The sequence below is a fragment of the Miscanthus floridulus genome, chromosome 8 (genome assembly GCF_019320115.1).
Source record: "Miscanthus floridulus cultivar M001 chromosome 8, ASM1932011v1, whole genome shotgun sequence".
NCBI classification, from domain to species: Eukaryota; Viridiplantae; Streptophyta; class Magnoliopsida; order Poales; family Poaceae; genus Miscanthus; species Miscanthus floridulus.
The window spans coordinates 227,951,125-228,012,072 of NC_089587.1; the positions used below are offsets into that span (position 1 = coordinate 227,951,125).

A 60,948-nucleotide genomic window follows, 5' to 3' on the forward strand; every position below is an offset into this window, starting at 1 on the left:
GCCCTACCCTTACCATCAGGGCCCGGTGAAGCATACCCTCGAAGAGTGCACCATGCTTCGGCATTACTACGCCAGGCTCGGGCTCCCCAACGACGATGCCAAGAAGAAGAACGCCGACGATAGGGACAATGACAAGGATGATGGGTTCCCCAAAGTGTACAACACCTTCATGATCTTTGGCAGGCCTTTAGCGTGCCTCACGGCACGTCAGTGAAAGAATATACATGGCTAAGTAGAACGTGCCAACGGCATGATCTTACAGGGCCTCAAGCCAAGAATATACAACCGGTTGAAGAAATTTGGCAAGAAATGGCTTGCCGAACTCCCGTCGGTCATCTGGAGCCTGAGGAACACTCCGAGCTGAGCCATGGGATTCACACCGTTCTTCCTGGTCTATGGGGCCGAGGCCATCCTCCCCACTGACTTGGAGTACGGTTCCCTGAGGCTACAAGCCTACAACGAATAGAGCAACCGCACTGCCCGTGAGGACGCCCTCGACCAACTAGAGGAAGCCCGAGACGTTGCGCTGCTACACTCAGCCAAGTACCAACAAGCCCTATGATGCTATCAAGCCCGACACATTCGGAGCCGAGACCTGAAGGTGGGTGACCTGGTGCTGAGATTGAGGCAGAGCAACAAGGACCGCCATAAGCTAACCCCGCCATGGGAAGGGCCGTACATCGTCGCCCAAGTGCTGAAGCCCGGAACCTACAAGCTGGCCAACGAGAAGGGCGAAATCCTCACCAACGCTTGGAACATAGAACAGTATGTCGCTTCTACCCTTAAATTTCCAAGCATTCTATACATTGTTTCTTAAAATACAATAAAGAAGCGTTCTTTAGTTGTTTTAATTTTTTGAGAAACCCCCCATTGATGTGGGACCGACGTTGCGATAACGCTATAAGGGAGACTCGGCTCTACCTCTGCAGAGGTGCCCACCACGGGGCTTGAACAGGACTCGACTCTGCCTCTATAGAACCAAGCCTCCCTCGGGGGCTAGAAAGGGGGAACCCCCCCTAAGTCCCAGATACCGTTTTTAGTCGTTCTTCGAAAAAATTTCTATGCCAAACTCTCTCGCATACCCTGACAAATCGGTTGTAAAAAACCTAAGGACCGAAAGTCTATCTCAGGGCTATAAGGTCGGTCGAGCCGCGAGAACGGCCTACGCCTCCGGGCTACGGCAACTCCCTCACCACCTTTTGCTCGAGGGGCAGCTTAGGCTCTGAGGAAGTTTTTTGCAAGGGATATGTTCAGAGATGAGACAGAGGGCAGAGGCTCGGAAATATAATAAGAAACGATTAAAAAGCGCATACACACGAGTACTTTAAAAGGCCTTGATGGCCACAAGCGTTGTGATACGATAACATGAGTCCTAATATATTTACATGGCCCCTTTGGCCCAGGTCAAGGCTCAGCGCCACCAGCGTCGGCAGTCGGCATAGGAGGAACCACCTCCTCTTCAAACAAGCTGGCCAGCACCGTGCTAGGGGCCTTAGCCGCCTCCTCCAGCTTCCTAACCTCTTCCTCGGCCTCCGCGTCATCCTCAGCCAGGACGTAACCATCACTGACGGCCTCAAGGTCGATGCCAGCATAGTGCGAGGAAACGATAGCCAGTGCGCGCTTAACGCCAGTGTGCAGCGCCCCCCGGAGTCGCTCACGGACGTGGCCGCTCAACGCGGTCAAGCAGCTCCCAAGGGAGCTACCTGACTCGACCCCCCCGACCTCCAAGGCCTCGCAGGCGGTACGGGTGGCGCTCTACAGTGCATTGTGCTCTCGGATCTCGGCCTCGAGCACCGCCTGTACTTCGACGGAGTCCTCGACGGCCTGGGAAACCTCCTTCTCCAGCCCTATGCCCGGATAGGCAGGATGGGGTCAAAAACGCAAGAAAGACAAATAAAACAAGGGGCGAGGGCCAACAGGACTCACCCTTGGCCTTTTTCTTCCAGGCTAAGGCCTCGACCCGGGAAGCCTCGACCACCTTGAGGGCCTCTGTCAGGGCGCCTTTCGTCAGCAGGTGCGCGCCATCCTCTGCACCCAACTGCCCAGCAGTGGCCTTGGCGGAGGCCGTCGCTTCTTTAGCCCGAGACCTGAAGGTGTCCCGCTCGCCGGCCACTCGGGTTAGCTCCTCCTCTAGCTCCTTGATCCGCGCCGTCAAAGGAACGGCCTGCTCCTAGGCCGTGGTCGCCTCGGCCTTCATATTAGCACAGCGAAGGCGGAGGTCCTCCACCTCCGTGCTCCGCGCCGACAGAAGCTCATTGGCGTTGGTGAGTAGGTCCTTCTGCTGTCGGAGCTGGTCCTAGATGTCCCACTCCCGCCGCAGGATCATCGACTTCCCGAGGGACTAGGCCTTGAGCTCCTGGATAGGCAAAACAGGGGTCAAGAACTGCGAGAAAACTTGAAAAAAGGCGACACAGCATCGGGAAAGAAAGCACGCACCTAGGCAACCCTAGGCAGATCGTCGGCCATGACGGACAGCGCTGTCCGCAGTGACCGCTCCGCCAGCTAGCAAAATTGCTCAAAGGAGCCCCAGCGCCCCCCCTCGGCCGCGTCCTCGAGGGCGAATAAAGGTTCCCCCTTAGGGTCGTCCCGGCTCCGCCACAAGACACACGGGTGATCCCACCCGCTGGGCTCGAGTCGGACCTGGACAAGGGCCGAGCTCCCCTCGGTAGGAGTCGAGGCTAGCTGCTCTGTGGTACTGGCCGCCTCGGCGTCCACCACCTCCTTCCCCTGGGAAGTATCTTCAGAGGAGACTATCTGAACCTCCACTTCCCGGGCGCTCTCCTGTGACAGTGGCAGGTCTTGGACCGGGGGCGGTACTAAAGCTTCCACCGCCTTAGCCTCGGCCACCTCAGCCTCGGTGGTCTCGGTTGCTCTGGTCTCCGCCGCCTCGGCCTCGATGGTCCTAGGAGCCTCGGTCTCCTCCCCCGCCTGATCCGTGGCCGCCTCGGTAGCCTCCTCTTTTGGGGCAACTGGCTCCTTCGGGTCGGCCCTCGCCGACACCACACCATGTTGCATGGCGGCATACGCCTCCACCACCCATCGAGCGGTGGAGCTGGTGCTCACCTTGAGCGCCTTACGTGGCGGCAGGGCGGGCACCTCTGCCTGACGCTTCCAGCTGAAAGAAAAAACACTCACAAGGTCAGCATACGACCAAGGGACGAGCGAGAGATGCTGTAGACTCCACTGACGAAACACTCACCTCGAACGGGGACACAACCGCTTCGGCACTGCGTCCCTCCTCCACAACGGTGGTGGTGGCGGTGGTGGCACGGCCCCCATGTCCGCCGGTGCTGGCCGGCCCTCACCGGACTCCGGCGCCCCCTCGACCCTCTGCGGAGGCAGTTACGTCGCCCCCGCCGCCGCCTGCTCCACCTCCACTATCGAGCCCACCGAGCTGACGGCACGCTTCCCTAACGCCTGGGTCTTAGGCGTATCGGCCTCGACCATGGGGCGGGCGATCACTAGCCCCGGGGCGCCTTATCCTCCTCTTCCTCTTGGAGACGCCGGGCCGCTAGCCGACGCCCTAGGCACCGCCTCCCTGACGTTAGGGAGGTGGTCCAGGGGACGCCGCCCCGCCTCGCTCTCGTCGTCGTCGCTCGAGGAGTCTGAGCACGACGGTGACAGAGATGACTCCACAGGGAGACCATCATGTCTCTGCTGTCGGCGACGTTTCTCCAGCCCATCGCGCTCGAGGCTTTTCCTCTTGCGCTTTGCCTCCTCGGCATCCTTCTGCTTCTTCTACACCTCGGCATGCGCCCTGTTTACCGCCCGCCGCTCTGCGTCCTCGAGGACGGGCGGCGGCGAAGCTCGCACATCCCTCATCCCCTGTAGGGACGGCGAACGCGAATAAGGGAACAAGAAATTGTAAGGAGCAAGGAAGCCTCGAGGGCCACAGTGGTGCGTGACTCACCAGAGAGAGGTACCCCTACGACGACCGCATCGGGAATGGGGACAGGCCACTGCCCTTCAGCCACCCCTCCACCGTCTCTTTCATCGGGCGCAGAATCTCCTCATCGGAGAGGGTGGCGGCGAACAACCGGATGCCATCGATCGGCTCGTCTGGTGTCATCTCAAACATACACCGCCGCCGTGCCATCAGCGGCAGCACCCTCCGGCGATGGAAGGCCGCCACGACCACAGCCGTCATAAGGCCGTGGCCGCGTAGCCTCTCCAGCGCCTCCAGAAGCGGCCGCAGCTTGGGCTGATCAGGCGTCAGCATGCCGTACCTCCACTTCTCTGGCTGGCTCTCCACGACTCGCCCGGTATAGGGGGGAAGTCCGCCGTTGTCGTTGTGGAGGTAGAACCAGCTGTTGTACCAACGACGGTTGGTCGACGTGAGCTGGGCCAGGATGTAGAGGTGCTACCGGTCTTGGCGCACTTGGAGAGTGCAGCCGCCGGCCCTCATCGCCTTCCGCATGCCCGCCGTGCCCACCGACTTGGTGGTGATCCCCGCCCGAAAGAGGTGGAGCCACAGCTCCCAGTGGGGAGCAATGCCTAGGTACCCCTCGCAGACGGCGACAAAGATGGCCGTCTGTGCGATGGAGTTGGGATTGAAGTTGTGGAGCTCCACGCCGTAGTAATGCGGAAGCGCCCGCATGAACCAATCCGCCGGTAGGCCGAGACCACGCTCGTGGAAAGCCACGAAGCTCACGATATAGCCATCGCATGGCCTCGGCTCCGGCTCGGGCCCTGGAGCAATCCACTCCGGCCTGTTGGGGTCGGTGACCGGGCGGAGAAGACCGTCGTCGATGAGCGATCGCAGCGTCTCCACAGACACGTCAGACGGACCCCAAGGATCCGCCTAGAGGACAACAGCGCCACCTGCCATGAGTGCGACGGAGGATGCGACTTCGACGGTAACACACGCTCTCTCTCTCTCCCCCCTTCTCCCCGGCGCTCTCTGTTCTTAGCAACCGCTCGAGGGTAGAAAGGTCGAACGTATGTGGGCAAGGTAAGGAGGAGAGGGGCGAGGCTCGTCACTATTTATGAGGGAAGGGGGCGAAACGAACGAGCAACGAATCCGAGGAAGTTTCCCTCAGATCTGGCGCAGTTAATCCGGATCTGATTAAACCGCCCACACGTCCACCTTTTTTCTCGCTAGCCGCGCACGCACAGTAACGTCCCATCCACAGACATCGTGTCGCTTCCGACCACAGCGATGGCAGGCGCCGTTCTGTCTCCCCGAGAAACCGCCTAAAAAGGTGTGCACGCCATTGTCAGCCGATGGGAAGGGAATATCCCCCACCCAATTCCTTTTAGGCTAAGGAACTAGGCACCGAGCCCATTACGGTCTAGAAGTTCGAAGGCTGGGCCCCCAAGGGTCTCGACAGCCGCCTCAGGACAAACAGAGTCAGGGATGACTATGGGCAAGCCCGTACATGGCTGAGGCCCGAGCAAGCAATTGCTTGGGATGCCCTAAGTCGTGTCCGAGACCGACAGGGAGGTCTCTGAATGGGATCCCACCGTAGGGAGGCACCGAGCCCCTGGGGCCAATCGAATGACCCTGGGACCCACTAGAGAAGCCCTCTGATACTTTTGGAGTGCGTCTCTGGACCACCAGCCGACCCCTATCAAATGGGGCACGGGCCTCCACTTGGACTTACCCGATAACAGCTCACCGGAGGTGTCACTGCTTGCGCCCACCGAGGGTAGCCTGACACACTCCACCCCTCCTTCTAAACGAAAAGGATACACGAGGGCCACACAAAAAGATAGGGGAACTCCTGATCACCCTCTTGCTCCGTGCAGAGGCTTGGGGGCTCTTTCTACAACTAAGCCGAGACCCAGCGACCCAAACTCGCACTCGAGGGCTCGACAAACAATCCCTCCTTCCAAACAAAAAGGATGCGCGAGGGCTGCACAAAAAAGATAGGGGAACTCCTGATCGCCCTCTTGCTCTGTGTAGAGGCTCGAGGGCTCTTCCTGCGACCAAGCCGAGACCCAGCGACCCAAACTCGCACTCGAGGGCTCGGCAAACCACCCCTCCTTCTGAACAAAAAGGATGCGTGAGGGCCGCACAAAAAAGACAGGGAACTCCTGATCGCCCTCTTGCTCCATGCAGAGGCTCAGGGGCTCTTCCTGCAACCAAGCCGAGACCCAGCGACCCAAACTCGCACTCGAGGGCTCGGCAAACAATCCCTTCTTCCGAACGAAAAGGATGCACACAAAAAAGACAGGGGAACACCTGATCACCCTCTCGCTCCAAGCAGAGGCTCGGGGGCTCTTCCTGCAACCAAACTTGATTCCTTTCCGACTAAGGAACTGGGCGCCGAGCCCATTACGGTCCAGGGGTTCGAAGGCTAGGCCCCGAGGGTTTCGACAGCCGCCCCAGGACAAACAGAGTCAGGGATGACTATGGGCAAGCCCGTACATGGCCGAGGCCTAAGCAAGCGATTGCTTGGGATGCCCTAAGTTGTGTCCAAGACCGGCAGGGAGGTCTCTGAATGGGATCCCACCGTAGGGAGGCACCGAGCCCCTGGGGCCAATCGAACAGCCCTAGGATCCACTAGAGAAACCCTCTGGTACTTTTGGAGTGCGTCTCTGGACCACCAGCCGAACCCTATCGAATGGGGTATGGGCCTCCACTTGGACTTACCCGATAACAGCTCACCAGAGGTGTCACTGCTCGCGCCCATCGAGGGTAGCCTGGCACACTCCACCCCTCCTTCCGAACAAAAAGGATGCGCGAGGGCCACCCAAAAAAGATAGGGAAACTCCTGATCGCCCTCTTGCTCTGTGCAGAGGCTCAGGGGCTCTTCCTGCAACCAAGCCAGAATCCAGCGACCCGAACTCACACTCAGGGGCTCGACAAACACAATAAAACCCCTCACTCACGGGGAAAAAGCCCCCAGAGGAGTAAATCCACTCCTCTAGTGCCTCGAGGGCTACACCCGGCGGGTGCGCTCGCGCACACCCACCGAGGCCTCGAGCACAAAACACAACCTCGACGGGAGCTGCTGCGAGCCTAGTCTCGTCAAAACCTCGGGGAGAGTGCTCACACTCCACCCGAGGCTCAGGGGCTACTGTCGGATACCCTAAAAAGGGGTACCCTAAGCAAGAACCAAAAAAATTACTTAGGCCTTGTAAATATCGGAGCCAAGAGACAACCATGAGGCCTCGGCCGATTCTCTGATTCACCCGAGGCCCACGCCGCAAGGCCTCGGACGAGGTATCAACTCTCCGTCTTGCCCGAGGCCCTGCCCCGTAAGGCCTCGGATGAGGTGCCAATTCTACGATTCGCTCGAGGCCCCGCGCGTAAGGCCTCGGACGAGGTACCGATTCTCCGACTCGCTCGAGGCCGGCTCGGCAACGACCCCATCCCCGCCGCCTCGACCAACTTATCTGACAAAACGTCATGTCCAATTAATGCGTCCAACCACTCTCGCAATGTCAGCCGCACATCGGCGCAATACAGTGAAGTGGCCGACGAGACGGGAGTCACATCGGCACCGTGCAGTTAGGGACAGGACTGGGTGGGCGTTACCGGCCACTATGCTCGGCACTGTGCCCATAACTGATGCCCGTACTGCACTGTGCTACCTAACTCCTGCTCTGAGCACAACGCGGAGTGGAGAGTCAGGTCCGGGTCCCTGTAGCCTCGAAATCAACATACAAAGACCAACTGCTCCCTCCGAGCCTCGGCTATCCGCTTCCGGGCTCCTGTAGCCTCGGGACTCGCGTTCACCGAGCCCCCCACGATGGTCCAGCCTCTGCACCGACTGAGCCTCAGCTCTGGGCCTCGGCTCTCTACGTTGTCGGCACTCTGGTACTGGCACGTCGTCTACAGTACGCGCCATACCCTGCAAAGAGCTACCGGGGATCCCACGTCACGCGCAGGGCCAAGCTCCTGTATCCTCGGAGTCAGCACACCCACGCCATCGCATCAACCCGGCCTCGGCACTCCGCGCCGGTCAAACATACAACAACCAGTACGCCTCCAATAGAAGAAGGCGCGCTTGCCACCACAGGAGCTCCCACGTCGCACAAGACCAGGCATGACCGGCGCGTCGCTCCAGTGCATCGAGGACAAGACCGCTCCGTCGACCATGCCGCCACGGTGACAAGCTGCAGGGCCCGGACACACCGGCCCCGCTCACAAAACGCCACGTAGCAATCCATGTACCGCCCCCGTGCCTCCCTTGGACTATAAAAGGGAGTGACCGGGGTCGCTTCTAGGCATCTAAAAAACACACGAACAGACCGAGAGACGAACGCGCTCATGAAGACATCGCTCACAAAACACACGCGTGCAGCACTCTGTAACACACACTCTCCCTCACTACGAGAGATTAGCATCTCGAGCAACCCATGCCTCTCCATGCAGAGACCTGGGACTAACTCCCTCTCTCGCCCTGCTTGTAAACCCCTACTACAAGCACCTCGGTGCAAGGAATACAAGCCCGCACTCTCAGACTGGACGTAGGGCACTAATTGCCTGAACCAGTATAAACCTTGTGTCTCTTTGTATCACCATCCGGGATTAAGGGCACGTAGTACATTTTCACTAGTTGGTTGAGGGCCCGTCGATCCAAAACACCGATAGAAGCCATCAAGAATATTGTGGACTAACCTAGCTCTGATTACCATGTGAAAATGGTTGGAACGTGATACCCTCTTAGGCTCACGACTTCGTGTTAATATAGCCTGGAAGAGCCCCTGGCGTGGCGGTACAACTTGTACAACAAGAAGAAGCTAACTACTTTCGTAACTCTAGATTACATCACAAGATTACAACAACCAGGACATACCTATCCTATCTAACCGAAGCCATGATACTTGAGTCTTACTAGTGCAGGATCGCATAGTTGCTATGCTTCAGTTTATCGGTAGTGTGAGTAACCTACCGTTACTCACAAGTAGGTGATATTAGTATTACACTCATGATAAAATGGTGGAAAGCAAAATTGTGACCGGGCAGGGATATGGTATGGGTATTGGTGGGTGTAACAGGTTGTATCCCATGGCCATGGGGCATGGCTTGGTTGCACTGTTTTCCCTGTCCATGTCGATTGAGGACCGTCCGTTGCTGTGGATGGTAGTCAGGTCATAGATTTATTATCCCAAGCACATACTTGCTTATGGAAGAGGGAAGGCTCATTGCTCTCTTGTCGTGGGTTCCAGTTCTTTCTGGACCGACTGATTGGAGGCGGGGAAAGGTGGAGGTCTAAGCATCGCACTGAGGCGGAGCCTCAAGTGTGGGGGCTTAGAGTCCAAGTTTGTACGGGGACCTGGACCCCGTGATAGGAGAGTGGTGGGTTGGTCTTGCTTGTGCCTGGGGTACAAGCGGGGCGTGTGTTTTGGGGTACCCAGCTGGCTACATTGATTCACGAATCACTATTTCTACATGACGGTACGACTTGGCTATGGTCTAGCACTGTAGTAAGAACTAGAATATGAAAGAAGGTGAAATGATTCTGATTGCTCAACCCTTGCTTGAAAGTAGAACAGATGCTTACCTAGAATGGTTAGCTAATGAAGTAATCATGACTGCTAATAAAACTTGATTGTAAGGACGAATTATTAGTAATGCTTTCCGCAAAACAAAAGAAACCCACAAGCCAAATTTCCTATCATATTCCTTGGGAGTCGGGAAATATATCCCTACTAGTCGTGTAAGTCTTGCGAGTACATTATGTACTCAGGGTTTATTTACCCTTGTTGCAGGTGCAACTTGAGGAGTAGCTCTTGTGTGGAGGATTCTTCTGGTGGGCTCAGTCAAAATCCTTGTATGGTCCGCTAGATGTTTATTTAATTTTTGCTGTTTAAGAAGGCTTATGATAAAATACCAAGGAATGTTATGTGGTGGGCTTTGGACAAACATAAAGTCCCAACGAAGTACGTCGGGCTCATTAAGGACATGTACAACAATGTTGTGACTAGAGTTCGAACAAGTGATGGAGACACGGATGACTTCCCGATTAGGATAGGACTACATCAAGGGTCAGCTTTGAGCCCTTATTTGTTTGCTTTAGTGATGGATGAGGTCACAAGGGACATACAAGGGGACATCCCTTGGTGTATGCTTTTCGCGGACGATGTAGTGCTAGTTGATGAAAGCCGGACAGGAGTGAACCAGAAACTGGAGTTATGGCGGGAGACTTTGGAGTCCAAAGGTTTTAGACTCAGTAGAACTAAAACTGAGTATATGAGATGTGATTTCGGCACTACTACTCGGGAGGAGGAAGATGTTAGTTTGGAAGGTCAAGTAGTGCCTAGGAAGGATACCTTTCGATATTTAGGATCAATGCTACAGAGGGACGGGGATATTGATGAAGATGTTAGCCATAGAATCAAAGCAGGGTGGATGAAGTGGCGGCAAGCGTCTGGTGTCCTATGCGACAAAAGGGTACCACAGAAGCTAAAAGGCAAGTTTTATAGGACGGCGATTAGACCTGCTATGTTGTATGGTGCAGAATGTTGGCCTACGAAAAGACGACATGTTCAACAGCTAAGTGTCGCGGAAATGCGTATGTTGCGTTGGATTTGCGGTCATACAAGAAAGGATCGAGTTCGGAATGATGATATACGTGAGAGATTAGGGGTAGCGCCAATTGAAGAAAAGCTTGTCCAACACCGGTTGAGATGGTTTGGACATGTGCAACGGAGACCTCCAGATGCACCGGTGCGTAGCGGAATCCTAAGCCAGGACAGTAACATGAAGAGAGGCAGAGGAAGACCGAAGTTGACTTGGGTAGAGGCAATAAAAGGAGACTTGAAAGGATGGAATATACCCAAAGACTTAGCCTTAGATAGGAGTGCTTGGAAGACAGCTATTCACGTGCCTGAACCTTGATTGCTTCTGATGGGTTTCAACTCTAGCCTACCCCAACTTGTTTGGGACTTAAAGGCTTTGTTGTTGTTGTTGTTGTTGTAATTATCGCATTCTGAACGATGGTATTGTAATAATAGTTTCTAAGACTCTATGTTGTATGAAATGGACTAAGTATTGTAAACTCGCACTCATTATTGGATCCTGGTGTGAAATGTGGATTGCTTCGAGTTCTCCCTTGGGGTGTGCTCGACGGAACTGTTCGATCTAGCTCACTTTCGGGGTACTTAGTGTCTAATGGAAAATAAGTGCCTCCGAAAGTGAGTTATTTCGGGCGGTTCTGCCACATAAAAATATCAATCCCTATAGCTTTATCCACTTCCCCATTAAGCATGTTTATTACTTTTTCATTTAACATGAAACTTATTTTAGAATATTCCATGGCAAATAACTCATCTCTTATATTGTTCTAAAATTCTTCTAGAAGTTTAGAAATATGTATTGTTATTTTTAACACTCTCCTCGATTCATACTTTTCTCTAGTGGTCAGTCTATTCTCATTGGTCTTGGCATCGGCATCACATTCTCCTCTCCGTGCAATATTTGAAACAAATAAAAAATCATACATAACCCCTAACATTTGGCCTTGAGTATACTTCACCACCCTAAGCTATGAAATGTGTATTCTGCCCAACATCTTCAAGCGGTGTATGCAACCCCTTGAGGTGGTCTTGATCCCCAGCTTTGCCGATGTGGCAGTTCATGCTGGCGCACATAAACACTTGACACTTAAGCCACATGTCAAACTAATTCAATCCCTCCGTACACTTGATGCATTTCATGTCCGACATGAAATGTTCTGCCCGCCCCTGAAAATGGTGCAATGTCTGTACTTCAAATAAGATGAAAGTTCCGCATTTTTCCTGGAAGCTCAAAGTTCAAAATCAACCGCGATTATGGGCACATCACGTATGTGCTACCGGGGAAAAACAGTGGGGCAATCTTTATGGGAAAATCATGGGCACACATTGCCGATTCACGACATGTGTCCTTGTAGGACCTTTGAATAAATTCAAGAGTAGTGAAAAGTATGTAGGCCTTGTTTGGGCTTTGGTAATTAATGACAATGCTTGTGGACTAATGCTTTCATGTGAGATGAAAGGAAAATAAGATGTAGTCCACAATGCCATGGAGGTACTTGGTGTCATAGAGGAGATGACAAATGTGCAAGATTGGAAAGGCTAAAGGCAAGGAAGCTTGGAAGTGAAGGCAAAGGCATAACACTAGATTTTACCTTTAACATGCTATAAGGTGGTTAGAGGTGTGAAATGATCGGATTAACGGGATAGAAAGTAGTATATAAAGAAGGGCAAACCTAGTTTGCAAATATGGTTATTTAAGGCATGTTTGGTTTGAAGCCAAACATAGCCACACCTTGCCACGCCTAAGTTTAGTCTAGTTTGACTAAGTTAGTGGTTGTTTGGTTGTAAACCACAAACTCTGGCAAGGATCTTTTTCTACCAGCTCGGTCCCACGTGTCAGTGACTACCAAAAGTGTTTAAGTGTGGCCAGATCCTCCTAGCTAGTTGAAAGCCCTATATATGTTTGGTTTTGGTAATTGAGACAACTAGTGGACTAACCTTTTTGCTAAGTGTTGATTAACCTAGGTTAGGTACACAATGAGGTAGTGAGCAAGGCTTGGAGATGGATGAAGGGTGATTGATCCAATTGGAGCAAGCTCACATTTGGAAAAAAGAAAGAAAAACAAAACCATTGAAAGGTTCTTGTTTGGTTTTGGTAATTGAGTGACAATCTAGGTGGACTAATATATGTTTATGCAAAGATACATAGGTGATTAGTCCACAAGTACACTAGTGTGAGCAACTTGAGCCATGGAGGTGGAGATGGCTTGGATATGCTGCAATATGCTCACCTATGTGTCAATGAAGGAGCTTATTGCATATGATGCATGACATGGAGTCATGTGGCTAGGTGGAGAAGATCAAGACAAAGGCTTTGCGTTGATGGACTGGTTCCAAGTGTGAAGGGCAAATCAGAGGCTTTGGAGCGACGCACCGCACATGGCGGAGAAGCTTGAGCAAGGACTTGGTGCCGATGGACAAGGGCAACGATAAAGAGCAAGCAAGGTTGTGATCGATAAACTAATAAGGTCACATGATGATATGAAGTGGATCATATCATTCAAGAAAGATCAAGCCAGGTGTTGACATGTGTTGATGATCAAGCGGCTTGATCGTTGTTGCTTGTGTAGCATCAATATTGGAGGAGATGAAATGGAATACGCAAGACAAAGCTATATTTGTAGGGCATTTCATTTCATCGGTCAAAGGTTTTTTTAAAAGAAAAACTGTAGAGCTTGCTCCCCAGTGCTTTATTAAGGAAAAAAAGGAAACAAAACAAGTGTTAGCTAGGTGCTAACAAAGCCGAAACAAGAAAAAACAATCATCGGTCAACGGTTGTGCAGAGAAGTATGACCGGGTTTATGATACATGGCTATACAATCAAGATGGGCAAACTTGTTTGTATATCGATCATCTAGTGCCACTTGAGCGATCTATTTTTGCATGCGATGCTAGGATCAAGTGGTGTGGAAAGAGCAAGTGAAAATCCTTGAAAAATATCTGTGAAAGGTTAACTTGGCTCTAACATGTTTGTGAAAAACATTTGAGAGTTAGCCACTAAGAAGGTTTGGGTTTGGGTGATCTCGGTGCACTGGACATGTCGGTGTACACCGGTTATGGTGCACCGGATACGGTACCTACTGGTTTCACTCAGCACTTGTTTCATCTGAGCACCTACGCATCTGGTGTGCACCGGATGGGTGACACCGGATACGGGTTCTAGAGAGGTTGCAAAAAGCATGTTATTGTCACAATCTGTTAGTCATAGAAGGTCCCCTCTCTTATAGTGTTCGTAAAGCGACTGGTTTCACTATATATATATCCCTACATATATAGCACTTTTTATCAGAGTGCAGTGCTATATAGGGAGATTAGTAAGTTTAACTATATCCCAAACTAGCCTAGAAGTCGCCGTACATCATATAGAAATACAAGTAATTAACTATGCATTATTTAATGCACAGTTACAACTTGCTCACAGACCTATTCTCCTGTAATGCATTACCAAATTACCTTGCCGCAGTAATCATCCTGTGGAAGCAATCCGTGCTGTTGAATGCATATCACAGTCTATCACCGAGAGAAAAGAAAACCAATAAATCTCACTGCGGCAAGAAGTCTTGGTAGCCAGGTTGATTCAATAGCTACAGCTAGAATAATATGCACTTATAATTAGTAGGCGAGAAGAATCACTACGATCTCAGAGATACTAGATCTAATTAAATATACCTTTCGACAAGACTCTGATTATTAGTATGCATGTTGTGCACTTGTGTTATCTCTGCAAGTGTATCGAGATGGTAGAGGAGGATACAAGAGCTGGCCTTTGCAGACCTTTTGAGCAGTGCAAAGCAGAGCTCATGGATCATGGATGAAATAGCAGAGTAGCTGAAAACTGGAGTGAACGCTTCCTTTCCTCTTGGTTATTATAATATGAAATGAATAATAATAATGTGTAAAAGACACACGTAGACAGTAGACTACAAATTAAAGCATGGTGAACAAATATAAACCGTACCTATCATACGCCATCGATCAAATATTCCCAAAATAATAACAAATATATAACCCGTGCGTTGGGTCCTCCATGGATGCTTGATGCAAGTGTATCGTAGATGTAGATGGATCGATACGATTAGTGGTCGGCGGCGGCGGGGCGGGTGGAGGCAGGGTTGATGCTGCTGGTACAAGTACCGTCGTCGGGAACGGCGGCGGCGTCGGCGTCGTAATGGCGCAGGACCTCCCTGACGCCCTCCTGCGTCCACGCGTACAGCTTGGACATGAGGCGGTAGCTCTTCCTGAATTCGTCAGCCTGCGATTGCACAGAAACCTCTCTGAGACGGGGTAGTAGCCGCTTCTCGCGGCGAAGGACCGGAGCATCTTGATGTCAGCCTTGGACACGCGCAGGTCGCCCACCACCATCTCCTCCTCCTCCTCCTCCTCGTGTAACAGGCCCGGTGTCATGTACGGTACCACGGGCTCACGAGAAGTAACAGGGTGGAAGGAGGCGACCCTGGCTTACAAGTTACAACTCGTCGAGCATCTTGTCGATCGGTACGGGCCATGTCCTCGTCGAACCTCGCGGCGTCCTCGGTGGTGTACTCCGTCAGGACTCTGGGTAGCACCGGCGTCATGGTGGCCATGTCGTCCGTCATCCATGGCACTGGCAGCCGGCGGGGCTTCTTCTTCTCCTTCAGATTCAGATGATGATCGTCCGCGCCTGCTTGCTAACGACGATGGTCCTCGTCGTGCGATGGTGGACGGCGACGCGTGTTGGCCCCCACGGCCACCTGCTCCTGCTGGATCCCCATGAATGAACAAGAACAACGATCGTCGATCTAGCTGCCCTTGGCTCCGATCGATTCCTTCTCTTCTGCCGTCCTTCGATCGATCGATGCGATGATGGCTGGCTTTGCCTGGTTTTCCTCCCCTCCTTGGCAAGGCCGCCGGGCCCATTATATAGGCCGGGCCAGCAGCAGACTTCTCGGTTCCCAGACGGACGGACGGACGGACGGGTACGCTGCTGCTAGTCGGTCGGTTCCAATTCGAAATCGGATCAAATCACGTTCAAGAAAAGGCGAATCGGATGAAATGGTTTATCTTGCTTCAGACTTGCAAGTTGCAATCTTGCATGATTGCCCTTTCTACCCGTGGAGCCCGGACGTCCGGCGTCAGCAACGCAACCGGAAGCAGCTCCCAATCACAGCCAACTGAACCGAGGCCCAGCTCCAACTCCCAGGCCCACCAACGGGAGCATCCCATCCAAACAGCCCCGCGTAACAGAAAAAGTGAACCGAAACACTACCTGCCCACGTAACGGAAGGAGAGAGCGTGCGCTCACATCCACGCCACCATCCTCCGGCGCGCCCCCTCCCTAGTCTGAGAAGGATGCGAGGCAGCAGAAGGCGAGGAGAAGACACCAAGGCAAGACACAGTAGAAGACAAGGAGTGAGATGCAACACGCGATCTACTTTTGAAACATCCAGATACAACACTTACAACATACATCTAAACATAGATGAAACATGCGTCCGAAACACTTAAAAAAACACATGAAACACTTAAAAAACCATTCCAACACATACACAACGTCTAGATAAAACAATTACAACATATGTGTGAAACATATGCAACATCCAGATAAACACACTTGCAATATACGTCCGAAAAAACAGATGAAACGTTGGAAATAGACGTTTGCAACATAAGTGTACAACCATTGCAACATATGCAACATCTCGATCTACATTTGCAATATCCATACGAAACCCTTGCAACATATCTCTGGAACAACTGAAACACTAGAAACATACGCTTGAAACATGCGCTTTCAGCACAATATCACGGAGTACGTGGACGAATGGAGCTCGTCGTTGTGGAGCTCGATGCCACGGAGTACGCAGAGGTCGCCGGTGCGGAGCTCGTCGGTGGCACGGACCTCGACAGTGGTCGTGGCAAGCGGATGGAGTGCGTCCGCGACGACAGGCGCGAGTCCGGGCGAGGGAGGCACGCGGCGCCGGTGGAGTCCGTCGAGCCGCGTGCGGGGGCAGCACCGGCGAGCGGCGTAGGCGGAGTTCGTCCCGCGAGCGGGGACGGCGCAAGCGAGTGGAGTCTGTCCCGCGTGAGCGGGGGCGCGCAGCGCAGAGCGAGCGGGTGACGCGAGCAGGGTAAGCGGATGAGTAGATAAGAATAAGCCACGACCGGACGAGAGCAACGGACGGACGTCCGTAACATATCATTATGGTTCTACCTATGCTTTTGTCTCTTTTTTTTTTTGTGCTAAAACAATACTACGTGTTTGTGTTTATCTGTGTCCGTCCATACTTACGATACGCGCGAGCAACTAAAATTCATTTATTTTTCTCAAAATTTCTCAAATGTTTTTTCCCCTGCTCAAGGCCAAGGTGACGACTGGTCAGTGGTCCTCTGAATTCGCCCCTTCGGGCTTCGGCGTCTAGGCATCCCACGCTGCCACCTCATCTCTACTCGTTTGTTACCCTCTAAACTTTAATTTCTATCACATCAGATGTTTGAACATATATATGGAGTATTAAATATAAACTAATTATGAAACTAAATGCACAGATTGAGACTAATTTACTAGACGAATTTTTTAAACCTAATTAGTCCATGATTTGACAATGTGGTGCTACAGTAAACTTATGTTAATGACGGGTTAATTAGGCTTAATAAATTTATCTCGTGGATTACCGAGGACTTCTGTAATTTGTTTTATTATTACTATTCGAACCCTCATGTGACATCCGATGTGACACCCCTAGACTTTAGCCCCTGTACTACCGGAATCCTTAAATTTGCCGAGTGTTTTTATGTTTGCCGAGTGTATTCCTCGGGCACTCGACGACTAAGTTATTTACCGAGTGCTGCGCTAAAAACACTCGGCAAAAGAGGGGGTTTGCCGAGTGTAAAAAAACACTCGCCAAAGACAGGGTTTGCCGAGTGTAAAAAAAACACTCGGCAAAGAAATAAAATCTTTTTCTGAAAAAGAAGGAGAAGAAAAAAATAAAAAAAAACTTTGCCGAATGCTCAGATCTAGAACACTCGACAAAGAATTAAAATTTTTTTTCTGGAAATAAAGGAGAAGAAAAAAAATAAAAAAAAACTTTGCCGAGTGCTAGATCTAGAACACTCGGCAAAGAATTAATTTTTTTTTCTGGAAATAAAACCCCGCCGCACACCGCCCCCCCCCCCCCCCCCCCCGCACACGAGCACCAGCTCCCTCTCCCTGCCCTCCCGCCGGCGGCCGGCCCTCGCCAGCGCACCTCCTCCCTCCCCTCCCCTCGCCTCGTCTCGCCGGCGCCCCCTCCCTCTCCTCACCGAGCTCCCCTCTCACTCCTCTCCCTCCAGTAGCGGCCGTCTCCCTCTCCCTCTCCTCACCGAGCCTCTCTCTCTCATACCTCTCTCTCTCTCGGGATGGAGGCGGCAGCCGGCGAGCGGGGCAGAGGTCTGCTCCGCGCGGTGCGTCTCCCGGTGGCGGAGGTCTGCTCCGACGACGCTCCGACGGTGGATCTGGCGCGCCCCAGCGAGGAGCAGCCCGAATCCGGCAGGCGCGAGCGAGGTGGCGGCGCTCCTCCACCGGCGTCGGGCCAGCGATGTGGCGCTCCTCTACCACCTCAGCTCTACGTCATCTCCAGCGCGCCCTTTCTCTTCTCTCCCTCCGACGAGCTCCCTCCGGCCTGGCAGCGTGGATCCGGCGAGCTCCACCACCTCGAGCTCCAGATCCGGCGGGCGGGTGGCGGATCCGGCGAGCTCTGCCACCTTGAGCTCCAGATCCGGCGCACCCCAGGCGACGGAGGGGACAGCGGCGCGGATGGTGGTGGTGGCGGCGGTGCTGGTGGTGCAGGCGTGGTGTCGGCGTGTCTTTTTTTATTTTTTTTGAAAAAAAAGTTTGCCGAGTGTTTTTTTTTTTTACACTCGGCAACTTCTTTGCCGAGTGCTAAAAAAACACTCGGAAAACTAGCGTTTGCCGTTAAAGGGGCACTCGGCAAACTCTTTGCCGTGCCGAGTGTTTTTTGGGCTTCGTCGAGTGCCCCTGGCACTCGACAAAGCTCCTATATCCGGTACTGCTGGATACAAACACCCCGTTAATTTGCTGATGGACGAGCAGCTGATGAGGAGCGAAACACCTGCCTCCTCCCTCCTCCCGAAACCCTAGATTATGCGTGGCACCCTTGACTCAACGGTATGATCTACTGCAGCATCAACAGGTTCATTTTTATAGGATTAGTGGCCGGGAGGGCGGGCTGAGAGCTCCATGGCACCGTCGGCAGTGTATTTTAGGTAGCCTTGGCGTCGTAGTGGTGCAGGATCTCCCTGGCGCGTACAGCTCGGACATGATGCGGTCGCCTACCCTGACCTTGTCGGCGGTAGCCTGGGTGAAGATCCTGTGATTGGGACAGGAGCCTCTCGGAGAAGGGGTGGTAGCGGCGAAGGACCGGATAATCTCGATGGAAGCCTTCGACACGCGGCGGCGGCAAGACTCTGATTAGTATGTTCCTTTTTCATCAGCTGGACGCCTGGACCTTTGCAGACCTTGAGCAGAGCTAATGGTTGGATGAAATAGCAGAGTAGTAGCTGAAAACTGGAGTGCTATCAGCCTAGCAGTCAGCAGCCGCAGCCCCAAACGCTTCCTCTTTGTTATATGAAATGAATAATGTGGAAAAGACACACGTAGTAGACTAGCACAAAGCATGGTGTACAAGTACATATTTTAATCCGGCCGGTGGTTTTGCCTGAACATTGTATGTAAATTAAGTTAAGGAGCTATGCTTTCCCAGAATCAAGCCTGGTGAATTGAATTCGAATAAGAAGCTGGATCTACTTTTCATCTAAGAATATTCAGCAAGATACACAAAGTCAAGCAAATTGGCGGACACTGGGCATGCCCAACAACAAAAACCTGCTGTTACAATATCTTAATTCTTAAGATCCATGCACGCACGAATTTCAAAACCTAAAGCAAAGAGTTAAACTTTCAACACCGCCTTGTGGATCATGGTCTCTTTATGTATTTCGTGACAGCTCTTCTCAACAAGGTCCAGGAGCTTTTCAAGGTTTGTGGCCCATGAGTTCAGTGTGCCATTGCTGTCTTGGGTTGTCCGGAAGCTGACAACTCCCATCGGCCTGTCGATCTTTGCAATCAGAGCTTTTGAGTTAACCATGTCTGAGAGATGCTTCTCTGCCTCCTGAAAGAGTAATGTGTTAGATATCTCAGCTGCAGCTATAAAATGCAATTCAGGTGATTGTCATGTACTTACTGGGTTTAAACACAAGATGCCACAGTTGGCATCACAAAGAAAATACAATATCACGCAAAGGTGAAAAATACAAACCTGCAAAGCCAGGCACAGAAGATCGGCAAGCCTCTTGAGGGTAACCCTTGCATAGTACTTGGACACAACCAAGATATTCTGAAGAGAGCAAAAAGTCAGATTCAATGGACAAGCATATATAGAGCAAAATAATTATAACTATAGACCAAACACAAAGTAAGCAATACATGTTCGATGATCCTCAGTTTCAAATCTTCTGAAGCTTTGGCACCCAAAGCTCCCCCAAGAAGATTCTTCTCTTTCTCATATTCCTCCTTGAAGAATTCCCACAAACTTGTCCACTGTATCACCTCCATGGTGACCAGCTGCTTCAGCAATAACCTTATTTTTTTCATCACATCACAACACGAAAAAAATTTGGTGATCATTGAGATAAGCTCACCTGGAGTTATTAGAGCAATCTTGCAAACATACAAATGTACCTGAAATTTGGGATTTCTGAAAGGTTTTTATCCTGTAGTGTAGCATTGAGAAGGCTCGATTGCATAGGATCATGAGGTGCTAGCACCAAATACCAACAGATCTTCCTAAGAATCTGCAAAGGAATTAAAGTAGTCAGATAATTGAGGGTTGGTGCCTTGGTGGATGGGTGTCAGGGGGAGTGTATACACATGTTGAGAGAGAGAGAGAGAGTACCGGTATCCACTTTGCTGGATCCTCTTTTATTGCTGGAATATCATAAATAGCCTTGTAACAACGGCAGATTTCCAAGTAATCATTGTTGTGAGAATAATATCTGTGAAGAGACAACAAATAATTATGGTTGGTTCCAATAAAAATGTCACTGTGAACCATAGCGTTAAATAGAACAAAGAGATTAGCGGTTCCAGAGGTAGTCAGGCAGACAAGCTAATAATGACAATTGACAATCAAATAGCAGGCCAGTAGTGCATTAATCTAATTGAGATTGAGAAGCATGACATACCGAATCATCAGTTCGTAGTAGATGCGCTTCAATTCTAGGAGGGAAGGAATATCTGCAGGAGCATCCTGAACAATATTGTCACCTTCCTTTGGTTTCTTTTTTTCCTTTGATGGATCTGCGTCAAATACTCTAGTACTGATTTTCCTTGATAAAATTTGTGCTCTGACATAATCTTGCCGATCTAGGCATAGCCGGACCTGTGACAACGATAATAGTAAGTTTTGCATGAATAAGCATTTTAGTAAGAATACAAAGTATTAACATAATAGGTTGGCATAATACCTGCTCAAGAATGAAAGCAATTTTCTCCGTCTTTGCCATAGAGCCAAATGTTTCGACCTGATAAACAGCTTGTTAGTCCATTATAGTCATGGATAGTGAGAACTGAGGAACAATACTAAAGAAGTACTAAAGAATGACAGAAACATTGTCACAGAATATGGAAGTACATGTCCTCAATTCTAGTGCAGTGCAAACTTACAGCAACTTCTTGCATCAAATCAGCAGCCTCATCAATCTGTCCCTGCTCCTCTTTGATTTTTGCGAGTGTTTTGATCAATCTTGCTCTCTCTATCTCAACATAAATCTGTAGATGAACAGCTGTGAGATTACACACATAAAAACAATGAATCTTAAAAGGAATAATCATCAAGATGGAAAAAAAATCTCACTTTGCCAGCAGCGACGCTGCTCAGTGTTTTGATTAGCTCGATGCGTGTGTCAATGTCTGGTGTCAAATCAATGTAGTCCATTGCTTTTTGAACCATAGCAGTAATGGCCTGCAATAAACAGAAGTGACAGTAATATAAGTGTATAGTAAACAAAACAGTAGCAAGTGAGATACATATAGTGTTCCATTCGATATGTTTTTCAATTTATTATAAGTAAACAAATAGACAAATATGACTTATGAATCCGCAAAAACAAGATAACAGCTAGAGTGAGTAATGCTCTAGTACAGCATAGGCTCCGTTTGAAAGGAAGTAAAGAACTTATACTTAATACATTGATCAACAGTGTTCTGGTCATGGGCAAACCATTGCTCGAGATGATTGTGGCATAGGACTCAAAAACTGGCAACCGTATGTCCAAGCAACTAAAGTTCAAAGCAAAACGCTGCAGAATAAACATTCCACATTGTAGTTGTTCAACGATGGATAGGACCAATGCAAAATACTCCATAAGTGCAACTATTCGCTGGTGCTATGAAAATTTAATAATCACAACTGCAGGAAATATTTATTGGATGGATAAACCATATTTCCTCCTACCACTATAATAATTCATACAGGCAACTTCAATCCAGAAAGCTTTCTCAAGTACAGCTTCTGTTACCAGACAGGAGTTCAACAGATGTTTGGGTCAATACCTCGAACCTAGCTAGAGTCATCAACACCAGAAGTACAACAAAGTTACAGTAGTAAAATACTTCTTTACCCACTACAATCACACGTTATTCAGCAAAAAGTTGATGTTTAAAGGCCACTCTGCCTTCGTACAAGCAAACTGATTACTAAGGCACCTCTAAAGGGTCTCATACACAGACTAATAGTAAAAGTTAGCTTCACACAAAACTATATGCAAGATGCCTTTTTTATATGTGCCTCTAGGTTGTTGCTTCAAATTAATTGATGTGTCTACTAAAATGCAGTTCATGTATGTTTCTAGGGTTTATGTACCACAGTTTCTGTTTCGTAATAGCTATCACCATAAAATTGTTGCTATTCGTCAGGCTTAAACAGCAGAGAGAGACCATATGCCCTGACTTCATGCCATTATATGTGATTTTGCAGGCTGTCTACTAGAATCAAGATCTGTCAAGCTTCTGCACATAGCAATCTTTATTTATATTTCAGTAGGTATTCTTACTCTATGGGCTACATTCCAAGGTTAGTAGGAACACATCATCCTAAATTCTGAAAACACCTCAGCAGACTGTTCAGAACTGCACTGCTTGAAAGCTAGGTAATCATAAATGCTCAGACAGATTTGTAATTCTCTAAGAAATTATTTGATATTCCTACTGCAGTTTGCATAAAGTTTATTCATTTGATATTCCCTTTACATTTTTAGTTAATTTGTTTTCGTCCTCGAGGAGATAGTAGTGTGTTTGGCAGCATGAAAGTTTGCAAATTTGGCATCTCAATCAAGGTGATGCATTAGGTCACCTTGTGTTCCTGAAAGAAGATACTTCTCAAATTGGTATTTAAATGATGCATGAACGACAAATGTATCTTTCATCCATGCCCATGTCTTTAGTTTAGTAATTTAGATCAATGTTCAGGGTAGGTTCCTACCATTAGGATAATTCTGCAATGGCAGGTTATGTTTTCTCAGTATAATTAATTATGCCAACAACCATTTTTTATGATTTATTATCTCTTTATATAAGAGGTTTGTTCAAATTTTTCAGATGATAATATTACAGACACAACTAGAGCTGAGATAATTGAGCTAAAGTCACAGCAACATGCAGAGCCACTGACATCCCTAAACTTATGAGACAGATCATTGCACGCAGCTTACATGGGCGCGCCTGTCGTTCTAGTTATACAAAAACCAATCGAAGATGTAAGAGCAAGCCGTGAATTCTCGAGAGCCGAACCTGCTTAAGCTGGCCTCTCCTCTTAGAGAGGAGAACGATCTGGTCGTTTAGCGTCTTCCACGCGCCGGCCTTGTAGCAGAGCTCGACGATGTCGATGACGGCCTTCCGCGTGCCGGCGACATCTCCGGCCAGCCTCATCTGCTTCTCGACATTCAGGAGCGACTCTATCGCCGCATCGAGGTTGGTACTGTCGCCCTCCTGCACTCATCCAGCAAGAGCAGAGTCAGACCGCGAGGTAGCAGATAAATCCGCGCGAGACTGAAACCCTAGGCGGGGAGGGCGCGGACTGCGCCGGCCGGCACAAACACTAAGAAGCGGGGTGGAGCGCGGACGGACGAGATGCAGGTGGGGGAGGAGGCCGGCTGGAGGCTCACCATAGCCGGGATCGCGGGGAAGCTGCGCAGGAGACGGTGAGGCGGCGTGGAGATCGAACTGTTGGGCTGCTTCGCTTTGCTTTTGTGAGGCTTTTACACGCGTGGCATAAAAAAAAAAGTTTGTAATTACACGTAAGCCATTAAAAAAATTGACCACACACAGGTGCTACTGCTGTAAACTTCTTTGCTTTACAAGTCATTCCGTCCTTGTTCTATTTGTTTTTCGCCGTTTGGTGTGGAACCTGCTTAAACTGACTACAATTCACCACTTCAATTTTCTTTCTCTATGTGTTCCTCCTTGTCTTCTTCCCCTTGCGTGTCGTCAGCACCGCGCCCGGTGGCCCGGCCCTGCGCCCCCGGCACCTCCAGGCCTCGGCCCCGCCCTTCGCCCCCGGTGCCTCCCGGCACCAGTCCCGCCCTGCGACCCCGACGGCCTATCCCCACGCTCCCGGCCCCGGCACCGCCCTGCACCCTCGGCGGCGCGCGGCCCAGCCCTACACCCTCGGCGACCGCACACGCTCCAGGCCCCGCGCCGGCAGCCGCGCCCGGCCGCGCGCCAGCGCCTACTCCTCCGCGACCCGACCAGCGACTCGGCCCGATGACCTCCCAGGCGGTCATGACGCCGTCGTCCGTCGTGGTAGACCCGGTGGCCTCGCTGCTCGTCGTGTGGAGAGGGGAGCCGGGGCGCCGTCGTGCCACGTCGCCAGATCCAGCGGTGCCTGGCTACTCCTTGCCCGCCTGGATCTCGTCACCGTCCGCGCGGTCGAGCTCCTAGTCGTCCTCGTTGCACCCCGTCACCGTCAACGCGGCCGAGCTCATAGCTACCCCACCGCACGCCCGCCGTCACCGTCTCCTTCACCAGATCTGCCGCTGCGCTCCTCGTCAGGCGCGTGCTGCCGTTGCCGTCTGCCGTAGCCATACCCGCGCGCGGCCGCTAGCTCCACGGCGCCGTCGCCGTCTCAGTCCCCCAGCCTCGTCGCGCACTCGCCACAGGCGCGCGGCGCCCAAAATGCTGGATGCACCACCGGTGGAGATAGGAAGGGGAAGTGGACGCCGCCCGGGAAGGGCAAGGAGGTGCCCTGGTGGCCTCGCTGCTCGTCGCCGTGGAGAGGGGAGCCGGGGCGCCGCCGTTCCTCGTCGGCAGATCCGACGCCGCGTGCTCCAGGAGGGTGGCCGCGGCGCTCCAGTGACGCGGGCCGCGATCCAAGGGGCGCGGGGCGCGAGGCCTACGGGTGGCTCCAGGAGGTCGTCCGCGTCGCCTCCAAGGGCCGTCGTGTGTGCCGCCAGGAGAAAGGAGGCCGCGCGCCCGGGGAGAGCAAGGAGGTGCCCCCGGCGGCCTCGCGGCCAGATCCGGCGTCGGGCACTCCTAGTCCGCCGCGCGTCGCTGTCGCCGTGAGCCGGAGCCGTCCCCGCTCTCTCTCTCCCCAGGGTTCTTCGCTGTTTGGTGTGGGACCGCCGAGGGTAATATGGACAATTTCACTGGCCGGTCTCATACCAAACGACGAAAAACAAACAGAACACGGACGAAATAGCTTGTAAGGCAAAAAAAAAGTTTAGAGCAGTGGCACTTGTATGCGGTCAATTTTTTAATAGCTTATGTATAATTACAAACTTTTTTTTAATGGCACGTGTGTAAAAGCCTCTTGCTTTTTGCCCTCTCCACGGTAAAATCGCGCCGACACGTGGGACCCCTCCGTCATTGGCAGGCTTGGTCACACTAGCCACTTCCACTCTCACGGACTCACCCACCCACCACCGTCCTCCTCCTCCTTCCCCCGCGCCGATCACGCCACGCCCGCCCGCCCGCCTCCCTCCGTCCATCCAGATCAGGCGCCGCGCCTCCGCCCCCACTGTCCGCGTCGCCGCGCTACTCGGGTCCGCCCTAGGGCTAGGGGCGGGGATCCGCTCGCCCCGTTCGCCGGGGCGTGGATCGATTCGCACCTCCTCCTCTTCTCGGTAAGGAAACCCACCCTCCCTCCTGGGCTGGCACGTAGAACCCCAGCCCCTGCACTCATGCTGAGATTCGATTTGACTGCACCGCTATAGCAGTTTGTTCCCGCGAGCTTTTCTCGCCGCCAAACTTTGCTCCGCCGCCCTGCATTTACCATCTATATACGGTTTGCGGGATGCGTTAGCTGTGCCTGTGTAGGTGGATTCGATTGAAGGGTGGTGGGCGGGCAACTGGACTAGTGTGTGGTGGCTATTGACATTCTATACCAATTTAGTATTAGTTAACAACAGCTCGTAGTCGTAGAACACACATCGACCTCCTTCCGGTAGTTGATTGTTTCTCGGCTTTCCTGGGCTTGTTCCAGCCAGTTAGCAGCGTTGGGGCTTTACTCAACTTGATTGAATACTTGGTTGTATAGTAGTAGTGCCCTAGCTCACTGAGCCATATGAGACCGGGTTACCCCACACATCAGCATGCTGCACTGAGTCTGAGTTGCTCAGGATCCAAAGCCTTGGTCTTGCGCTTTCCACCAAAACCCCACCAAGTTGTCCAATCTGGATCCGAGATTGACAGATCCTTCTAGACATGCTTCTCCTGCTGCGAGTATTTGGTGTGTGCTCTTAGTGATGTGTGAGGTGCCAGGTGCAGCTGCACGCAGGAGCTGCCTAGATTGGGCACTGTGTGCTTGCCTCATTGGGTTGGTTGAGGCACTGCTATGTTGTTTTTGTGAGATTCTGGGTCTTTTTTTTTCTGGTTAGCCCTTTGCTGCTACTTTGTAGTGGTTATTTTGCACACCCATAGGTTGTGGATAAAATTGTGGGTGGGTTTAGCATATAGCCTTATTGTACTACCTCTTTTCTTTGCTAAATAAAATGTGCGCAACTGTGCCCTTTTTTCACTTGTGATTTCCCCTTTTTTCACTTGTGATTTGCTGGCACCTGATATAACTCCGTGGAGATGTCTAACAGTTACCTTTTCACCAGGATTTGGAGGTTAGAGTAATGAAATAAAATGCTGCTCAAAAGCAAGTTTAAGTTGGCCACAGCCATTGGCATCGTGCTGTCGATGCTATCGCTGACGGTGCACCTTTTTCTTGCTAATTATTCAGCTGGGGGCATTACAAAGTACAACATGCACATGGACGATGCCCTTCCATTTGGACCGGTAATTCACATGCCCTGACCATGTCACAGTATCAATTCTTAAATTTCCTTAGTTGTATAATGAAGGAATTTGTGTTTACTGAGGTTACGTTGGACACCTATTTTCACTGCAATCATCGATCATTGGGGTAAGCAGAGGAAGACCGAAGTTGACTTGGGTAGAGGCAATAAAAGGAGACTTGAAAGGATGGAATATACCTAAAGACTTAGCCTTAGATAGGAGTGTTTGGAAGACAGCTATTCACGTGCCTGAACCTTGATTGCTTCTGATGGGTTTCAACTCTAGCCTACCCCAACTTGTTTGGGACTTAAAGGCTTTGTTGTTGTTGTTGTTGTTGCATCGATTATGTCTAACATATTTTTCTATGCTTTTTGGTTTTTTGGCAGAGGCTTCGACCACGGAGACTGTGGGGTCCATTGATCCCACTTGATCACTTGCATCCTTTTGTGAAACCTAGCAAATCATATGCTGGTAAATTGATCTTAAACTTGCACCTACTTTATTAGTATTTTCATTGTCACATCTTTTGTTCAACTAGTCGTTTGGTTACTTTAGACACAGAGTTAAAAAAATGTAGGTGCATTTGTATTTCTTTTTGAACAAACCTTTTGTGTATAAGAAATGTCTCAAAAGATACATGCATATAGTAGTGATATGCATTGTTTTGGTATGCACGATGATCATTTTTCTGCAAGTTTGCATATTCTATCATGCTATCGTTCTTTGATTTTTTTTTTTCCGACATGTTTTTGACATGTATAAATATCAGCGCTCAGACTAAATGGGCACAAACGCACCCAGGTGCACTCTTACGACTTACTTGGCATTGTATAACTTATATTTTACAGATACTGAATATGCTAGCATTCTTCATTAGTTTCCACATTTTGTCTTATGTTGAGATTCATTCAGAATGATAATTAAATATTCTATATTTTCCCAACATTGGAACCATTAGTGTTAGGTTGTTGACCTTAGAATGTTTCTTGATGTGATTTCTGCACAATAATGTGGATAAATCTATTGCGACACTTCACTATAATTACTACATGCTTATCCCATTTTATAAAGTGCTAGATTACCTGAAATGCTATGATTTGTATACTCAGCATCAAACCATTTTACGATATAACTAAACCTTGATAAATCTGTCTGATTACCTTATTGCAGCTCCCAGTAAGCATAATGGTTTTATTTATGCAAAGATATATGGTGGCTTTGAGAAGATACAGTCTTCAGTAAGTTTTCTTGTGTAATGTGTAAAGGATCCTTGTACTTGTTATATCATTGTAATAGGATCATGACATTGTTTCCTTTATTAGATCTGTGATCTTGTTGCCGTTGCCAGGCTATTAAATGCCACTCTGGTTATTCCTGAGATACAAGCAACAACTCGTGCAAAAGGCATCAGGTTGCTGTGCCCTTCCCCATTCTGAAATTCATTATGGTGGTTGTCTATTCCTTATCCTTTTTTTTTTCTGCTCGACCTCTAAAATATAGCCTTTCCTCTGTTCCAACTTTGCAGTCCGAAGTTCAAAAGCTTTTCTTATCTATACGATGAAGATCATTTCATACATGCACTTTCCAGTGATGTGGTTATTGTGCATGGCTTGCCAAAGGATCTCAGAGAGGCTAGGAAAAAGATAAAATTTCCCACAGTATCTCCTAGGAATTCTGCTACTCCAGAATACTACATCAAAGAAGTATTACCCAGACTTGTAAAATCAAAAGTTCATGGGATAATTGTTAATGGAGGTAATTGTCTTCAGGTATCCTCCATGCCCATGCTTACTCTGTTTTGTTTTTTCATTCTTTGGTCAATGTGAAGTTAGAGCCTTTCCATACGGTTTTCTGCAGTCGATTCTCCCTGCAAGCTTGGAGGAATTTCAGAAGCTTAGATGCAGAGTAGCCTTCCATGCTCTAAGGTTGCGCCCTCAAATTCAGGCTCTTGGGAGCCAAATAGTAGGAAGGTGAGGCTTCCCACCTTTGCCATTGATCCACTTACCCTTTCTTTTTTGTTCATTAATCAATTGTAGATTTATCAATTATGCTCCATGCCCTATGCATCATCAATTTATGCAAAGAAACTAGTACTCCCTCCGTTTCAAATTTTAAGTCGTTCTAGCTTTTCTAGATACATGGTTTCTGTTACGCACCTAAATATCTATTATGTCTAGATTCATAGCATGAAAGCTATGTATCTAGAAAAGCCAGAACAAATCCTTAATCCATAATTCAAGTTGACTTCCCTTGTACACACTGGAAAGTTTTGGGTTGCTTTTTCTGGATTGAGGATGTTGTTTTAAACTATGTAAAGTTGAAATCTTACCCTTTCAGGGTATGCTAGTTATAGGAGCTGAAGGGTTTCTTTACTCATTATTAATTATTTTTTCCTATAGTGTGGCTTTCTGTTCTCATAAATCATAACTCCAGAATGATTTGTATAGGTTGCGAGCATCTGGCCGTCCTTATGTGGCCTATCACCCAGGACTGCTTAGAGATACTCTAGCTTTTCATGGTTGCGCTGAACTGTTCCAGGTTTGTATGCTTACAATTATTGTGTTCCAATACGATCTACTGACTTTCGTTTGACTGGTTAATTCTATCATCTCTAGGATATTCATACAGAGCTTATTCAGTATAGAAGGAATCAGATGATTAAACGAGGAACAGTAAAGGAGCAGCTAACAGTTGATTCGGTGTCCAGGAAGATGGCTGGTTTGTGTCCACTCATGGCAGAAGAGGTGAGCTTGCTTATAACAGTCTTGTATGTTTGCTCACTAAATCTGGATGCAACTTTTGCATGTTTATTAATAACAGGTAAGCTGGTGTTATATTATGCTCTGCGCCAAGAGAATTCACATAGAAGAAATCTAAGGCTGACAAAATATAAGCAACCAAACAAAAGAAAACTAGATGATAATTTTCCTTTACCATGTGGACCTTCACCTTCGGAATATGAATTTCATGTTTTGCTTTTAAGCATCATTGTTTGTACTAATCCAATCATTATGAAAACCAAGCTCAAGGCAAAGAAGTTTAAAGAAAGAAAAGTTAACTAGAAAGACTTCGTCGCTTCTTTCTATTCCTTGGTCCCGTGGCACACATTGAGCCCACGATATAATTTAATACTATGCCTGATTTACCATACCAGCTTACTGTTAACTAGAAAGACTTCGTCTCTTCTTTCTATTCCTTGGTCCCGTGGCACACATTGAGCTGCACGATATAATTTAATACTATGCCTGATTTACCATACCAGCTTACTGATTCATTTTGATTGCTAATGCTGTGATGTAAACAATCCTGTGTTTCCAGGTTGGACTTCTACTTCAAGCATTAGGTTACCCACCAACTACAATAATATTCTTGGCTGGTTCCGAGACTTTTGGTGGACAAAGAATGCTTATTCCTCTACGAGCTATGTTTGCTAACCTAGTTGATCGCACTTCATTATGTAGTCAGAGGGAGCTGTTTGATTTAGTTGGGCCAGAAGATCCTCTAACCCCAGATTTGCCACAGCCTCCACCTCCCAAAAGTGAAAAACAACTAATTGAAGAATGGAAGAGAGCAGGGCCTCGACCAAGACCGCTGCCTCCACCTCCTGCAAGGCCATTCTATGCGCATGAGAAGGAAGGCTGGTATGGTTGGATTGGTGAGAATGACACAGAACCGGATGCTTCATTGATTGAGTTCAGGAGGCAAGCACACCGGTTGCTCTGGGATGCACTTGATTATTTTGTTTCTGTTGAAGCTGATGCCTTCTTCCCCGGGTTTCACAATGACGGGAGTGGTTGGCCAGACTACTCTAGTTTGGTCATGGGGCACCGGTTATACCAAACACCTTCCAGTATAACCTACAGGCCTGACAGGTACAGAGCTATTATATCTTTATGGTTACATACTTTTTGTACAGCTTACAACAGTTTTTCTTATCTTCAGCCATTAAAATGCATTTAATATTTGCTAAATTGCAAAGGAAAAAATTGTAACTGAAATTAGTGGTAGTAAAGTAGCCTTCAGGGTGCAAGTGGATTACTGTTAAACTTGGAACAAACACAATAGCTATGCTAATTGTAAGATCATCAAAGTTACTGGATTGTCCAGTAGTATATTGTGGGTCAAGTATAATAACCTTTTGACAGTTATCCACTTGCTATGTAGTTTTGCATGATGATAATTTCCTTTCCTTTTCAATCAACAGAAAGATTATTGCTGCACTGTTTGAAGATGTTAATGATCATCGGTATCATCCACCGCGGAATTGGACAATTGCTGCACGTGAACACCTCAACAGGAGTGCAAGTGTGGAAGGCGTTGTGTCATCAGCTATGTTGTCAAGACCTGTATCTTTTCTCGCCCACCCTTTGCCAGAGTGCTCTTGCAGAACACCGAAGTCACCTGCTGTTCAACCGGTGAAAGACAGCAATGGCAGATTCCTATTTGGAGGTGAGGAAGAGTGTCCTGATTGGATGGCACGCAGCCTTGCAACGGCGTCTGCCAGGAATAATGAACCTCAAAATGAGGACTATGAGGATGAGTTGCCTGAAGATGGGTCTAGCTCAGACACGCAGGAATCTGACAGAAGTGACTCGAATAAATCTTCGGAGCAAGATGAAGAGATGGATCCGGATGATTAGAGAGATTGGAGCATGGATTTATGGCGCACCTTTTAACTGCTACCAGCTCCAGGCTACTAAAGCAAGAAAAACATACACTCAGAACTTCCTGGACCAGCAGGAATCGTCTTGCATTCCAGCAGCACATCAGCATCTGGAGTAGCCCCAGGATGACAAGGTCATCCAGCGTGGGAGCTTGCCTGGATCGTACTCGGTATACAACCAGGCTTGAATACGAAACTAACACTTTGTTCTCTTCCTTCACGTCTTACTCATTTTTTTGTTTACATTTTTGTGGGCACAGCCCAAAGAAATTGATTCTGTACAAATGTCTTAACTGGGAATGCATTATTTTTTGGGTGAGTTTGATATCTAGCATGTATGAGGTAATGAGATTGGCTTATGGCGGACAGATGTGCACCTGTAAAAGGCTTGTGCTATGGATCAGAATATCGTGTATATCTATTTTGGTTACACGAAAAGTTTGTGTTTCACATGAAGTCTGCTCAAAATTTTCGAGTGAAATTTGTCAAAAGATGATTCTGACGTGAAACCTTCTCCAAGTTCCGCAAGCTGCTGTAGTCGGTGACGATCTATGAATGACGGTGTTGTCATAAAAACAATTCCGTGAATTTGAATTGCCCAATAATTTTCCATGATGTGTTTGGATGAGCAAATCTCATTTACACTCAGCCGAGTTTTATAATTTCCTACTGGCTGATTTCCTTCGGTGTTCTTCTCAACGTCCCGGTGTACACATATGGCTTGCTTTCGACTTTTGTGAGAGCTTGCTTTAGATTGGTTTTCCCATCTGCTTTGTGCGCTGCTCAATAGTGAATCATACGTTGCAACTGTACAAGGAAACGCAAAACGTTATATTTCATTTCTGCAAAGAACTCACTGTGGGTATACACTGATATCACTGGCAAGAGGTTAGGCCACAAACAATGTTACGCACTGAAATCACTGGCGAAGGGTTAGGCCACAGATAACGTCAGCTGTTGTTGGAGCTTCATCTGACAGCCCCGACCAGCATACAACCATTCAAAAATGTAGAGGGCTAGAGGCATGGACATCCACTATGGATGTAGGGTAGGATACCCGAGTTGTCAATAGACAACCTGAAGAATCCGGAATTCCAGTTCCAGATCATACAACATTGTAACACTGCTGACACTTCCACAGCATAGGGATCCCTCTGTCCTAAAAAGAATGTCGCTATGAAGTTCATATTGATCAATTTTTCTTAAATTTTACAAGATTTATAGAAAATATTAGCAACATTTATATATCTCCAAATAAGTTTGTTATGCCAATAATACCAATCTGCACTATATCAGTATTTTCTTATATATATTTGCTCAAAGTAGAAAATGTTTGACTTCACATGAGAATGGCATTCTTTGTGGTACTGAGGAAGTACTATTTCACATTCAAAATCAAAATCTACCATTAGATTATAAATAAACATACAGGATCGCTTTTAATCAATATATGAGCAAAATAGAATGGAAGGATAACACAAAAAACAGAATATGCATCAACCTTTGGGAGGATGAATGAGCAGTAATAAAAATAAAAATAAAAATAAAAACAGAAAACAGGAGGATATACAAAAGGGCCACCGGTGTTGGTACATGATTCATAGATAATCCCCACAAGCACAAGAATCCAAAGTGCCACACAACAACCGGTAAATATTACATACCACTAGCCATTCAACACAGCTACTAATATCCAATATAGGTAGCGATAATATTGACCAGGTCATATAGTTATTAAAAACAGAACACATTCAACCATGCTGCTAAGAAAGACCATGTAATGATGCTAATTGCATATGACATCAAGGAAGAGATAGATCATCCAAAGGATTCAACTTCACATGATTCTGTTGCGGAGGTCATTCAAACTTCATCCTTTTTCCGCTTGCCCCCATCCCAATTGCTTCCACCGCTCCCTAGCAGAAACAGATATTTGTCAAAATATAAATAAACAGCTCTCTACCTACTTCAAGGGTGTTCTCACAAAATAACGTTAGGTTGCAGAACAAACTATAAACGGCTCTTTCATTCAAGAAAAAAAAGTTGGAACAACTTTGGAAGAAACAGGGCGTCGACGACAATTATAGATATCGTAGTTTGTCACAAGCATTTCAACAGTGGAGTATTTCTAAGATTAATTAGGAATAACGGCATCATGCATGGTCATATCCAAGGCATTTCATGAAGATAGCCTACCCAAATAAGAGCATATGCTAACACTTGCACTTCTCACAGCTTTGAATTCAGTGTTATAAATTTTACTTGGGAAGTTATGTGACCCACGTGGTACACGAGATAGGATCCTACTGATCCGAATCCAGAATCTATTTAATGGAGACACTTGTCTGTATTCATGTAAGGGAAAGTCGTCTAATCTTAATGACAGGTGAAAAGTAACTGCTGACACCAAATTCTCCACCAAACACAAGTCAGAGAATTCTTTTTCCTCATGTGATGTGATTAGGTTGAACTGTGACTAGGGGCTCGTGTTGGGTTTCAACCCTAGCTTACCCCAACTTTCTTGGGACTAAAAGGCTTTGTTGTTGATGACGATGATGATGTGATTAGGTTGAACACTAAAACCGCTCACGGGAGCAGGTTGCCCGAGTGATGACATTTGTTAAGACGAAACATAATTGCTGATAAACACATAGGCCTGTCATGTCATCATGTGATACGGAGCATTATGTATGGGCCTAAAAAAGAGTCAGTAAATTTCTAGTTTTCTATACTCTAACTGGATGTAGACAAACAGGAATGCACAACTACACAAAAGCATAAAAATGATGATGCAATTGGAATTGATATAAAACTAAATGTGTTGTATATAGCGGTAGTAGAATGTACGTACTTGGTGATACTTTGAGCCCAACTGGGAGTGGGAAACACTGGCGGCGAGGAGGTAGCGCCATCTCACCAATGCTCTTGGGTGTTTTTGCTGGGTGGCAGAGATGACCCTGGTTTTGCACGTGTCAACAGAAAGCAGGAACTTCACTCCCCTAACCGGGTAGCCTTCCACGTGTTCCACATCACCCGGAATGACAAGGTAGACGACGTCATGCTCTAGCGTGCTTAGGATAGGGAACAATGGCGGGATCTGTGGCACATCCTTGGAGATAAATGTCTTATCTTTCCAGAGATCTTTTAGAAGCAGCTTGGTGTCTACCATCCAGCTAGGGGATGGCTTATCCAGGTCCAGGGCATAGGTAACGAGCGAGATTGGGCCACCCTCCATGTTGAGAAACTTGATGGTGCCGTCAACGCAGGCCATGTTGCGGTATTCTTGTGGGTGTTGATCGCTGATGGAGCAGCCATGGGGCAGCGGAACAAAAGACACGTCCAACCAGTCCGATGAGTCGACCTCACAATGTCGTCCCAGATCCCAGAGTAGCAATCCGTGGAGAAGATCGACCCAGCAGAAGAGGTTCCGGTTCCTGCTTTGGACAGGGAAGGACATGTGAGTCCTCCACGTGCGGTGCACCTCGGCGGGGAGCTCGCCGTGCTTGTAGACCCACGAGCATAACGACGACTGCCAGAGGCAGAGCATGCCCTGCGCAGGAAGCCCGCGGCGGTGGAAGTCGAAGAGCAGCTCGGCGAGGACGAAGGCGCCACCTTCGCGTGTCATGATGACGGCCCCGTAGCCGGTGGTCCTGTAACAATCAGAGTACTCCAAGCGGATACCGGGGATCGCGGAGAGCGAGGAAGATGAAGATGCGTCGGTGCCGAGGTCCAAGAGCAAGTACCACCGGTTGTACGAGTAGGCTGGATGGTAGGAGCCGGGGTAGAGGACAACCAAGTTCTTGTCAGCGGCGGCGGCCACAGCGCCGTCGCGCAGGGACCATCCGTGATTTGGGATCGGCTCTGATGAGAGTGGTCGCCGCATGGTGAGGCAGCTTACATCCGGGGGTTCGACGACCTCCAGATCTGGCGTCATGGTCAGCAGGTACTTGGCAATTGATGCTTCGATGTCCTCACGGCTTGGAAGCTTTGGTAATTCCGCGGTGGTGGCGCCGACCAGGCCCTTCGCTCTTTCCGCGCCGAGCACGCGCTCTGCTCTTTCTCCTAAATCGAAGGGTTCTGTCTCTTCGGGATGGCTGCGGAAAGCAACGGTGCGGTCGAGCAGGATGCAAGCAGGGGCCATGGCGCAAAGAAGAGAACTGATGGAAAGCTACGGTCGGGTCGAGGAAGAACTGCGAAGAAGATGGCGGCGGAGAAGGAACCCTAGGACCGGAGCGGCGGAAGGAATTGGGGAATTTTGGTTTTCTTTACCCGGCCTCCCTCCTCAGGCCTCGTTTCATCGTTTGGACGGACATGATAGGGTGTGTTTACGAGACCAGCCTGGCTAGCAAAACTAAACCAGGTTAGCAGAATCAGATTCCCCCGAATCCGCGGCGCGGGGGCAGAATCACCAACCAATCAATCGAGAAACAGCGGAGGAACAAGAACAGAGCGAATCCGGAGGGAGGCGGAAGGAATCGATCGACGAAGAAACCAGCGTCACCTTCCTTGGCCCCCACCCCATGGCGCGCAGGAGCAGGAGCGGAGGAGCTCTTCTGGCGGAGGAGCAGGGGCGCGAGCGGGGAGGGCCGCCGGAGACGAGCGAAGGAGCAGATGGTGAGCTTCGGCACCCCGCGCTGCGGCCGTCGTGGTGGATGCGAGCGGGGAGGGGCGCCGGAGATGGCGCGGGGAGGGCCGTCGGAGACGAGCGAGGCGAGCAGAGGAGCAGAGGGCGCGGTAGGTGAGGGGCAGGGCGGTGATGGGAAGCGTGCGCAGGGCTGGCTCGGGCCTGTCTCCAGGAGAATCACCGATTCGGTGATCCCAGTTGGGCCAGGCTCCGGCGGTATGGGTGGCTACTTGTAGCCAGGCCTGGAACCCTTGCCAACGAACCAAACAGCCAGAAACTGGCCCAAGGAAGCCAGGGGCTAGGTTGGGCTGGCAACCAAACACACCCGTAAAGGCTGTGTCGCTCGAACCTATCAGCCCAGTATTTTTCTGTTCACAAAAAAAAAGCATCTGTCGGCTTATCAGCCGCAAAAACCATCACCACCTGATCCCGGTTGATGCATGAGTGTGAAAAATACCTACGTCTGGGGCATGGAATCTCTCTTGTGCATGCGCGTGCCGGCGCCGCCGTCCTGGCACCCTCCACCGCCGACAATCCTTAACCTAATAGGAACTTATTTGGATACATGTGTATCCACTTCAATTCACATGTGCTGGAGTGGATTAGACCGAAAGTTAGTTTAATTCCACTTCAACACATGTATATTAAGATGATACATGCGCATCCAAACAAGACGTTAGCATCCTGGCGCATCCCCTCCGGACTCGTCATCTCTCCCTCCCTCCATTCATTCGCTCTGCTCCCTCCTCACGGCACATCTAAAGAACACCGTGCGCAAGCGAGGCAGCTGCAACGGCGGCGAGCCTCACTCCTCTCCATCCAAGAAGCGCAGTCAAACGGCCACAAGTTGGTATTTTTGCCAATTTTCGTAATTTTTGCTATTCTGTACATTCAAAAATAATGACAAATTCACACTTTTAATTCTTGCTATTTGTACATCCAAAAATAATGGAAAAATCACTTGATGGCATAAGACGTGGCACTCGGCAGGATGAGACTGCATACAGCCAGGCTTGGATACGAAACTAACACTTTGTTCTCTTCTTCCTTCACGTCTCACTCTTTTTTTTTTTGTTTACATTTTTTGTGGGTACAGCCCAAAGAAATTGTTTCTCTACAAATGTCTTAAGTGGGAATACATTATTTTTTGGGTGAGTTTGATATCTAGCATTTATGAGCTAATGAGATTGGCTTATGGTGGGTGGACAGATGTGCGCCTGTAAAATACAGGACAGGCATTGCCGTTTTGTCCCACGCAATTGCTGTGAGTTTTGTTGATCGCCGAAGAGCGTGCTTATGAAGTTGGTGCTTCTGCATGACTTATACTATGGATCAGAAAATCGTGTATATCTATTTTGGCTACACGAAAAGTTTGTGTTTCACATGAAATCTGCTCAAAATTTTAGAGTGAAATTTGTCAAAAGATGATTCTGACGTGAATCCTTTTCCAAATTCCGATGGCTGGTGTGGTCGGTGACGATCTATAAATGATGAATCAGCAGTGATTTGACCGTGCCTGATCCAACGGTGGATAATTTCTCTCTGGGATGTGTTTGAAGCACTTCTGTTGCATCTTATTGTTCATATATTGTTGTTCCAGTACAAACATGTGGATAATATCCAGTATATCGAACGGAGGATGCAAACACAAACGATCACAAAGCTCCTTTCTCACAGATCCCCGTCCCCCCCCCCCCCCCCCCCCCCCCCCCCCCCCCCCCCCCCCCCAGCACAGAAAATTGAAAAAGAACCATACAAGATACAGTGGCCAAAAAACATTTTATTGCATGACTCCAACAATAATTTGTTCTATAAATATTATTCAGCAGGCAATTTTTCTTTGAGGTACTTGAGAATTGCTTTCGTTCCTCGCTCCAACAGAGTTCGTCTTATGCTGCACAAGAAAGCAACAGGCGGCTAAGCATATTGTAAAGTGTCTGTCAACTATATCTTTCCCTTTTATTTCGTTTTTTTGTTCAAAGGATTTATCACATAGCACCAACAATCATATGGCTATTATGTGTGTTTCTGTAATTTTTGGTAGAACCATACGGCTACATCCCGGATTCCTTTATTAACACAGGTATCATCAAATCACAGTTCGAGGTTACATTTTTACCTTCTTAGTGGATTTCCATCCAGTTTCAACACTTGCAAATTAGCTTCAAGTAATCCCTGCAGAGACAAGCATCCATAAATACAAGATCCAGATAGATTGAGAAACAAATACAACTCATGAGCAGGAAGAGTTGTCCATAACATCTATATTATATTACAGAACAGTGTGCGGAAATAGATACTAAGAAGATACATGAAATAAAAGACTAAAAATGAGGGGGGGAAAAACATACCAGCTCTGCTGGGAGTGCTGTTATATTGTTGTCTGACAGATCAAGCTCAATGAGAGCAGTGAAATTCTTGATGCCCTGTTTATGTGCAGTTTAGTCAGCATATGCAGAAATCGGAAGGCACCACTATCAGCGGCTTATAACAACAACAACAACAAAGCTTTTAAGTCACAAACAAGTTAGGATAGGCTAGAGTTGAAACACAGCAAAAGCCATCAAGGTTCAGACACGTGAATAGCTGTTTTCCAAGCACTCCTATCTAAGGCTAAGTCTTTGGATATATTTCATTCTTTCAAGTCTTCTTTTATTGCATCTACCCAAGTCAACTTCGGTCTTCCTCTGTCTCTCTTCACGTTACTATCCTGGCTTAGGATTCCACTACGCACCGGTGCCTCTGGAGGTCTCCGTTGAACATGTCCAAACCATCTCAACCGGTGTTGGACAAGCTTTTCTTCAATTGGTGCTACCCCTAATCTATCACGTATATCATCGTTCCGAACTCGATCCCTTCTCGTATGACCACAAATCCAATGCAACATACGCATTTCCGCGACACTTATCTGTTGAACATGTCGTCTTTTCGTAGGCCAACATTCTGCACCATACAACATAGCAGGTCTAATCGTCATCCTATAAAACTTGTCTTTTAGCTTATGTGGTACCCTTTTGTCACATAGGACACCAGATGCTTGGCGCCACTTCATTCACCCTGCTTTGATTCTATGGCTAACATTTTCATCAATATCTCCGTCTCTCTGTAGCATTGATCCGAAATATCAAAAGGTATCCTTCCTAGGCACTACTTGACCTTCCAAACTAATATCTTCCTCCTTCCGAGTAGTAGTGCCGAAGTCATATCTCATATACTCAGTTTTAATTCTACTGAGTCTAAAACCTTTGGACTCCAAAGTCTCCTGCCATAACTCCAGTTTCTGATTCACTCATGTCCGGCTTTCATCAACTAGCACTACATCGTCCGCAAAAAACATACACCAAGGGATGTCCCCTTGTGACCTCATCCATCACTAAGGCAAACAGATAAGGGCTCAAAGCTGACTCTTGATGTAGTCCTATCCTAATCGGGAAGTCATCCGTGTCTCCATCACAAACACTAGTCACAACATTGTTGTACATGTCCTTAATGAGTCCGACGTACTTCGTTGGGACTTTATGTTTGTCCAAAGCCCACCACATAACATTCCTTGGTATTTTATCATAAGCCTTCTCTAAGTCAATAAAAACCATGTATAGGTCCTTCTTCTCCCTATACCGCTCCATAACTTGTCTTATTAAGAAAATGGCTTCCATGGTTGACCTTCCAGGCATGAAACCAAATTAGTTCATAGAGACCCACGTTATTGCTCTCAAGCGATGCTCGATAACTCTCTCCCATAGCATCATAGTATGGCTCATCAACTTAATTCCCCGGTAATTAGTACAACTTTGAATATCCCCTTTATTCTTGTAGATCAGTACCGATATATTTCTCCACTCGTCAGGCATCTTGTTCGATCGAAAAATATGGTTGAACAGCTTGGTTAGCTATACTATAGCTATGTCCCCGAGGCATCTCCATACCTCGATTGGGATACCGTTCGGTCCCATCACCTTACCTCCTTTCATCCTTTTCAACGCCTCTCTGACCTCACATTCTTGATTTTCCGCACAAAGCGTCTATTGGTGTCATCAAAAGAGTCATCCAACTGAAAGGATGTGTCCGTATCAGCTGCTTACAACATTTGTAAATATAAATTTTAATCTTCAAAACATATCATGAAACCAAAGGAAATTTTATTAAAACTAGCAAACTCCCTTGCTTGCCGAGAAATCCTAATAATTACCTCCGGCACAGTTGTAAGGTTATTCTGACTTAGGTCAAGAATCCGAAGCTGTTTTAAGCCCAACAAACCATTAGGAAATTCATGGAGTTTCATTCGTCTGCCAACAGATAGAGAAAGAGAAATAAGATTTCTTCTAATAGTTGTAGTTTAGAGGCTGTGCATATGTTCCAACCTTAGGTAGAGCTCCTGCAGCTGTGGTAATGCGGAAACTGCAGAAGGTTCAGGAAGTGCTGAAGCATTGCCACTTAGATCAAGTACTTCCAGTTTGGACAGAGACGCAAGATCAGTGGATGATATCTACAAGAAAAGCAAGTGTGTTATGATATTGTGTAATGAAATGCTGGATATTTACCATATATTTGCACATAATATTTCAAGAATATTCTCTTTGTGCTCTCTCAAAGTTAATACTGCTTTCATTTTGTACTATCAACATTTGGTCAAGCTCCAATAATCAACATTGGCCATAAGACTTGACAAATTGAGATTCTTCTGTTTGCCAAATATATGCCATAAGACAAATGATACAAAGAGATGTGATTGTTATATTACCTCTACCGAATATTTGCACATAATATTTCAAGAATATTCTCTTTGTGCTCTCTCAAAGTTAATACTGCTTTCATTTTGTACTATCAACATTTGGTCAAGCTCCAATAATCAACATTGGCCATAAGACTTGACAAATTGAGATTCTTCTGTTTGCCAAATATATGCCATAAGACAAATGATACAAAGAGATGTGATTGTTATATTACCTCTACCGAGGGGTTATTGTCCAGCTTTAAGGAAGACAAACTGGTAAGGGAGGAAACCACTGTGCGAGGCCACCTTTTTATCTTGTTATTAGACAAAACTAAGGACTGAAAAAAAGGGCAAACGCTAAATATTCATGTTGAGCTTGATAATAATAAAAAATATGACGATATTTCCATTCTAAGGAACTTACTTGAAGTGATGAGCATAATGACAACTCATTTGGTAGATCTTCTATTGAATTTTTAGAAAGATCCAGTTTTACCACATCACTTGTCTCCCATGCCGCAGCTGGTACACTGGTCACGCCAAGACCACTCAAGTCCAGTTCCTGATACAGCAGCAATGTGGGAACCAATTCATTTAAGGAGAAGAAAAGGAAAAGGAAAGGGAGAACTTTCTTATGACACCACAAATATTTTGAAAAATTAAAAACACACCTTTGAAGATAAGGACAATCGCCTTGCTGCAGCAATTTGGTCATCTTTAGTCGGGGTGCTTCCGGATCCTGATGCTGCGCAGGAAATAGGTTTAAGGATCATTTAAGTGGTCATGGCAATGATTCTCAAATCCAGACAATCTAATATAAAATGTTGCCATCAAAGATCAAATGCATGCATGTTGACTTAGCCTTCTCAATTACCTTCCTCATCAGATGAAAGCCGGCTGCACAGATACTTCAGCAATGTTGTCGTTGGTCCAGAAACCAATGAACTGGGAACACAATATATTAACTTTGGCAGCTCCATAGAGCTCCCTGACAACTAGTTTAAGAAACGGTAGGAGAAACAGGGATAATACATACCTCCTAAGTGTCCTCATAGGATTTCCGGTAAGCAGAAGCTTTCTTAGGGTAGTCATTTTACCTTGAGTTGCGCATGGATTGTCAGAATTTTCAGTAAGGCAGTAACACAAACTATGCAAGGTTCTTAAAGGCCAAAGCATACACTTATCACTCATGCAAGAATTCAGATCTACGATCTGTTAAATACATAAAAACAGACAGAGAGGAATGCATAACATATGCCTAGGCAAACAAGCAGACCAATGCATAGTGATTCCAAACAAAGCAGACAAATAGCAGCATAGTGCAGAGTAGAACGAACCTAGTTCAGCTGGTAGACCAGATAATGAGTTATTTGATAGATCGAGGAAAGATAATTTGAGGTTGCAGGCTCCAACTGGATACTCCTTTAGCTGGTAACAGGAGAAAATTCATCAGGCATTGGGTTTGTTGCTGGATACTCCTAAACCCAAATAAACAGTAGCCTACCACAACTTACTTGGGACTAAGGCTACATTGTTATTGTCATACATATGGCGCTTTTGACAAATAACTTTTTTTTTTCGAACTACGCAGGAGAGCTGCGCGTCATTTCATTAAGGTAGAAATAAAATACACGAGTCTAACAGACCCTACTCAAGTACAAAACACCACCAACACACACCCATTCACTTAACTAAAACAGGCGCGCCACAAACTAAATTCTTAATTGTTTGAAGTCATCCAAAGTTTTAACAAATAAGTTTGTTGTGAAAACCATCATCAAGTGGCAAGAAGCAACAATATAACTAAAGTTATTCTGAATGATTGTGCTCTACAAATTCATTTGAACATGTATCATGTATGTGTCCTAACTAACAAGATCTCAAAGGATATTGTACCCCACCCCCACCCCCACCACCACAAAAAAAAAGCCTACTAAAACAGTTGACAGGATTAGGCTAGTAAGCCTATTCGGGGTAAAATTGTAACAGGAAAGATAAATTATTATGTATGAAAAGGCCCAAGCATCTATCGCACCACTATTCGCTGCTTGCAATTCCAAATAAATGCTAGATATTCCCAGCCAAGGAACTAGAAGCTTTTCTCGACAGTGTCTTCTTTTTTGTTTAAATGATGCAGGATAAATGTGTAAGGATCTAGGGAAATGATGATAATATAAAATTGACAGTTTGGCCATGGAAAAGATGGGTAGAACCTGATTAGAATGGAGATCAAGTATGCCTAATTTTGATAATGTGCCAATATCAGCTGGTATTGAAGACAATAAGTTATTTCTGGAACACAAACAGAAAAGATGAATTTACATCACAGAAAAATAAATGCACAGAAAAAAAAAAGGTGAATATGTCCTGAGTTGTGAGTAGAGAACAAACCCCATATAGAACTCGGCTAGTGAAGAGCAACCCTTTATGGAAGGAGGAATTGATGTTATTTCTGACACAGAAAGGTAGAAATCCATCAGTGCTAGTGAAAGAGTAAAAATGCAGAGCATGCACATGTGGCAACATGGGTAGATAAACTCACTATTCTGATGCATGTCTAGGCGGATTAGTTTTGGAAGTGCTCCAACGCTACCTGGGATGGCTGTAAGCAGATTTTTTGCTGTAACAAGCTAAAAGTTAGTTAAATGCAAGCAAAACTCAAATGAATCACATAAATTCAACGGATCTTATGTTACTTTTCATACCGAGATTCAACTCTGTGAGCATTGTCCATGAGACAAACATGTTTTCAGAAAGCGTCACAAGCTTGTTACCCTGATAAGTTGTGCACTTGAGTTTCAACAGGCAACTGGAACAACAAAGTAATAGCTTTAGCATTCTATTAGTTCTTACCTCTAGATCCAATTTACTTAACTTGGAACAGCCAGCAAGTACATCTGGTATTCTGGATATGTTGTTGTTTGATGCCTGTACACGATGCATACATTATTTTGTGCGTGTCTAAACTAGAAAGTAAACAAGGAAGTGATAAATTGGAAAGCCATCAAGTGCAAGACCAAGAAACCAGATAACTATATGTCAAAAAGTAAGAATACATCCAATGCAACTTACCTTGAGTTCGGACAAGTCCGGGCATTTGGCAAGGCTAGATGGAATGTCAGTAAGGCAATTATTTGAGAAATCAACCCTGGCATAAAATACATGAATATTAAGCATCACACATTGCTTCTACTCTTCACATGATGTGCTAATCAACAGCTGCTGTACACTTTGTGAGACACAAACATGGTGGAGCAGTAAAAAAAAAGGCATGCAGACTACGGAGATCTAAACTAGAGGGTAGGAAAGATGACTGCAGAAACATGCCAAAAGAACGTGAAACTGCGTAACAATGCAGTATAAAATGAGAGTAAATTAACTGAACTACACAAAAAGTACATATAGGCTTACTTGACTAAAGAAGTAGCCAGGCCAATCTCTTCGGGCAGAGTGTTTATTTGATTGAAAGATATGTCCAGTGATTTTAGCAACGGAAGACTGCAAGAAAAAAAAGCATTACCAAAATCACTGTGGCACTATATGTATGAGTGGAATTCGTCAACAAATACAAGGTGCATACTCTCCGATAGCTGCTGGAAGGGAAGATATCTTGTTGTGGCTTATATTTAAAACAACAAGTGAAGACAGGTTTCTAAGGTCTTCTCTTAACACCTCAAGGTTACTGTGAGCCAGGATGAGCTTTTGGAGGTCCACTCCCTGAAAATTGCACGCATGGTCTGATTACTTACTTATCATCACTTGTAGGCGTGTATATTAGCGCGTAGTGGTAGGTAATGAGCATGTTACCTCCCACCATTTCTCATCCTGGCTGCCCGTGTCCAAGTTGTTGTACACCTCCTTGGGTACCTCCCTGCAGGGCAAGGTGGAAAAGGAACAGGCAGAAGTACTGTGAGAGACGCACGCAGTGACTAACTAGCTAGCTATAACAGAAGTGAAGGATGGAATGTGTATGTTTTAGGTACGACAAGTAGAGTGATCTCGTATTTAGCAACAAGCTCCATAGTTGAGAATGTGACTATGTGAGTGAGGGTAAAAGGAAAGAAGTAGTGCTAGCTCCGAGGCCACCCCACCCCTGACAGAATGTCTGGATATTTGTTGAAGAGATGAAATCATAAGTGTGGTGGCTGATGTTGGAACTAAATGCACCAATGTTTTCCATGATGTTCTGTCGGCTGGGGTTGCAAGTATGAAGCTGTAAACAATTTTGGGAAGCGTTCACATTTTACCCTCACATGGCATGAAATAGTGCTAACTGTCATCAAACTGGAGCTTAGAGTTGAGTCAAGCTGAACAGAGGCCAGCAACAGCAGATACATAGAGCACTGATTTGATTTGATTTGATATACGCACACACGAAGAAGGCCGAAATGTAATGTCAGCACGCGATCCCCCGGCACGCCAGAACCGGGAAGACCAGAAGCAGAGAAGCTAGCTAGGCGGCATCGGCGGGCACGAGAGGTGGAGGCGTGAAATCTGAAGGAGGACGCTGTAGATAGAGACGAGGTGGGAGAGGTGAGATTTGGACGTGATGGTGACGGACCTGAGGGAGCGATTGGAGAGGTTGAGGGAGCCCGACTCCCTGGCTGACTTGAGGATCCGCTCCATGGGACTGGAAGATTCCAGATGGCTTGGTTGATTCAGATCGCCATTGATGGGATGAGATCGAGCTTGGGAGATGGGTGGAGATGGAGGCGGGCAGAGAGCAGCGACAGCTCTCCCTCTTTTGATTCAGATCCACGTTTTGTTTTCACAGATGAATAGATGATGATGATCCATTCCAGCCTGCCCGCAGTCTCCGCACTGTGGAGCCGGAGCTGGAGCTGCCGAGCTGGACCTGGACCTGGACTGGAAGAAAGAAGACGAGGGGCCGTCTGAGGGACAAACACGTTTTGTCTTGGGCTGGGCCTTGTCACACAGCCCAACGCAATGCAGCTGCCAGATGATCCCCCGCCCATTTCTTTTTATTTTTGTAATTTAATTCCCATCGACATCGACATATTCCATCTCCTCATCATTTTTTCTCAAAATCAAATGCAGCTGATCTCCTTCTTCATATCAACAATTATTCGTATATTATAGCGCGCTAGCGCAACAATGGGTCGCCTATTCGTTTTGCTTGTTGTGTGGTTTTTTATTCTAAAAAGAGGATATGGTGTTGGAAATGTGAAGGACGTGAGTCAGAATCAACAGAAGGAAAGCATAATTTGCATAATTCTCCCTCCCAGCATAGAGAAAAGAGGAACTAACATTCTCTTTTTTCATTTCCGCTTTTGTCAGAAAACATTGTATGTGATATATTTGACAAACATAATCCAAATAAAATCTACGTATTGAGCGGGCCTAGTGTTATATCGTCACTTCGTCACTCATAGAATTACAAAGCATGTGCATGCATTCACCGAGTTTAGGTGGATTGCGTATTTATGTGAGTTTCTATATCTGTACTATGAGTCTTTTTTGTTGCGTCTCTCACTCGACTTCTTTCCACCGAGCCACACCAAACAGTCTTGGGCGGAGGAGTGTTTCTAGCCAGAAAAAATAGAGCCAGAATTGTTTTCATGTACGTTTGTGGAGCCTCAAAAGCTCACTAAAAAGCTAAAAATAATTAAAATAAAGGCCTCAATAATTTTCATTGATATCTATATGGTTCATATACCAATAAAAAACAATAAAATGGCACTATTGTAAGATATGATATTGCATAGGCTATGTGAAACCTCTGCTTTTTAATAGTAACGCGTGTGACTGCACAAAGATTTTTAAAATAGTTCCTCTATTTGGATTATACGGTCTAAATTTAGTTGTCGGACTAAAACTTTAGACTACTTTATCTCACTTGTGTAATCTAATTTTTTTTATGGTTAGCTAAACTTTAGGTAGTACTTTAAACCTTGGGGTTTGGAACATCAAGAACTAAAGTGGTCTAAAATTTAGTAGCTAAACTTTCGACAATGAGATCTGGACAAAGCCTTAGGGCCTGTTTGGATACAAGGGATAATTGACAGCTAGCTAAAATTTAGTCAAAATTTGTGTGCATCTAAACAGGAGGACTAATTCTTTTAGCTTCAACTAGTTGTTGGGCTAATTTTATCCCGAACTAATAACTAGCTATGTGTATCCAAATAATTAGTTATTTGACATAACAAATATGACTATGTTAAAAAAAACAATTGGTTAAGTCAAAACAGTTTCACTTAGTATTATAGCCAGAATTGCATTATCTTGGTGAAAGGGCACGTAGCCCAAGAGTCTTAGTAGCACTTGACGTCCTGGGTTCGACTTTTTATAGGGGCGAATATTTTAGAATTTAACCGTTTTGTATTTTCAATGGCAGGCAAAGTTTCCATCAACAACGAGACGTACGTGGTGACTTCGTCTCGACTCTTGAGGATTTGTCGTCTCAGTCTTGAAGGTGCATAGGTAGGACGAGTGTACGTGTATTACGTGGGTTTACGTCGTACTGTGTTACTGTGTAGTCTAAAAAGAATTGCATGATTTTGTTTAATGGCATGAAGACGGCAGCACACACCTGTCAGTAGTGGCGCGGCGCAGAGGAGCAATCGCCACCTGATCCTGATGCGGAGGCGGTGGCGCGGCGCCCCCGGTTTTGGCATTTGGCAAGCACGGACGGAGACAAATCCGCGGCTCGGGTCGGGTCGCCACGACCGAATTCCATCTCCAGCGCGTACGGGCACGGACGACTAGACGAGAGAGACGGCTGCACCGCCCCGCCCTTCGCCGCCAAGAAAACGAAGCCACTGGAACCCGACGCGGAGGGAGAGGCCAGAAAGCGACCCGTCCGCGACGCCGCCCCGCCCGTCCGTCTCGCTCCAGGCTCCGTTCCCTCCCTCCCCCCACTCCACCTGACCTCCCGCGCGGGAGATCCACCCGCCCGCCCCATGGCGCCGTCGCGGCCGCTCATGCGGGGGATCCGCCCGCCGCGCGTCTTCCCGACCCGCGGCGGCCGTGCCTCGCCGTACGCCGTCGCGCTCACCGCCCTGCTCATCGTCTCCGCCGCCCTCCTCGCGCTCATCGCCTTCGGCGTCTTCTCGCTCCCCGTGTCCGCGCCCAACGCCGCCACTACCGCCGCCGGCGCTGCCGGAGGGGAGACCGAGTCCGCCGACGCCCGACCCGCGCGCCCCCGCGCCCGCCGCGACCTGGGGTGAGTCACGACTGATGTGATCCTTCCACTTCCACCTGGGGGTTCCGTTTCGGCCCCCGCATTTCCCTCCCCACCTGCTGTAGCTCCTTCAGATTTGGCTCGATCCGCTGCTGATCCTGATCGTCGCTGCTGTTGGCTGGTCGCGAGCAGGGAAGGGCTGGGAGAGCGCGGCGCGCAGTGGACCGAGGTCATCTCATGGGATCCCAGGGCTTTCGTCTACCACAACTTCCTGGTAAGCAATGCAATGCCAATGCCACCACCGCGGTCTCTCTGTCTGTGCATGCTTGCTCTTCTGTGTAAAGTTCTTCACGGTCATCTGATTCTCATGACCGAGATGGATTGAATCATGAGCTTTGTGGTAGTACAGTTGGATCTGGGAATACAATAATGGTGCTCATCTTATGCCTTCACCATGAACTTAGCAATTGTGTGTACTGCATTCCAGTTTTATTTCGTCGTCCGTTTTTTTTTTGGTGGGGGGTGGGGGTGGTGTCAGTTGCATTTTAGTGAAACATAAACTCTAGCCTAGACTTCTCGTATTAGGCCTTCATTTTATCATAGCACAACTCTATTTTGTGGTGTATTATTAGCTGAAATATGAGACAATTGGGATGTAAATTGGGCAAACTAGTGCTGTCTGTGTTACTCTATGAGCCATCTTAAACTAAACAATATTAAATGCAGTGGAAGACTTGTCTTGTTGACTAGTTCCCTGTGGCATATATGTTGCTGGTGGTTCTAGATAGGGACCAAATTGCCTCTGGATGGAAGAGCCACATGCATGGTCTGTCGCTGATATATTCTTTTGCTGCTTGTTGTGTATCACCATCATTGAAATGCGAGTACACCTGACTTCATAAATACCGTGTTTAGGTTGACCTGGTTGGTTATGCAATTCCATATGTCCAGTCTACTTAGGAAAGAGATCTCAGATGTTATGTATGTGTTCAATTTTTCATAGTTATGCATACTGTACAATCTATAACTGCTTCTCCCCGCCCAATGTCAATGATTATCTGACTACACTGTTTGCTGATACTTTGTTCTTTTTCTTAGTCTAAGGAAGAGTGCGAGTACCTAATTGGATTGGCCAAGCCTCACATGGTAAAATCAACAGTTGTCGACAGCACTACCGGTAAAAGCAAGGATAGCAGGGTCCGGACAAGTTCAGGCATGTTTCTTCAAAGAGGAAGAGACAAGGTTATTCGAGCAATTGAAAAGAGGATAGCAGACTACACCTTCATACCTGTAGGTGTGTGATTTTTATGAGTATATTTAGTGTACGGCTATATTTTTCACGAGCAAGATCTGTGCTTAGCGTGCTCTTAAAAATGATAAATTAAAACGTATAGCACATAGCGCAATTTGATGGTTATATTATATGTGCATTCTTAGTTGTTTGTTAGGAATAACATTACACCCAATGACACGAAACTGAGTTTTGTCAGCATGTTACCATCATGAAATGCAGTCTAGCTATGTGTCTCCAACTCGTTCTCTCTTTTTGCTTTGATCATTTAAAGGATGTATTATCCTGTTGAATCATATTAATATATGCTGCCTTACAGATCATGGTGAGGGACTCCAAGTGCTGCATTATGAAGTCGGGCAGAAGTATGAGCCTCACTTTGATTATTTTCTTGATGAGTTCAACACCAAGAATGGTGGTCAGAGGATGGCTACTCTTCTGATGTATCTGTAAGTATATATTTATACATTATTTTCTTGTTAGATTTTTTTTATAGTGTTAGGCCCCGTTTAGTTCCGAATTTTTTTGGCTTTTGGCTACTGTAGCACTTTCGTTTTTATTTGGCAAAAATTGTCCAATTATGGACTATTTAGGCTTAAAAGATTCGTCTCACGATTTCTCGGCTAACTGTGTAATTAGTTTTTTTTTTCGTCTACATTTAGTACTCCATGCATGTGCCGCAAGATTTGATGTGACGGGGAATCTTGAAAATTTTTGGTTTTTGGCTTGGAACTAAACGGGGCCTTAATTGAGTTTGCAGTATTTTTCTTATATATTATTTTTAATGGGTACAGATCAGATGTTGAAGAAGGGGGTGAGACTATTTTCCCTGATGCAAATGTGAACGCCAGTTCTTTACCATGGTACAATGAGCTTTCAGAGTGTGCCAAAAGAGGCCTTTCTGTCAAACCAAAGATGGGAGATGCACTTCTTTTCTGGAGCATGAAACCAGATGCCACTCTGGACCCATTAAGTTTGCATGGTTAGTTCAATAGCCGTCTGTTGTTTTTGTTACTTATTTTTTCTTCAATGTTATGAAAAGGTCTGAAGATATTCCACCTTTTCATTATGAAGCCCTTGTAGCCTTGTTCCATTTTCCCTGTGGAAAGATATTGGCCCTCCAGCTTTTCATATGTTATATGCAGTTTTATTTATATCCCGTCGTTGTTGCAGGGGGTTGTCCTGTGATTAGAGGAAATAAATGGTCGTCAACCAAGTGGATGCATATCCATGAGTACAAAGCTTGAGGCTTGAAGAGTCGAACATACAAAAAGGTATATGCTGTTGGATTGGGTTTGTAAGGTGTTGCTTGTGCTATTTTAGCAACATGTATTTAGTCTTGGCACACATGGGGCTTTGAGCTTTGAACTAACTTGGCACCTGGCTCCAATTATCTTTGCACTTAGAGATTGATCTATATAAAACCCAACCGCGCTGCTTGATTTGTTTGCAAGGAATACAGAACCTTGATCATGTGAAGGTTTTGCTTGAAGAATTGTTAAAACTAATTTGGCGCTGTACTTTCTCCTGCAGATGGATCTCTATGCATGTGACTTGGGGCTCTCTACGGGATTGACACTCATGTATGCTTTACAGAACCCGCTGAAGCTGTATTCTTTGCTCCTTTGTTGGAGGGGAGATAATAGGGGCCAATAAGCAGGGGCCTTGCTCGTCCCTGCAGAATTTTTTGGGGCTGATCCTTGCTGACTTGGCTTTTATCTTTTCATTTCTTTTTCTTCCCTTGCAGTACCCCAACTATAGAGGATTGGTGTAGTGTCTGGGGGCATAGAGTTTGAGATTTTGTTTTTGTGCCATACCCCTAATATTAGTACATGAATGCTGTATTACTATGGTAAGCTTTGGTACTAATGAATAATGAGGCCTAGAGTCACATCTGGTACATGAGTGCTGTATTGCTGTTGAAGATGTCTCCCTGTCGGTGGTGGCTTGATTAATGGTGCTGGAACTCAGCTGCAGGTGTTGTACTGATCCTAAGGATCTGCTGCAGAATTACACAAGTGTTTAATTTTCCTCTGGAAGAGTGATCTGGCCCACAAGGTGAAGCGACAACAATATGCAATTGTACCCAAAGAGAGTTTATTCCTCGTCCCAAGACCCTGACCGACAGACGCTAAGGGGTTGTTTAGTTCCCACAAAAAAAAAAATCGCGTAGTAAAATCGAATGTTTGGACACATGGAGCACTAAATGTAGATAAAAAAACTAATTGCACAATTTGCCATGAAATCACGAGACGAATCTTTTAAGTCTAATTAGGTCATGATTAGACGTAACTACTACAGTAACCCACATTTGCTAATCGCGGATTAATTAGGTTTAATAAATTCGTCTCACTGTTTTCAGGTGAGCTGTGCAATTAGTTTTTTTGGTATCCAAAAACTTCTTTCGACATTCCTCGAAAAATCCAATGTGACGTCAAAACTTTTCACCCCACCCACTAAACACACGCTGACCAAACACAACAGGAAGAATCGCAATCTCTGTCAATCGCCATCAGCCCATCAGCTATGCGGATGCGATGACTCCGGTAGTGCCAATAGCGGCCTCACAGCACAACGCACCTCACATGACACGAGAAGGAAGCAGCAAACAAATGGTGATTGTCCGCGGAAATGCACTAGTCAACAGGACAGAAGCGGTTTTAGCAAAGCTCATATGAGTAATTTGTACTGAGATCATTGAATAAATAGCTGTTATTCCAAATTTTAATTGTTACCGGACTCCTCATCTGCAGTAGCACACGGCAAAACTGCCGGATCATTCCAAAAACACTCACACCAACACCCAAAATCTTACCCAAACACTAGTTGTCGTCAGTAACTTATCCAAAACCACAAGCACAGCTATCAAGACACGTTTGAACTCTACATAGGTGTATATTTTACCCACAAGCTAGGTAAACAACGCAATGCACTTACCGTGAAGGCCCGGCCCTGTACTAACCACTACCCTCCTAGCATCATCTTAGCATAGTTGCGACCAAATCACCTAGTTCAAAAAAAGGGGATTAAGACCTTTAAGCGACTCCAATCCGGGTCACAAAGCCTGCATTACTTGCACCTTCCCTTTGCTTGTCCGTTGCACCCTGCCTCTAGACAACTACCAGACTAACTAGTAACTAGAGGGGTTTAGGTCAAGCCCTATCACATACAGGGTCGAATGGTTACACAAATTTAAGTAGGCAAGATGAAACTCCAACTCGGTCCTCAATCAAGACAGGGTAGATATCTTCTGCTTCAATCCCGAGTTCCGTCCAAACTCCAAGGGCAAACCTATATGGGGCTGCCAAATTCCACCTAATCTCTAATTTACCCAAAACCTCTTTCATTTAATAAGGTGTTACCATAAACCACTTAATTCACACCACTTCAACACATTTTTTCCTTTTTGAAAATTCGTGGTATTTCATAAATGTATAACTCATATTGGAACTTGACGTGCTCATTGTGGACTTTCTCGCCTTAACTCCCCTGGCATAGTAGAGGACAATGTGGGTATGTAGGGCATGGTTTTGGAGCTTAAGTTGGACGGAACCACATGTCGGTGGCGTTTTTAGAGCTTTGGATGAGTTTTTGGAGCTTGACAATGATTGACAGTGGTGGATAATGGTCCCCAGAGCTTCTAACTTACCTTAGGTCGACAATTTGGCAACGTGGTGACCTGGGAATGGAGAGAAAGGACCACAAGAATGGTCCCATACCAGTATATATAGCCAAAGTCCATGAGGTTGTTGGATGCTCTGTTATTCGCATGTGTGGCAAAGGTTTGACACGAGGGACATGCCAAGTCTTGTCGCGTGGCTAGTTACTAGTCATTAGTCTAAACATGTCGAATATATATATTCTACATTGTTCTAATATTTTCATGGTGCTAATATTTAGTGGTTTCATGTGAAATATCAAGCATCATAAGTTGTGTGGAAGGTTTGCATTGCTATCTTCAAAACAACTTATATGGTGCTCACAAAGCAGTTGTTAGTCCACAAGGGAATAATACAAAGACTCATGTGTTTGTTTTCAATATTCTGTATCTGCTCTAAGAGTGTTTGGTTTTAGGCTAATCTAATTTCTTGTAAACAATTTTTTTGTTAAGGTTTAGGGTACATCCATCTCCGTTTGACGAAACTTGAGCACCACCACCATGATTTTTTATTGGTAGAACATGCTTGTGTAATGAAAACAACAAGAAATTGTGACAGTTATGTAGTTTATTTTGAAAAGGTCTTAGATGACAATAAACATCTCTATAAATACAAAGTCTACAATAATTGCATAATTGAAGTTTGCAATATATCGTTGCTCTATACTCTAGCGCAATATCAACACCGCATAAGCACATATTGCAGGTGCATGTCAAAGTGCGCATGACGTGTAGTATCATGCGACAACCAGCTGCAACCGCGTCACTGTAATGTAATCACGCAAACCATCGTCAAGATCTTGAAAGATTAGAAACAACATTTGAGTGCCACAACCACTTGGAATGTGTATACTACTATAAGATAACAAGAAAAAAGAAAAAAAATCACGCTGACCATATACTAATATTGTCCCATCCGACAGGAGACACTGACCAATACTATTGTTCAGTGTTCTGCTCATCATGTCGCTGGTACACTGTCACTGTTCACTGTAAAAGACCATATCCCATGTTTGCCTTTTGATATTAAAGATAGGCTCTAGTATCTTCTCGCCCAGTGGGTATCGTTTGCCACCCAAAAATATTTCCACGAATCAACCCAGGTCTTTCTCCAAACACACAGAATCTTCCTCTCTGTTTCAGTTGGGGCAGACATATACACTCTTAGTCTAGCAGTGACAGCCTCATGGAACAAGCAACAACATAGATATCTTTCATATCAAATTGATCTCGCGAGCGACCACACCTCCAATCAAAGTGAATTAGACCTAGCTCACATACTTTGCTTGTTTAATGCCCTCACGAGGCCCTTCAACTCATTGACATGAATTTTTAGGATCTGCTCTCGGACCCTATTAACCTTCCCCACCTTTTTCTTCACAATGAATGTTAAGCTCGGACAGTCTAGCCAAGTAGATCCTTAGATCAGCTTTAAAGCGTAGAACCGTCAAAATAGCCACCAAGCATCCAAACTGTTGACTGCTTGATCAATTTTTTCAAACGGATAATTAAGTCAGTCGCCACCATTAATAAGGATATCATCAACAAAATTTTCTATATCAGAACATTTGAGGATCTATAGAAATATTGAATAACATTAGCAGTTAGCTAGCGCTATCACCTTACAACTCAATCTAAAGATAAAGTGAGTTGATCACCCGTAAACATTCATTTTGGGAAAAAGAAGCACATCACCCTCACAGAGCTATTGTACTCATCGTCAAACAGAGCAATTGCAGGCTAGAGTATGACATTTCATCATCGGTGGAATAGAAGCTAGGACTGGGATACTATCAGTGCAATCAAGCCATAATTGGGTTTTGGTGATGTTGACCACATAATTGTAACATCCTAGGTGTTAAGCTTGCACTTTGCACTTGCATTGCATCCTAGGTACTTTATGTCATGACTTGAGAGTGAGGGGTAGTAGAATATATATAGTGTTTCAGTGTGGGTCAATGAATCCATGCGACACATCTTCATAACCACCGGATGAAACCACCATTGCATCAAGGGCTAAGATCACTCAATTGTGTGCTTCTTTGCATGTGAACATGCGTGAGGTCGGTGGAGGTAGCGGTGGTTGGCCGACCAAGGGGGGAACCCTCTATAAAATAAACCTCCATTGAGTCCAACACCATAATCTTTTGTAATTGGGGGCTCCATCATTATATTTAACATCCTCATTGTTTTCTCACCTGCTTGTCAACTCGATAAATCTTATTAGTCCTCTAATTATGTGTTCGTTATCACCAAAACCCACATTAGGGATTAATTGCACTTACACATCTAGTGGCTTCATAAGAAATATCAAGCATCATGAGTTGTGTGGAATGTTCCAGAAGCTTTGTGTTGTTATTTCAACACAACTTATATGGTGCTCACAAAGCAGTTGTTAGTCTACAAGGGAATAATATAAATACTGATGTATTTGTCTTCAACGTTTTGTATCTGCTCTAGCGATGTTTGGCTTTAGGTTAATCTAATTGATCGTAAATATTTTTTTTTGTTAAGGTTAAGATACATCCATCCCCATCCAACAAAACTTGAGCACCACTAAAATAAAAATATTGGTAGATCATGCTTGTGTAATGAAAGCAACAAGAAATTATGACATTTACGTCATTATCTCAAAAAGGTCTTAGATGACAATAAACTTCTCTTTAATTATAAAGTCTGCAACAATTGCATAGTCGAAGTTAGGGGAAGGACCCACTCTGGTCAGTAAGCACTTTTAACATATAACATATATTTATCTTGAGTGCTCTTTAGTATAAGCATATAACTATAGTATTATCTCAAGGGAAATACGAATCATCGATTGCAACTTTCGATGATGAAATGAAAGATGTTAGTGTGGTCCCTCTTTCAAATAGTTTAACAAAAATTAGTACCCAGAGAAACAATACAACATTTTTGTCTGAGAAATGCTAATAGCATGCTCATCAAGTGCTAATCTCATTGTGCAAGATGTATTTCCAAAAATAGTGCTTCAATGAGACATTTAATTCAAGTGGCATCCTCTTTCATGATGGACGGGCTGTGTTTGATGAGAGTTGCAAAGAGAAAGACTTCATTAAAGATAGATGAAAAAATTACCATATGATTGCACAAATCTTTGCCCTGATAAACAAGAAAAGATGTATCTTCTCTTCGTTGACTACTTGCTTGACTATTTATTGAAATGTCCATTGGATGTCAATTCAAATAGTATTGAATCCCCAAATGCTGGATAAGATCACAGATAAAGAAAATAATTTTATACTGAGGACTAAAAGAGTTGCTTGAAATTTTCTATAAACTATCACAGGCATGCAAAAATTGATGTAGGTGGATGCACTTTTTTACAATATGATTGCATACGGACATGATTATCTAATCTGCAAATGTATGTTGTTATCAATATCTTTTGCTGAAAAGAGTTGAAGCCTTATTTTATTTGAATTTGAAAGTTTTTCTACCCATGATACTAAAAGCCATTGTGAAGCATTTTAATGTACCCTCTACATTTGACATTGCGATAGTGTAAGTTTAAAAGTTCACTTTTTAGTTGTTTTATATTCTGCAGATGCATTAATGTTTTTCCTCCTAAGGAACAGGAGCAGGACCACCGATCTGCCTCTCGTGTTTTTGATAGTATCATCGCGGCTTGCCTCCTACTCTCGTCGCGCCACCTCTGCGAACAACTCCAGCAGCAAGCGCTCCCACCTATCATCATTCTGTTCGTCCATGACTACCTCCTGTCTCACCACTTCCCTCAAAACACCGACAACCGCCAAATACTAAACAACTGTGATGTATATACATTTGTTATTCGTGGGCTTGATTGGGCTAGTGCATGACAGAAATTTTCACATGCGAAAGTACTATTATATCATTCAAAGTTAATTTGTAGCTGATTCCTAGCCTACTAATTTAAGGTTCTGACCCACATCTTAAATTCTTCCGAATTGGTTCCTCCTAATTTTAAGCCATTAGATAGATCCACCCAAATGGATGGCTGCTTTTTTTTAAGCTAGCACTACAAAATTTGTAATAGATAGATATGCAGTTTTACATATGTGACATCTCACATTGTTCTTGCAGGAGTTGCCCTGTGATTAATAAAGGAAATAAATGGTCGATCCCAACAAAGTGGATGCATGCATATCCATGAACCATGAGTACAAGCTTGATCCTTGAAGAGTCAACATGCTGTTGGCATGGGTACATTCTATTGTTTTATCAACACGTTTTTAGTGTCGATGGATACAAATGTGGCTTTAATTAAGCTTTGAAGTAACGAACTTGGCCCAATGCCACCTGGCTCTAGGTACCTTTGCCAAAAAAAAAACAGCCCACTGGCTGAACCTAGAGACCCGCCGCTACCAGTCTGCTGCCGTCGATGAAGATCTGTAGTTGCCAGTTCACCGGCCGTCGACGGAGATCCGCTGCTGTCTGCACCGACTGTTGACAGAGATCCGCTGCAACTTAACCCACCGTTTGGAGATCCATTGCTCGAGCCCGCTCTTCGTGACATGTCGGAGAGCCGACGCTTTGTAGATCTAGTCGTACTCAAGCCGTTGGTCCTCCACAGAGATCCGATGCGCGCCCTCAGCTATCGGGGCGCACGGCCCCCGCCGCGCGACGGTGAGAGAGGTGAGGGAGAGGACATTGCACGTGAGGTGAGGGAGAGAAGGGCACTGCGCATGGGAAGAGAGAAGGGCAGAGCAAACATGTGAGAAGGAGAGAGAGGATTATGGTAGCTAGAGTTTCATTTCATTTATATAGCCGAGACGGGTAAATGGGCTAAAGTGTGCCTTAAGATGGATACTGAGCTGGCTCAATTAACAGAGTCGAACTACATAAGGAGTCTGCCTCTAAAAATGCCCATTTTCAGAGACGAACAATTTTTATGTGCCTCCATAAATCCATTTTGTGAGACGAGCAATTTTTCGACCGCCTCCATAAATAAAAACGATTGTCTCTGAAAATCCTAAGGTATTTTAGAAGGTAGGTAAATCTTGTGTTTATCTCTATTAAGAAAAATAGTCTTTTCTCATTTTTTTAGTAGTGATATTAACCTTAGTTTCTTACTACTTGTTGCGTTTTCACAGGAGCTTGATCACGCACGTGAAAGTTTTGCCTCGAGGAAAAATGATTAAACTTATTTGTTGCTACTTCCTCCTGCCTTGGCTTTTTTTTTTTGGGGGGGGGGGGGGGGGGGGGGTTCTTTTTCTCTTTCTTCTTCCTTTCAGTATGCCCCTACCCCACCTATAGAGATAGAGGAACGGTGTGTAGTACTCCAGTGTTTGGGGGCATATAGCTTAAAATTTTGTGTTTGTGTCTTACCCCTAATATAAATTAGTACATGAATGGTGTATTAGTATGTATATAGAATTGTGCTGTCGGTGGTGGCTTCATGGTGCTGGCCGGTGCTGCGCTGATCTTCTTATTGATGTGCTGCAGGGCTAGCGCTAATCTTGTGGAAGAGGGGATCCTTTTTGCAGTTGGGTTGGCAAATTAGGGTCGGTGGCAAGTTAAATGAACTGACCGTGGAGCCGAACTTGACTACTTGAGCGGTAGGCCACGGTAGTGCTAGTGCAAAGAGGATATATGAGATGCATTTGAAGTCAACTTGCAGGCGGGCTCGTTCGCGGCCGACCACTAATCCGCCTCGCTTGCCGCAAAGTTTATTAGCGGGCTTGCGGCTTGCCACAAAGCTACGGATCTTGCGGACAAGTGTTCCGCGGACACAACAAACTTATATGTAAAACTCGCAGGACCCGCAAGACGTACAGTATAATATCTAAAAATTATTAGTATCCCCAAGCTCAAGTCTGACCTTTTTCCAGAGGCCCTCCATCAATTGCCCTACGTTAGGCCTGTGCATTTCAGAAGTTGCAACAAATATATTCTTTTGGACTGACTTTCAAATTGCTGTAATCAGTCAGTGTACGGTAAGCAATCAATCTAGCTAAGCTGTATATTAGCAAGGAGTAAATGAGTATAAGAATTTCTTCAGTATATAATATGACTAGACGTCTAGATGTGCTTTTTATGATTATCTGTTACTTGGTAAAAAGGGCATATCATCCAGAACAGCTTTCAAGTCTGCAGATTCAGATTCTTCTATCTCATAGGCAAGAATATCTGGCTACGGAGCATCTTCAATTGTCAATTTACAGTTTATTCCAGTAATTCCCGCCACAACACAAGGTATCGCCTAGTTGCAAATGGAGTACTCCATTCAGGTTACATGTGGACTTGAGTAGTCAAGTCAGTGTGTATCAGATTCAGACTAGTTGTGTCGGTGTTTCGGACCGGGGGGTCCTCAACCAACCAATGAATTTGTTCTGCGTGTTCCTGATCCCGGATGGTGATGCAAAGAGACACAAGGTTTATACTGGTTCAGGCAATCGGTGCCCTACGTCCAGTCTGAGAGATCGATCTTGTATTCCTTGCACCGAAGTGCTTGTAGTAGGGGGTTACAAGCTAGGTGAGAGAGGGAGCTAGTCCCAGGTCTCGGCGAGGAGTGGTTTGGGCTGCTTGAGACGTTGCTCTCAGGCGGCTGGAATGTGTATGTGTGTGTTACAAGGTGTTCTTCTCTTTGAGTCCCCCCCCTCTAAGTGGCCAAGTCCTCTCCTTTTATAGTTGAAGGGAGGACAAGGACAATACATGTGCTGACTATACGATGTCGTGCCAACAGAGGCGGTGTGTCCGAGCCCTGTGGCCTGTTCCTATGGCGGCGTGGCCGTCGGAGTAGTCCGTCCTTGGAGCACGGGGGCGACGTGCTGGTCACGTCCGACCCTGTGCGTCATGGGAGCCCCGGGACTGCCTCGGAGTGGGTGCGGTGGTGGACGTGCAAGCCGCTGTGGACGGACTGTGCGCGAGGCCGAGGCTTGGTCGGTGCCGAGGCTGCACCGCAGTGGGGGGTCTCGGCGGGCACAAACCTCGAGATAGCCGAGCCCCTGGTGCACAGTGCCGAGGCCCTAAATGGGCGGCTGATCTAGAGCACCGGCTCGGAGGCGGTGATGACCCAGGCCAAGTTGTCCGTGCGATGTTGTTTTCGAGGCGGGGATTGCGGGACACATTGTAGTGTGGGCGCTGATCGTGGGCACAGTGTCAGAACACAGTGGCCGGTAATCCCCGCCGTGCCCTGCCCCAGCCGGTATGGCGCTGATGCAACCTCAGGTCCCGTCGGCCATTCTGTGGCATCGAGCCATCGTTCGGCTGAGATTGCGGGAGTGGTTGAAGTATTAATGAGACATGACGTGTTGTCGGGAAGACCGGCCGAGGCGGGTGAAGGGTCGAGATGGCGGACTAGAGGGGGGGTGAATAGTCTTTTCTAAAAATAATCGCGTCGGCTAACCGATATAATTGCGGAATTAAAACTATCGGTCTAGCCAAGACTATACCCCTCAATGTATGTTCACTAGCACCTTGCAAAGATAACAATTATGCAACAAAGGTGCCGGGCTAGCTAGAGCTCTCCTAATCAATTCTAGGTGCAAGGTCACACAAACCTATGCCACTAGTACTTTATGCAATGAGGGAGCTCCTACACATGCTAGTAAGCAAAAGCACAAAGCTAACTAAGCTCACTAGCAATGCTCAATAACAAGGCAACTAATGCCTAATTAGAGAGCACAAATACTTAGCTACACAAACTAAGCAATGTGACTAACAAGGTTACTAAAACCAAATTAGCTACGCAAGGGAGCTACTTCTATGCTACACAAGCTAGAAGGTAATTAGCAAGCTACACAAGCTATCTAATTACAAGAGCAACTACACAAGCTTAATATATATAAAAGTAATTGCAAGCTTGTGTAATGGGGATGCAAACCAACGGGAAGAACAAGGTAGACACGATGATTTTTCTCCCGAGGTTCACGTGTTTGCCAACACGCTAGTCCCCGTTGTGTCGACCGCTCACTTGGTGGTTCGGCGGCTAATTAGCATCACCCGCTAAGCCCGCACGCCGGGCGCCGCAAGAACCCACCCCTTAGTGAGGGTAGCTCAATGACACGCTTTACTAGAGTTGCTCTTCGCGGCTCCCGTGGGGCGAGCACAAGTACCCCTCACAAGCTCTT

The 60,948-nt window shown here is 46.6% G+C and overlaps 5 protein-coding genes across 6 annotated transcripts; 2 read left to right on the forward strand and 3 right to left on the reverse strand.

Moving 5' to 3' along the window:
- Positions 1 to 19,235: 19,235 nt before the first annotated feature.
- Positions 19,236 to 23,787, reverse strand: LOC136475257 (26S proteasome non-ATPase regulatory subunit 12 homolog A-like). The gene is made up of 11 exons (XM_066472808.1): positions 23,668 to 23,787; positions 23,294 to 23,491; positions 21,360 to 21,467; positions 21,170 to 21,274; positions 20,971 to 21,027; positions 20,689 to 20,885; positions 20,400 to 20,499; positions 20,186 to 20,298; positions 19,931 to 20,084; positions 19,764 to 19,841; positions 19,236 to 19,616 (listed from the first exon to the last, which is right to left on the reverse strand). Exons 1-11 carry the CDS (start codon positions 23,668 to 23,670, stop codon positions 19,398 to 19,400), a joined length of 1,332 nt encoding a protein of 443 aa, XP_066328905.1. The 5' UTR covers positions 23,671 to 23,787; the 3' UTR covers positions 19,236 to 19,397.
- A 1,681-nt stretch (positions 23,788 to 25,468) lies between these two features.
- On the forward strand, positions 25,469 to 32,246 carry LOC136478435 (protein EMBRYO SAC DEVELOPMENT ARREST 30-like). Its single transcript, XM_066476893.1, has 11 exons — positions 25,469 to 25,623; positions 26,602 to 26,782; positions 27,169 to 27,253; positions 27,953 to 28,020; positions 28,105 to 28,193; positions 28,308 to 28,551; positions 28,640 to 28,752; positions 29,230 to 29,320; positions 29,398 to 29,526; positions 30,101 to 30,654; positions 30,987 to 32,246. The coding sequence occupies exons 2-11, from the start codon at positions 26,630 to 26,632 to the stop codon at positions 31,420 to 31,422; spliced, it is 1,962 nt and encodes a 653-aa protein (XP_066332990.1). The 5' UTR covers positions 25,469 to 25,623; positions 26,602 to 26,629; the 3' UTR covers positions 31,423 to 32,246.
- A 766-nt stretch (positions 32,247 to 33,012) lies between these two features.
- Positions 33,013 to 36,252, reverse strand: LOC136478436 (uncharacterized). Its single transcript, XM_066476894.1, has 2 exons — positions 34,297 to 36,252; positions 33,013 to 33,361 (listed from the first exon to the last, which is right to left on the reverse strand). The coding sequence occupies exons 1-2, from the start codon at positions 35,584 to 35,586 to the stop codon at positions 33,305 to 33,307; spliced, it is 1,347 nt and encodes a 448-aa protein (XP_066332991.1). The 5' UTR covers positions 35,587 to 36,252; the 3' UTR covers positions 33,013 to 33,304.
- A 1,581-nt stretch (positions 36,253 to 37,833) lies between these two features.
- On the reverse strand, positions 37,834 to 45,540 carry LOC136475258 (plant intracellular Ras-group-related LRR protein 6-like). 2 transcript variants are annotated; one of them, XM_066472809.1, is made up of 21 exons: positions 45,345 to 45,540; positions 44,591 to 44,654; positions 44,364 to 44,500; positions 44,195 to 44,281; positions 43,856 to 43,931; positions 43,637 to 43,711; positions 43,489 to 43,558; positions 43,326 to 43,403; positions 43,175 to 43,235; positions 42,997 to 43,075; positions 42,121 to 42,211; positions 41,820 to 41,880; positions 41,658 to 41,728; positions 41,455 to 41,528; positions 41,208 to 41,345; positions 41,017 to 41,121; positions 40,431 to 40,555; positions 40,259 to 40,355; positions 38,421 to 38,495; positions 38,189 to 38,244; positions 37,834 to 37,963 (listed from the first exon to the last, which is right to left on the reverse strand). In XM_066472809.1, the coding sequence occupies exons 1-21, from the start codon at positions 45,407 to 45,409 to the stop codon at positions 37,888 to 37,890; spliced, it is 1,761 nt and encodes a 586-aa protein (XP_066328906.1). In that variant the 5' UTR covers positions 45,410 to 45,540; the 3' UTR covers positions 37,834 to 37,887. The 2 variants fall into 2 exon arrangements, 1 of the variants encoding a protein (XP_066328906.1); XR_010763136.1 differs by lacking the exon at positions 37,834 to 37,963 and adding an exon at positions 40,031 to 40,120.
- Positions 45,541 to 47,444: 1,904 nt separating this feature from the next.
- Positions 47,445 to 51,127, forward strand: LOC136478446 (probable prolyl 4-hydroxylase 3). Its single transcript, XM_066476903.1, has 7 exons — positions 47,445 to 47,966; positions 48,117 to 48,198; positions 49,023 to 49,218; positions 49,535 to 49,664; positions 50,010 to 50,197; positions 50,389 to 50,489; positions 50,749 to 51,127. Exons 1-6 carry the CDS (start codon positions 47,704 to 47,706, stop codon positions 50,460 to 50,462), a joined length of 933 nt encoding a protein of 310 aa, XP_066333000.1. The 5' UTR covers positions 47,445 to 47,703; the 3' UTR covers positions 50,463 to 50,489; positions 50,749 to 51,127.
- Positions 51,128 to 60,948: the final 9,821 nt, after the last annotated feature.

What these genes read in the sequence shown, in the direction of transcription:
- LOC136478436 (XM_066476894.1), bottom strand. Translation starts at nt 35,586, where the DNA reads ATGGCCCCTGCTTGCATCCTGCTCGACCGCACCGTTGCTTTCCGCAGC. An exon ending in TGGGCTCAAAGTATCACCAA is followed by an intron (nt 33,362 to 34,296) that starts GTACGTACATTC and finishes TGTTTCTGCTAG; the next exon opens with GGAGCGGTGGAAGCAATTGG.
- LOC136475257 (XM_066472808.1), bottom strand. An exon ending in ATTTGATGCAAGAAGTTGCT is followed by an intron (nt 21,028 to 21,169) that starts GTAAGTTTGCAC and finishes GCTGTTTATCAG; the next exon opens with GTCGAAACATTTGGCTCTAT. An exon ending in TCAGAAATCCCAAATTTCAG is followed by an intron (nt 20,085 to 20,185) that starts GTACATTTGTAT and finishes GAAAAAAATAAG; the next exon opens with GTTATTGCTGAAGCAGCTGG.
- LOC136478446 (XM_066476903.1), top strand. Translation starts at nt 47,704, where the DNA reads ATGGCGCCGTCGCGGCCGCTCATGCGGGGGATCCGCCCGCCGCGCGTC. An exon ending in CGCGCCCGCCGCGACCTGGG is followed by an intron (nt 47,967 to 48,116) that starts GTGAGTCACGAC and finishes GGTCGCGAGCAG; the next exon opens with GGAAGGGCTGGGAGAGCGCG. An exon ending in GGACCCATTAAGTTTGCATG is followed by an intron (nt 50,198 to 50,388) that starts GTTAGTTCAATA and finishes TCGTTGTTGCAG; the next exon opens with GGGGTTGTCCTGTGATTAGA.
- LOC136478435 (XM_066476893.1), top strand. Translation starts at nt 26,630, where the DNA reads ATGCTGCTCAAAAGCAAGTTTAAGTTGGCCACAGCCATTGGCATCGTG. An exon ending in GTCCACTCATGGCAGAAGAG is followed by an intron (nt 29,527 to 30,100) that starts GTGAGCTTGCTT and finishes CTGTGTTTCCAG; the next exon opens with GTTGGACTTCTACTTCAAGC. An exon ending in ATAACCTACAGGCCTGACAG is followed by an intron (nt 30,655 to 30,986) that starts GTACAGAGCTAT and finishes TTCAATCAACAG; the next exon opens with AAAGATTATTGCTGCACTGT.
- LOC136475258 (XM_066472809.1), bottom strand. Translation starts at nt 45,409, where the DNA reads ATGGAGCGGATCCTCAAGTCAGCCAGGGAGTCGGGCTCCCTCAACCTC. An exon ending in AGGATGAGAAATGGTGGGAG is followed by an intron (nt 44,501 to 44,590) that starts GTAACATGCTCA and finishes TGCAATTTTCAG; the next exon opens with GGAGTGGACCTCCAAAAGCT. An exon ending in CTGGCTACTTCTTTAGTCAA is followed by an intron (nt 43,932 to 44,194) that starts GTAAGCCTATAT and finishes ATTTTATGCCAG; the next exon opens with GGTTGATTTCTCAAATAATT.